We start from the raw sequence: 53482 nt of genomic DNA, 5'->3' as shown, positions 1-53482 counted from the left end.
GATTCAGTCTGTTGACTGATTTCCTGAGGTAGTTTGACCTCCTCAGCTGTGCACTCAACCTCTTGACTTGACTCACTGCTATTCTTTGACTCTCCGACAATGGTTGACTCTACACCCTGCTCGACCGCTGGCGAAGATGACAATGCACTAACAGTTGTGTTGGAATTAAATAGAGAGAGACTGTGAAATCGTGTGGTATTTAAAGAAGAGGCTAGTCCATCAATGATTCATTGTGAAGCTGGAATGATCTTGGAACACTTGCTTCTTCAAAGCTTCTTTTCACGCATACAAATCACTCTGCTGTCCAATTGGAAGCAAGATGATGTGGCGGTATTAAGAACTTTCTTATAAATTTCCTGTTTTTCAGTCCATTGAGTCTATGCCAGCTCTCAGAGTAACCCCAGCAATTCCATTCCCCCACTGATTTTCCAGTAACCTATTCTCTCTCACAAGCTCATCAGCTGCAGTCTGATTCTCCTAGCAACCACCTACATTACAGGAATGTTGTGACTTTCAGTGAGACACACAGAGACCTCCACAAGGTCTTTATTCAATGCAACAAACTGACATCAGGAAGAGACCTGATGGAAAACTCACTTCTGGGAGAATTTCTCAGTAGAATCTTCAATACCATAATTCCAAACAAATTCATCTCCAAGCTCCTAACCCTAGGACTCATCACCTCCCTTTGCAACTAGAACCTTGACTTCCTGACCAACAGACCACAATCAGTAAGGATAGGCAGCAACACCTCCGCCATGATTATCCTCAGCACTGGTGCCCCACAAAGCTGCATCCTCAGCCCCTTACTCAGCCCCACACTCATGAGTGTGTGGCCAGATACTGCTCTAACCCCATTTATAAGTTCGCAGATGACACCACTGTAGTGGGCCAGATCTCAAACAACGACGTGACAGAGTACAGGAAGGCGACAGGGAGCCTAGTGGCATGGTGTCAAGATAACAGCCTTTCCCTCAATGACAGCAAAACAGAAGAGCTGGTCATTGACTTCAGGAAGCGGGGTGGAGCACACGTCCTTCTATGTATCAATGGTGCTGAGGTGGAGGTGGTAGAGAGCTTGAAGTTCCTGGGTGTAAACATCACCAATAGCTTATGCTGGTCCAACCATGTAGATGCCATGGCCAAGAAAACACACCAGCACATCTATTTTCTCAGAAGGCTAAGCAAATTTGATATGTCCCCATTAACCCTCACCAATTTTTATGGATGCACCATAGAAAACATCCTATCTGGATGCATCACAGCTTGGTATGACAACTGCTCTGCTCAAGCCACAAGAAACTGCAGAGAGCTGTGGACACAGCTCAGTCCATCACAAGAGCCAGCCTCCCCTCCATGGACTTTGTCTACACTTCCCGCTGCCTCAGGAAAGCAGCCAGCATAATCAAAGACCCCTCCCACCCCGGACATTCTCTCTTCCTCCCCACCCCCCCCCCCCCCACCTTCCATTGGGCAGAAGATACAAAAACTTGAAAACACACACCAACAGCCTCAAGGACAGCTTCAATTCCACTGTTATGAGACTCTTGAATGGACCTCTTGTACGATAAAGATGAATTCTTGACCTCACATTCGACCTCATCATGGCCCTTGGACATTATTGTCTATCTGCACTGCACTTTCTCTGTAACTGTAACTGTAACACTATGTTCTGAATATTGTTATCACTTTTCCCTTTGTACTACTTCATGTTTTGAAGTGATCTATATGGATGGCATGTAAAACAAAGATTTTCACTATATCTTGGTACACATGATAATAATAAACCAATTAATACATTGTTTTTATACCTCTTAAGAACAGAGATAACAGTAGGAGATTGAATACAATTTCAATTGTTACAATTACTGAGTTTACTTCAATAATTTGAGTGCAGGTAAATTTTATTAAATTAAATTTTTTATTAAATTTTATTTACAGCGTGGTAACAGGCCCTTCCGGCCCAACGAGTCCACGCCGCCCATTTTAAACCCAAATTAACCTACCCATACGTCTTTGCAATGTGGGAGGAAACCGGAGCACCCGGAGGAAACCCACGCAGACACTGGAGAACGTACAAGCTCCTTACAGACAGCGACGGGAGTCGAACCCCGATCACTGGCACTGTAATAACATCACGCTAACCACTACGTTACCGTGAAAATGGTTTCCTTGAATTACATATTTATAATGGGAGCACATCTTAACTGACAAGACACCTCAGAATATTCAGCACCTTTGCTGGAACAAAGTAATCGGCACGGATAGTCTAAAAGCTTGTGAAGACAGAAACCACAGACACTCGAAATTAGTGCCGTGGGGACTTACTCAACCACCCTCAATTATTCCAATCATGGAGTTGTTGGAATGCTTAGGTCAGCCTTTACCCTGGTTGTAACGTGTCTAAATGGTCTGGTTCTTCACTGCTGGCACACTGCATACATCAACACAACATCCTCCAACTCTTTAGCACAGTTCAGCCAACGTACAAAACTCCTGGCAGTGGTGTTCAAACTGACAATTCCCATGTGTTCAGTATGTAGCTCATCTAACGTCCTTGCCCTGAGAACACATGAGCCTCCACATCTCCGGATGACCCTGTAATTTCAGTCTCTGAGGCCAACACCTGGGCATCCTTTAGGAGGATGAATCCACAAAGGGTGTCTGATCCAGACGACGTACCTGGTTGAGTACTAAAGATCTGTGCAGACCAACTGGCTGAAATATTTATGGACATATTCAACCTCTTATTTCTGCAGTTTGAAAAGGCATCTATTGTACCGGTGCCCAAGAAGAGCATGGTGACCTGCCTCAACGACTACTGTCCAGTAGTGCTTCATCAAAGATCCCCACCATCCGGGCCGTGCCACCTCCTCGCAGCTACCATCGGGCAGGAGGTACAGAAGCCTGAAGTCCCACACCACCAGGTTCAGGAACAGCTACTTCCCTTCAACCATTTGGTCCTTGAACCAACCAGCAAGACCCTAGTCACTACGGTTTAGCAACACTATGATCACTTTACATTAAAATTGACTTTTCTTTGTTCTAATTGTGTTCTTTCTTGTAAAAACTGAGTATAATTTATGTTTAATTTATTTTTCTTGTGAATGCTGCTTACATGATGCGATGTGCCTGTGAAGCTGCTGCAAGTAAGATTTTCATTGCACCTGTGCCTACATGTACTTGTGCATATGACAATAAACTCAACTTTCACTTTGAACGCTTGGAATAGCTACTTGCTGTTCCCATTTTAAACATCCTTGGTTGGTTTATAATTCAAACCTGCAATGACCAAAATGCTTCATTGAACCCTTGTCTAGGCTGGTTCATTTTCTCAAAATGTGTTTGTGAACCTCCTTTAGAATCACATCAGTCTGAGTCACCTGAGCAACCTCAGTGGCTGCTTCCAGGAAACCTTTATTTGCAAGTTGCAATATAAAAATGAAACTTTCACTCCCAATATCAGATGACTCATGTGCTAATCTGGATGGAACATCATCTGGAGGAGTAAGTACATTGCCCAATCAATTTCCAATCTTATTACCCAACCTTTACCCAACATGTGTCCACTGACCATCATAGCATACCATGCATTGCACCTTTGCAAAGTCTTTTAAAACTTGTCACAGATGAGCCTTGGACTGAACCTTGTTTCTTACTGAGAGTAGATCATTCTACTGCTTATCACAAGCTCCTCCCCACAATGAGGCAGTTTGCAGCTGAGCTGATCTGTATCTCTAATGGCGTTTCGTCAATCAGGACTGTGGTCTTAAAGCCTTGCTGTCCCCCCCTATGATCGTACATAAGAACATGCTCATTAGGAGCAGATGTAGGCCATGTGGCCATTCAAACTTCCTCTGCCATTCAAAAAGATCATGGTCGATCTGATTGTAACCCCAGATCTGCATTTCTGCCGAACCTAGGAACCGTTCATCTACTTGCATATCAAGAATCCATCTACCTCTGACTTAAAAATATTTAAAGCTACTGTTTCCATTGCCCTGTGAGAAACAGGGTTCCAAAGACTAACGACCATTTGAGAGATTTTTTTCCCTGATCACTGTCCTATATGCAGGGTAACCTTTATTTTTAAACAGCGACCGCTAGTTCTAGATTCTCTCACAAGAGAAAACATGGTCTACACAGCCACCTTGCCAAGGCCCCTTAGAATCTTAAATGTTTCACTATTTTAAACTCCAGCTGATGCTTATAGCACAAACACAACACAAGATTATTTGCAGTGGCTATAATATCGTATGGATTCCCTTTTCATAACTAATGGAGAAGGTCTTTGTCTCTGTTAATGTTGCATTTAAGACTGCACACCTGTCTACATTTCACAACCTGCTGTTGCAAGTCCTTTCCTCTGACATGAGTAAAATGTAGACTCTTTAAAAGAACAGTTCCACAGGGAATGAATTAACAGTGACTCCTGCCATTTTTGGTTACACGATCCTATCCTCATCTCTGGAGCAAAGCTTTGAGACTTTAAGCTGGAAAGAGTGCAAAGAAGATTTGTGAGAATGTTGCCAGGACTCAAGGGCCTGAGTTATAGATGGAAGTTGGTCAGGCTATGACTTTCCTTGGAGCGTAGGAGACTGAGGGGTGGTGACCTTACATGGGTGTATATAAGCATAAGGAGCATAGATAGGGTGAATGCACACAGACTTTTTCTCGGGGAAAGGGAACCAAAAACCAGAGGGCACAGGTTTAAGGTGAGAGAGGAAAGATTTGAGGGGCAACTCCTTCACACAGAGGATGGTGCGTACATGGAGCTAGCAGCCAGGGGAAGTTGTTGAGGCAGGTACAATTACAACATTTGAAAAGATAGTTGGACAGGTACATGGATAGGAAAGGTTAAGAGGGATATGGGCCAAATGTGGGGAAATGAGACTAGCTTAGGCAAGCTTAGATGGGCACCTTGGTTGGCATGGACGAGTTGGGCCGAAGGGCCTGTTTCCATGCTGCATTAGTCTATGACTCTTATGACTTGTCCTTTGACAGTAGGCTGTTGCAACATTTGTGGATGGTGCACGGATCTTTTGCTGTCCTCTCTATGGAAGCTGCAATCCTAATTTGAGCCTTACAACTTCGCGTGGATCCTTTTGTCTCTTTGAACCTGTCTCTGAGTACACAATTCATAAACTCTCCAAAGTTATGATATCTCAATAAGTTTTAGATTTTACAATCTCTCACGGCTTCTCCAAGATTTTGATCACCAATGCTGAATTTATAGCACTCCAGTGTCTTGAATGGCCATGGATTAAAGTATTCTCCCATCCTACGAACTACCAATGTGGCCAAAATACCTTCAGCCTTCTGTAGAGTTACTGAGCCAATTCCCATCAGTAAATTCCCCCTCATCTGTTCCTGCACTGTCTCACTCAGTGCCCGTACATTCTTACCACTGTCTTCCACCACAAGAATATAAGCCACAAGAAACATCTCTACCCTCTTCATAAAGGATGGGGACATCTAGTCACACACCCCCAAGCTGTGCATGAGATCTCCTGGTGCTTGAACTGCCATTTTCTCTCTTGTCCCACTAAAGCAGTGTAGCAATACTAAAGTGCCCTGTTACTCTCATCCTGCTCAAGTGCAGACTCATTGCCTTTCTCACTTTAATTTTACTAGTAATTTTATTACTTGGAAGCAGCTGCTTGGAGCTCTCCCTGTCTCCCATTGATCTGAACCCTGGGACCTGCGCCAAATGGGCTCAGTTGGAAGATTGAACATTTAGGCCTCCGTTCTTCCATTATTTATAGATTTTTCCTGCCAGCCATAGAGCATTCAGAGTCAGAATCAGAATCAGAATCAGGTTTATTATCACTGACTTATATGTTGTGAAATTTGTTGTTTTGCAGCAGCAGTACAGTGCAAAGACATAAAATTACACTAAATTACAAAATAAATAAATAGTGCAAAAAAAAGAATAACAAAGCAGTGTTCATGAGTTCATGGACCGTTCAGAAATCTGATGGTGGAGGGGAAGGAGCTGTTCCTAAATCATTGAGTGTGGGTCTTCAGGCTCCTGTACCTCCTCCCCGATTGTAGTAATGAGAAGAAGGCATGTCCTGGATGGTGAGGGTCCTGAGTGATGGATGCCGTCTGATAGGTAAAGCATTGAACTTAAAGGTGTAATGCATCTTTTCTTTTTTGATCCTCATTGCCAACAGCAACATACCCTTAGCTCGATCTTTGATGCTACAGGTGTTATGTGTTATCTTACAAAGACAGTTACAGGCTGCAAGAACTTCAAACTAGAGTGTTCATTCTAACTCAACAGAAAGGAACTCCCTGCACATGGTTCTTACAATGACATCATCACACCTTCTGACCACAGAGATTTATATTATCCTTTTTAACGTACTGCAGAACCTTGTCAATCTTTCTCAGAATCTTCTAGTTTTTAACAAAATATCTTCTCATTTGTCAAAATCCAGGTGTGTAAAGGTCCCTTTTAATCACATGACAGTCTTTTCACCAAAGCAATCAATCTAGTGAATCTTTGTTGCGTGACTCCCTGTGCGGATGAGAGTGGCAGCTGTAGGAAGGACGAGCAACCAAACCGTGGCACCATGGTTCAGGGAGTCATTCAAGACGGGGGAGAGAAGAGTGGTTGTGATTGGGGATGGTATAGTCAGGGGAATAGACACAATTCTCTGTCGCAAGGATCAAGAGACCCGAAGGCTGTGTTGCCTGCCTGGTGCCTGGGTTCGGGACATCTCATCTGACCTGCAGAGGAATTTGGAATGGAAGGCAAAAGATCCAGTTGTCATGGTCCATGTGGGTACCAACGACATAGGTAGAACAAGGAAAGATTTTCTGCTCAGGGAATTTGAGCAGCCAGGGACTAAATTAAAAAGCAGAACCTAAAAGGTAATAATCTCTGGATTGCTACCTGAGTCACGTGCAAATCAGCACAGGGTCAATAAGATCAGAGAGTTAAATGAGTGGTGTGGGAGATGTGGGTTTGAATTTGTGGGACATTGGCATCAGTATTGGGGAAGGAGGGAGCTGTACCGATGGGATGGGCTCCACCTGAACCATGCTGGGACCAGGGTCCTGGTGAATCGCATAACTAGGGTTGCGGATAGGGCTTTAAAATAAATAGTAAGGGGGGGGGGGGGGTTCAACAGACTGGAAAAGTATGGATAAAGTAAAAGGGAAGGAAAGTTCAGGAGAGGTTACTAAAGTCTCCAGAATAAAGAATACAACAGAAAGATTAGAAGGGGATAAGAATTTAAGTTCAGGCTACATGGAGACAAACTTGAGAAGAAGGGTGAGGAATGCAGGACTGAAAGTGTTGTATTTTAATCCACGCAATATACGAAATTAGGTTGATGAGTTTATAGCGCAGTTAGAAATTGGCAGGTATGATGTTGTGGCATCACAGAGTCATGGTTGAAAGAAGATCACAGGTGGGAACTAAAAATCCAAGGATACACGTCCTATCGAGAAGACAGGCAGGTGGGCAGAGGGGGTGGGGTGGTTCTGCTGGTAAAAAATGAAGTCAAATCCAGAGTAAGAAGTGACATAGGATCAGAAGATGTAGAATCCTTCTGGTTAGAGTTAAGAAACTGCAAGGGTAAAAAGACCCTGATGGGAGTTAAATACAGGCCTCTGAATAGTAGCCAGGATGTGGGGTACAAATTACAACAGGAGACAGAAAAGGCATGAAAAAATTACAATGTTACGGTGGTCAAGGGGGATTTCAATTTGCAGGTAGATTGGGAAAATCAGGTTTGTACTGAATCCCAAGTGAAGGAATTTGTAGAATGCCTACAAGATGGCCTTTTAGAGCAGCTTGTGGTCGAGCCCTCTAGGGAAAAGGCAATTCTGGATTTGGTGTTGTGCAATGAACCAGATTTGATTGGGGAGCTTAAGGTAAAGGAACCCTTAGGAGGCAGTGATCATAATATGATAGAATTCACCCTGCAGTTTGAGAGGGAGTAGCTAAAATCAGATGTATCGGTATTACAGTTGAGTAAAGGTAACTACAGAGACATGAGAGAGGAGCTGGCCAAAGTTGATTGGAAGGGTACCCTAGCAGGGATCACGGTAGAGCAGCAATGGCAGGAGTTTCTGGGAGTTATTCAGAAGACGCAGGGTCAGTTCATCCCAAAGAAGAAGAAGCAATTTAAATGGAGGATGAGGCCACCGTGGATAACAAGGGAAGTTAAAGACAGTGTAAATGCAAAAGAGGGAGAATACAATATTGCGAAAATTAGTGGGAAGCTGGAGGATTGGGAAGCTTTAAAAAACCAACAGTAGGTAATTAAAAAAGCAACATGAAGGTAAGCTAGCCAATAATATAAAAGAGGATACCAAAAGTTTTTCCAGAAATATAAAGAGTAAAAGAAGCAAGAGTGGACATTGGACCGCTGGAAAATGACACTGGAGAGATAGTAATGGGGAACAAAGAAATAGCAGACAAACTGAATAAGTATTTTGCATCAGTCTTCACTGAGGAAGACACCAGCAACATGCCAGAAATTTGAGAGAGTCAGGGGGCAGAAGTGAGTGTAGTCACTATTACTAAGGAGAAGGTGCTTGGGGAACTGAAAGGTCTGAAGGCAGATAAGTCACCTGGATGGATGGACTCCATCCCAGGGTTCTGAAAGAGGTAGCTGAAGAGACTGTGGAGGCATTAGTAGTGATCTTTCAAGAATCACTAGAGTCAGGAATGGTTCCGGAGGACTGGAAAATCGCAAATGCCACTCCACTCTTTAAGAAAGGAGGGAAGCAAAAGACAGGAAATTATGGGCCAGTTAGCCTGACTTCAGTGTTGGTAAGATGTTAGAGTCCATTTTTAAGGATGAGGTTTCTGGGTACTTGAAAGCACATGATAAAATAGGCTGAAGTCAGCATGGTTTCCTAAAGGGGAAATCTTGCCTGACAAATCTGTTGGAATTCTTTGAGGAAGTAACAAGCAGGATAGACAAAGGAGTCAGTGGCCTTTGACAAGGTGCTGCACATGAGGCTGCTAAACAAGATCAGAGCCCATGGTATTACAGGAAAGGTACTAGCATGGATAGAAGATTGGCTGACTGACAGAAGGCAGGGTAGGAATAAAGGGGGCCTTTCCTGGTTGGCTGCCAGTGACTAGTGGTGTTCCACAGGGGTTGATGTTGGGTCTGCTACTCTTCACGTTATATGTTAATGATCTGGATGACAGAATTGATGGCTTTGTGGCCAAGTTCGCAGCTGATACAAAGATAGGTGGAGGGGCAGATAGTGTGCAGTAGGACTCGGACAGGTTGGGAGACTGGGCAAAGAAGTGGCGGATGGAATACAGCACAGGGAAATGTACGGTCATGCACTTCGGTGGAAGGAATAAAGGCGTAGACTATTTTCTAAACGGGGAGTAAAATTCAGAAATCTGAGGTGCATAGGGACTTGGGAGTCCTAGTGTAAGATTCCCTCAAGGTTAACTTGCAGGTTGTGTTGGTAGTAAGGAAGGCAAATGCAATGTTGGCATTCATTTCGAGAGGACTAGAATATAAAAGCAAGGATGTAATGCTGAAGCTTTATAAGACGTTGGTCAGACCACATCTGGAGTATTGTGAGCAGTTTTGGGCCCCGTATTTAAGAAAGGATGTGCTGGTAATGGAGGGTCCAGAGGAGGTTTACAAGAATGATCCTGGGAATGAAAGGGTTAACATATGAGGAGCATTTGATGGCGCTGGGCCTGTACTCGCTGGAGTTTAGAAGGATAAGGGAGGATCTGATCAAAACCTACCAAATATTGAAAGGCCTGGATAGAGTGGACGTGGAGAGGATGTTTCCAGGAGTGGGAGAGTCTAGGACCAGGGGGCACAGCCTCAGAATGGAAGGATGTCCCTTTAGAACGGAGATGAAGAGGAATTTTTTTAGGCGAAAGGTAGTAAATCTGTGGAATTCATTGCCATGGTGGCTGTGGAGGCCAAGTCATTGGGTATATTTAAAGCGGAGGTTGATGGGTCTTGATTGGTCAGGGCATCAAAGGTTAGTGGGAGAAGGCAGGAGAATGGAGTTGAGAGGGAAAAATAAATCAGCCATGATCAAATAGCAGAGCAGACTCGATGGGCCGAGTGGCCTAATTCTGCTCCTATGTCTTATGGTCTTATGGACTTGTAATGCAAGAATGGATTTTAAAACTGGGTCCAGTTCTCCAGGTACAATCTCACCAAAGGCATATACAAGTTGCATCAAGACTTCTTTATTTTTATACTCTAACTCTTTTGCATTAAAGGCCAAAATACTATTTGCCTTAAATAAAAACAGAAAATGCCCGGAAACATTCAGCATATCAGGCAGCATTTACGGAAAGAGAATTAGAGTTAATGTTTCAGTTCAAGACCTTACCAGCATTTTCTGTCTTTTGTTCAGATTTCTAGAACCTGCAGGTGTTTTGACTTCCAGGTACTATTTATCTTCCTGCTTATTTGTTTTACTTGCATTTTAATTTACTGCATTTCATGTACAAGGTGATCAAAACCTTTAGAACACTTACATTTACCGGTTTCTCACCATCTAAAACACATTTTGTTTTCCTTCCTTCCTACTAAGCCGTTAACCCCAAATTTCTCCCAAGTTAATTGCCACCACTTGCCTATTCACTTAACCGGTCTAAATTCCTCTGCAATGTCTTTGTGTTCTCTTAATGTTGAACTTTTCCAGTAACTGCTTACTTGGGTACATTACAATTAGTCCCTTCATCTACATCTTTAATGTAGACGATAAATTGCAACCTTTAATACCAACCCTTGCAGGAGACCACTAATCACAGGATCCTCACTTGAAAATAAGCCGTTTTACACTCATTAACCAAACTTCCACCCATGTGTTTAAACTTTTGGGTGGCAGATGCATTTTAAAAAATCCAAATATACTGCCATGGTTCACATCATCCACCTTCCCAGTTACAATATCAAATAACAAATTGTTTTGTTAAGTAATTGGGTAGTGGGATTACATTTGCTTCAGTTCATTGGGACTTAACAAGGATCTTGGGAAGATCACAATCAATGTATCCATTTTCTCTATTAGAACCGCAGGCTATAGATGATCAGGAGAGAAAATCCCTCAGGTTTTAGTCCAATTTATTTCCAAGTAGATTTTCTTTACTGATATCAATTACTTTAGGTTTCTCACATTTGTTAAACCCTTAGTTCCCAACAATATATTGGATGTTTATCTGTTTAACATCACAGTCATTTCCTTGTTTTCCATTATAATTTCCATTGCTTCCACCTCTTCCCCGTTTACTCTAATGATCTATTTTTTTCATTCTTTTTGAATGTTTAAGCCATCTTTCACCAATTTTTAAAACCTTCCCAATCCTCAGGCTGACTACTCCTTTCACTCTCCAGAGATAAACTTGGATGAATTCTTCCGCGAAGCTTTAACTTCCCAATAAGATCTATTGTTGTAAATTAACGAAATAACATTCCACTATTTTAATAGCGTCATAACCTTTTATTTAATTTGCCAATATAGTTAAATCAACTTTTCCTATATAATTGGCCTTATTTGAGTTAAGCCTCTAATTTCAAAAACTCATTATAACATTGATAATACCATGATTACTCCATAACTGATCCTTGCTTTTTTAAATTTAGCAATGTCTCATTACATATGATGTACATACAATGTAAAAGCACCTGATTCCTGGCTGGGTCCAAAACATATACATTTAAGTCCCAAATGTATTCCATGACATCTTCAAGTTATTTTCACCAATTTGTTTGTCCAGTGTAAATGAAAATTAAAATTGCCATAACTATCTTACCTTTTTTACACTCTTTTCTTACCTATAGATTAAACCACTATGTACAGTATCTTCCATTAGGTTGCCAATTCACTATTCCCACTTGTGATTTCTGACCCTCTATTCACCAAAACCCTCCCTTTTAGGTTAAAGGCCTAGTTAAAATGAGGTGATATTACATTCATTTGCAACATGCTTCAACAATATAATTATTTTAATTCCTCAAATTAACTAATCTAGTAAAAAAAGAGTCGAGTCAAGTTACAATTTTAATGTCTTCATTGGTAATGAGGTGATGCACAATTAGCAGCAGTCAATGTTTAATATACATAAACTTTAAAGCAAAATTATCATCTTGCAAATACCAGCAGTTCAATCGAGATGTAACTGGTTAAAGATACTCATCCCTTCTTCCAAAACCCGCCATTCAATATGACTGATACTTTAACTCAGCCCCCCTTTCCTGCACTAACCACACATCCCTAGTTTCTCTTACTATCAAAAAATCTATTCAATTCTGTCTTAAATATGTTCAGTGAATGAACCTCCACAGCCAACATGGGCAGTGAATAACAAAGATTTGCTACCCTCCAGGTGAATAATAATTCTTCACATCTCTGTTCCGAATGGTCAGCTCCTTAATTTGAGATGTGACCTTTGTTTTCAGACCCATCATCCCTGCATCTGCCCTGTCAAGCGGTATAAGAATTATGTATACTTCAATGAGATCACCTCTCATTTTCCAAAATTCAGAAGCACAGAGGTCCAGTTTACTTCATCTGTTCTCATCCAACAAATTCACCATCCCAAGAATCCATCCGGTCAATCTTCAGTGTACTCTATCACAAGGTTATCCTTCCTTAGTTAAGGAGTTCACATATATATATATATATATATATATATATATATAATATTCCAGACGTGTTCTCACTAGGGCCCTCTATAACTGGAGAAAGATATCTCAATGCTTGTACTCAAATCCTCTTGTAGTAAGAGTCAGCATACAACTTCTCTTCCTAATTGTTTGCTGTAGCTGCAATATTAGCTTTCACTAATTTGTGTACAAGGAGGTCCCTCTAACACCAACAACTTTCAATCTCACATCATTCAGAAAATGCTCCACATTTCTACTTTCACTATCAGTAGATGACTTCATAATTTTCCACATTATATTTTATCTACCGTGTCCTTGCCCACGCACTTAATCTATTTATATCTCCCCTGAAACTTCTCTGCATCCTCACAACCCACATTGACATCTAACTTTGTATCATCCATAAAAGTGGATACATCATACTTCATCCCCGCATCCAAATCATTGAAATAGATTGTGAACAGCCAGGGCACCAGGGTCAATCTCTGTGCCACTTCACTGGTCACAGCCTCCCCACCCAAAATGCCCTGTTTATTCCTACTCCCTTGTTTTCTGTCTATTAATGAATCATAAATCTACCCCAATACTTTACCCCCAATACTGTGTGCTCTAATTTTGTTTACTAGCCAACAATAAAGTCCTGGTTTAATATACTGAGCTATTTGCATAAGCTGCTAAATAATGCTCATCAAATGTTCTCCTGAAGCTTCCCTACAGCTGTAAAATCTTCTCCCTCCAGTCAATAATTAGATAGGGTGTCCCTCCTTCATCGATGCTGGAAATAATTCAAACCCTCCCCACTTTGATAGGACGTTGCAACTGTGCAGTAATGACAGTCACATCAGTGTCACAGATCGGAACTCATGGATGGCACGGCAGAGTTGTCAGAGGTGGTGAGTGTGAGGGAGGATTGTTCATTGTTTAATGGTGGACCTGAGGGTTCAGCTGGGGTCTGACTCTGAAGTGGGGTTTTACAGGGTCTTCCACTGGCACAGACTTCCTGAGGAAACTGTGACTTCTGAGTTGTTGCTGGGCATTCAGAAGGCAGAATACTGCCATTATCAGTCATGGGCAAACCCTCCGCCATTTCCCTTTTCTCTTCCAGGCACTTGTTGGCTACTTTGAGCTGGAGCCCAATCTTTGCCGGGACCAGGCCCTGGCTGGAGTCAGAATGGGCCAGGGTGCAGTACTCGTCACTGTAGCTGTACCCTCCATCCTCCTCCTGTGGCACAGTACCCAGGAAGGTGCCCGGAGATGGTTCCTGGCACAGTGTCCAGTTCTCAGACATGTGCTGTTCCTCCTGTAGCATGAGAGGGAGAAGCCCATCCAGCACAGAATCACTATTGCAATATTCCAGCAACTGAGTGTGGTGAAAGGAATTGCTGGACTCAGTCTGAAGGTTACTTTTGGTGTCCAAGTCAAAGAGCAAGGTGTGGTTGACTGGGATGGGCTTCAGAGAGGAGATGTTAGAAACAGTTTCATCCCAAGGATTCAGGATGACTGCAACAGCTGTGCTGTCAGACACTTTCTTCACCTCCCTCAGCTCTTGGGATGACTCCCCTCTACTGTAACGCCAATCACTCGCATGGTCTTTGTGGATCCATTCCTGAAAGAGAAAGCTAAAATTAGACAGTCTTTTCCCATTATACTACACTTGAATGGCTTCCCTTTGACCCATTCCCACTGGTGTCCCTATGCCAGCTTTGAGTAACTAGACATGAGTGTACCAACCCCACACTCATTCCCTTTTGCCTTCCACCACTTAGGAATCATCTCAGCTTAACCTACACCCCACTTTCCATCCACATCTCTCATAAAGACAGAAGCCAGGACAGTGGTGGCGCTTGTGTCTTTCTGTAGGGGGGTGGGTTATGTACAGTCTCACCATCAATTCATGAAAGAAAGTGTTACATACAGTTGGTAATTTTTCTACTAATGTTAGGGTGTATTATATAGAGCTTGACTGTTTTACTCAGTGTGAAGTTGTGTTGTGTATCACCTGATGGTCCGTCAGTGTAACAGTGTGTTATATAGAGTTTGACTGTTTCACTGTCAGTGTCAGGTATATTTTATACAGTCTGATGGTGGGTCACTGTCACATTTACGACCATAAGACTATAGAAAATACACCTATACACTGACAGTGAATATATAGAGTTAGATTGTTTCACTGTCAGTATGAAGGTGTTGTGTACCATCTGATGGTCTGTCAGTGTGACAGTGTGCTGTATACATTTTGACTGTTTATCTGGCAGTGTTATAAACAGTCTGTCACTACCTGTCTAACACTACCTGTTATAAACAGTCTGTCAGCACTGATGGTGGCCTCACCGGCTGTCCAGATGTGTGCAGGGGTCACTGGGCAATGGTCAGAAATACAAAACCCAGATGTCTTTGTTTCCCTTCCTAAACCCAAAGCCTCCTCACCAGCACCAACAGCTGGGTCAATGAGGACAAGGAGTTTGGCTCTTTCCTGTTCCCTCAGCATGAATCCTTGGTCCGTGGAGCTTTAGGGAACCAAGGGAGAGTAAGTCCAGTCTGCAGCATTACTGTCCGTACCTTGAAGTTTCCGTTGTGCTGATTGTAGAGAGGCTGGAAATAGGATGCTGGGTTTGGAATATGAATCCACACTTTACCGACAACACTAGAAAGGGGGCAGAAATCACAACAGGTGTCAACGCCTACATCTTTCAGACAAGCTATATGTCAAAGCAGCTGAATCAGAGACTGCAAGTTCAAGTTTCACTCCAAAGACAAGCACAAAAGCCCAGGCTGATCCTGCAGTGCTGTACCGAAGGAGGGAGAGCCCTGAGGAGCACTGAAACATCACAGGGATAGCCTCTCTCAGGTGAGATGTTAACTCGAGGCCACATCTGTTCTCTCAGGTAAACCAAAAGGTTTCATGGCACAACTTCAAAGAATTGAGGAGTCAGTCTCACACCCTGACAATTCATGGTCACCCAATGTTATCTTGTTATTATCATATCGTTATCTATGGGGGTTAACACTGCACAGCTTAGCTGCTTTTATACCAACATGTCAAAAGTTACCTTAGTAGGTATAAAGTGCTTTAGATTGTCCTGATTTTGTAAAGGTTACTATATAAATGCAATGCTTTATTTCTTTAAATAAATGTAAGATTTTTTCCTAATACTAGGGAGGATGACACAAGCAGAGGGACGAGCGCTTTGGTGCTGATTTGTGTTGTAAATGCAGAGACTGTTCCTCACCAAGTACAGCAAGCTCAACAGGGCATCAAGTCATCAAAGCAGGTGGAGTGCAAAGGAATGTCCCACACAAGGGGTTATTGGAATATGGGATCCATTCTCATACATGGAGACTGTTATGGGGTGGCGGGGTTGGAAGAGACTATTCCCACTTCTGGTGACACTGGGAGAAACTGTAACTGGTTTCAGAGATGCCAGGGAGGATATCATTAGTTCCAGTGATGCAGAGGGGACTCCTGCAGCCTTGAGAGAAAATGTTTCTGGCTCCAGTAACACTGGGGTGGGGGGGGGGGGTGGTGGTTGGTGGGGAGACTGTCACTATTTGCAGAGACACTGGGGGAGACTGTCACTATTTGCAGTGACACTGGGGGAGACTGTCACCAGTTCAGGGACACTGATGGAGATTGTCACCATTTACAGCGACACTGGTGACAGTCTCCCCCAGTTCAGAGACACTGGGGGAGACTGTCACCATTTAAGCAACACTGGGGGAGACTGTCACCAGTTCCAGTGACACTGGGGGAGACTGTCACCAGTTCAGGGACACTGGTGGAGACTGCCACTATTTACAATGACACTGGGGGAGGCTGTGACCATCTCTGAAGTCACCATAACTGTTACAGAAGGGATGAACTCACCGTGATGGAAGCTTAAAATACAGTGATATGAAAATGATGATCGCCAACAACAGTGGTGCAAACACAACAAACAGCAGGTTGTTTTTTTTCGACAGATTGCTTGAACCTTTGAAGGAAGGAAGAGAAGTAAATACAGATATTATTGTGGTAAATCATAGGACTAGCTCACAAGACTAAATCAGGTCTCTGGGATTCACTGCGGACAGTGCCCCTGGGCACTGTGTCAAACTCCATGGTGAGGAAACATTTCTCCAAAACTCTGAACCTGAGCATGGCAGGGACTTTGTTTAAACACTTCTGAGAGAAATTTCAGATTATTAATTTGTGTTATTAAATTTATGCTTCCAACTTCAACAGTCAAATATAAGCAATTATCCTTTATACTCTCCCATCAAACAGCTCCAGAGCACGTGGGGCATTTAGTAATGCACTTAATTTATTTAGCAATACATGGTTGATAATTGTTCTCCTCCAAGCCAACAGAACTTAGGGTACCTTGGGGGCTTATCTTGAGTTATTTTTTCAGTCTTTGGCAGACGCCATTTGGTTGATCTCAGTTCAGGATGCGTTTGATGGAAAAAAAAACTTACTGAAGGACGTAAAGCAACCTCCCTTTATTTGTAAGCTAAAATATAACATGTTGACAACATGCAAACTTGTTCGTGAAGTTTGGTAGGACCAAAGCGAAACTCTTTGTCAAGTAGAAACACAGAGAGAAAAGGAAAGTCTGACAAACATCTGCTATTTTTAAAAAAGAGAGTAATAAGGAAATGAAAATGGCCACAACAATCAGCTCGTTGGCAGCATTTGATACTCCAAATCAGACCTGAGAGGAATATTGCAAATTGTTATCAAATTTCTTTGCTGTAAACATCACTGGTGAAAATAAACAGTAATCTCTCCTAACTAGTGTGGTAGGAGCACACTAGGAAAGGAAAACCAAATACAAAGGAAACCAGAGGCTGTAGCAACACAGTAATGAAAAATTAAGAGAATTGGTGGATTTATTGATGAATCACTTCAACCTAAAGCCAAGGGAGATCATACAAACACTAAAGTTCGATTCATGGTTAAGGAAGCCCGACAAAACAATAGTTGAATGCGTAGCCAAATTGAGGAAGTTATTGCAAGACTAATTAATCATGGCGACACACTCTGTCAGCTGTTGAAGGAAAGACTGCCATGCAGATTCAGAGGCAGCTATTATCAGAGGTAATAATGCATTGAGAGGACATTGAAAGCTGCTTAAGCAATGGAATCGGCAAGGAAAAACATTCAGGACTTGCAAGTGAGACCAGTTGTTCCATGTAACACGGTGCACAAAACACACTGTTCTGGAGTAAACCAAAGATTATGTTGAAAATGGAAACAAAGATTGTCACTGCATTAGAAGGAAACCTACGTTGTTTGCTGCTTTAGGCAAGAAAGTATCACATTTTCTTATGACTTAATGCAGTTCATTTAACTCATCAAATCTATGCCAGTTCTCAGAGGAATCTCATCAGCCCTGTTCCCCCACCTTATTCCCTGAAACCCATTGTCTTTCCTACCATCCCAATTCTCCAACCACCTGGCTACACCAGGGGCAATTTACAGAGGCCAATTAACCTACCAACCCAGCATGAATTTGGGATGTGGGAGGAAACCCTCACGGACAAAGAGAAAAGGCAAACTCTGGACAGCACAGACAGCACCAGAGGTCAGGATTGAACCTGGGTCACTGGAGCTGTGAAACAGCAGCACTGCCTGTTGCACCATCATGTCACCCGTATGTGGATTAAAAGACAACATTACCAAAGCTCGTAAAAATAAGCATAAAGTTGAGTGAACAAAATGAAAGACCAGTTGTTCCATGTAACACCATGCACAGGAGACAAGAAGCAAAACACACTGTTCTGGAGTAAACTAAGTTTCCTAAGTTTCGCCATTCTCACCATGTAGAGGGAGCAGGTGAAGGCTGTAACACAGAAGTAGTGCTCACAATGTTTAATGAAGAGGGGGACACAAGAGCCTGCAGATGCTGTAATCTGGAGCAAAACAAAAACTGCTGGAGGGACTCAGCAGGTCTCAACCTGAAAAGTTGGCCTTCTCTCTGCCTCCACAGATGCTGCCTGACCCACCAAGTTCCTCCAGCAGTTTGTTTTAATGAAGACGGGGTGACTTAACATGAGTAGATCATTGTCATGAGTGTGAATGACAGTGCTTGACACTGGGTGCAGTATTATACTGATGAGCTGGACTGAATGTGAAGCTGGATGGCCAGGAAATAGTACAGCTAAATCTGAAAACCTACAGAGCTGAAAGTATGGAAGGAGTTGGAGTTGTTGACCTGGGCTACTCTGAAGTCCACTATAACTGGCATCTGTGAAGTGGTTCTTGGCTTCTCCACCAAGAAGAACCAGCAGTGAATCATTGCAGAAAGAACATATGCTTGACGTATGATGAGCATTTGATGCCTCTGGGCCTGTACTCGATGGAGCTCAGAAGGATGAGGGGAGATCTCATTGAAACCTACCGGATACTGAAAGGCCTGGATAGAGTGGACGTGGAGAGGATGTTTCCATTAGTAGGAGAGTCTAGGAACTGAGGGCACAGCCTCAGAATAAAGGGACACCTCTTTAAAATAGAGATGAGGAGGAATTTCTTCAGCCAGAGGGTGGTGAATCTGTGGAATCTATTGCTACAGAGGGCTGTGGAGGCCAAGTCATTGGGTGTATTTAAGGCAGAGATTGATAGGTTCTTGATTGGTAAGGGGGTTAAGGGTTACAGGGAGAAGCCAGGAGAATGGGGTTGAAAAAAAATTAGCAATGATTGATTGGCGGAGCAGACTCGATGGACCGAATGGCCTAATTCTGCTCCTATATCTTATGGTCTTATGGTCTAAGAACTTCAGCTAAGTTCTCATGCCTGGACTGCTCACTCTGTAGAGGTCATAGTCACATTGGCTCTCAACTTCCTCATCACAGGATCTTTCCAAGAAGGCACTGCAGATCTCTGCGTCAAACAGAGATGTAACCCAGGCACTGTACCTGTGGAGAGGTGATTTCATCTACTTCAATTTCACTGAAGATCAGGTGGCATCTTAGACATTGGGACTTTGCACGGCTTTGCACGGCTTTGCACTGGCTTTGCACGTTTCCCTTGGGTACAGGCAGACATTGACTGACCCCACATGCCCATAATGGGTCTCACAAGGAACACAGACCACTTCCTCAGTGGGAATCATGTCCACCCCTTCAATGTGAAGCTTGTTGTGGATGGTGAAAATTTCCTCAAGGTGAATGTTTTCTTGCAAGAAGCACTTGATGCATAAAATCCCTCATCTCCCGCTGGACAGGCCCACCTACACTGATTATTACCCTGTTCTGTTTACCCTGATGGCTTGCTCCAACCTCAGTGGTGAGTGGTACCTTGCCTTCAGAACTTAAACCTCCACATAAAATACACTATCCTCTGAGGGGATGCACTCTGCAGGGTGTACAGATCACTGAAACATATCTTAGGAGGACATGAAATTCCTTTCAGTGTTGTATTCCTGGAAGAGATGACTGGAGCTTCCTCTTCATGTGGTGAGCCCTCAGGATCTCTGGGAACCCAGGACATCCTTACAGGCATGTATACCATTAACCAGGGATATTCACGGTCATTAGTGATTGTGGGGGCTCTCTCCCTCTCCCTTACAGCCTCTGTCTCGTCTATAGCAGTCATGATGCTATTGTCTGATGACTATCCAATGGTTCTGCAAGAAACGGTTGCACATGTCAGCACCCGTACATCTGACCTCTCTCTGTATTCTGGACTCACTCCAGGGAAAGTTTTCCAAAGGTACCGCGCTGAGGAGCTGGATACACTTCTTATCTGGCCCCTCAGCGTTATGACAGCCATTGTTGGTGCACCATTCGTGTGCAATAGGGTCGCTGACCTTCGTCAATGGCATGTGATGTATGTCTGGTTGGAGGGAAGTGACGTGTCAGTGGCTGGGCTAAACTGAGTGAGGTCACACTGGGAATCTCACAGGTCTCAGTTTTCTGCTTGCTTCTGGTGTAAGGTCATTTCACACAGGATCGTGGCCAACATTGCAGTTTTCTGGATGGGGATCTGAAATGGCACCAACACGAAACCCGGTGATATATTTAAGCACACTGGAAGTGGATGAAATATCAATTTTAGCCAATACTAAGAAAGCCATTATTGCTTTGTTGTTTGTAGCATTCTGAACATATACCTGCTGTAGTAACAGACTCCGTCATTTCTGTCTTTATCCGTATGACTAAAATTATCAAATTGTGATTAAAAATAAAATACATTCCATTTGAGTGGCTCTCATAAGTTGCCAATTTGTCTCTCCCACAAAGTAGAGCAGAAATGTCCACCAAACTCTTCCAGGCAAGCTATAGTACTTGAGTAAGAGAGTCACATGCAAGTAAGGAAACAGGCCCTTTGGCCCACCTAGTCTGTGCCAACCATCAAGCATTCATTTTTACTAATACTATACACATCCCATTTTATTGTCCCCACATTTCCATCAGCTCCTGCCAGATTCTACCCCTCACCAACACTCTAGGGGCAATTTACTGTGGCCAATTAACCTACCAACCTGCACGTTTTCGGGATGTGGGAGGAAACCAGAGCACTTGGAGGAAGCCCACATGGTCACAGGGAGAAAGTGCAAACTCCACATTGACACCGCAAGAGGGGATTCTACCCAGGTCTCTAGACCTGTGAGGCAACGGCTCTACCCACTGTGCCCCCTCTCCGAGTGAATCTCCCCTTGCACTGTCCTGTCAAACACTTTCAATTCAGCTACATTGCAGGTTATGTATACAAGAATATACCTTCATACTATCCTGTCAAACACTCCTAGGTAAGCTACCATGCAAGTTATATACAGAGTGTCTCATCAAATACTCTCACTGTCCCATCAAATACTTCCAGGACATTATGTTATGGGCTCTCTCTACACCGTCTCATCCAACACTTCCAGGGCAGTACGCTAGGGCTTTCTCTGCACTGTTCTATCCAACACTTTCAGGCAGGTACAGCACAAAAAGAGAAAGACAAAGGGGGTGAGAGAGCAGGAGGCAGGAAATGGAGAAAGAGAGGTAAATACTAAGAGAAAGAAAGTCAAAAAGAGGAGGAGAGATACAGGAACATGAGATACACAAAGAGAGAAACCTGTCAAATAATCTTCCAAAACGTTCTAGTAACAATATACTTACCAGGATCTGTTCTCCATTTTATTTCTGCACTCCATTTGCTCCAGGTTCCCTGGATATTTAATGAATCTATGGGTTTCCCACGAACTCGTGCTCTATACTCTGAGTCTGGCTCCAGTTCAGCTTCCTCAATGATCAGATGTCGGATATCATTCACCCGCTTTTTCAGCTTTACATCCTACAGGAAAAATTAGATTGAATTAGGATGTAAGATAGAGCAAGGGATAGAAAACTACCTGAATATGGTTTTCAGAGCACATTGTCACTGCTGGAGGCTTTATTTATTGTGTTGCAAATTTACATGGACACACAAATGCTTGGTGTATCCAAGGCCAAAGTGCTGGGTACTGACCCAGTGAGGGGAATGATATAACAAATGACAATTGGAATTTGTTGTCAGTCACTGTGATGTACAGTAGTGAATTATGGTTACAATAAAAATCAGCAGTGAGGTTACAGAGAGCTTTTTGGTGCAGATTCTACAGAAATGCAAATGGACACAAAGTGAATTTGTTTTCACTAGGGGAACACAGTGATGTCTGGAGGTCCAAAACAATTAGCCATGAAAAAGATTTAGGTTATGGGCAGGAAAAATCTCTTCATAGGCAGACTTGTGGGCCTCTTGGATTCAGGGCCAGGAACTGCTGGACTAAGGAATACGAAAATCATCAGCCACCCATACAGATGCCTAATGCTTGGTGCAGACACAATGGGCCGAAGGGCCTGAGTTGTATCTCTCTATAAAACTAAAACCAGGTGAATAAGTGTGATTGAGGATCATTGCTCATGGGGAGGGTAAAGACAGGAGGAATTTAGGGTATTGCAAAGTGTAGGGTATTTCCAATGTTTATGTCTGAATGTAGTCACTTCTCTCCAATAGCTATTGTGCATTCAGTAGACCAGACCCTGCAATCAGGAACTCTCTCCCTAATCATCTCCCTTACTCTTTCCCCCTTGAATATACTTCTTAAAAGCTATGTACCAGTCTTGACCATCTGTCCTGATATCTCTATTTTCTGGCTCTGTCAAAATGTGTTTGCCAATACATCAGTTAAATGGCTCTGGAGTACATTCGAACACAATGAGTACAAGTTGTTGTTGCAGTTTCCAGTCTGATCGTTGCCCCCACTCCTAATGTTGTTTCACTTGCAGACTGTGTTTGCTCCTAACTTTCCTTGCTCAATGTTATGAGACATTAACATTTATGTCTGACAGGAAGATATTCCAAACAAAATCATCAGGTGTGTAGTTGACACTGGTATGGGAACCAGCCAGATTCACAAAGATTTAAAACAATCAGAATAACTGGGCAAGCAGTTGGCAGATGCAGTTTAATATGAAAAAGTGTTGACGGAGTAAGTGCCTCCGATCTCTGTTCTTCAGCAAGTAAAATTCTGGCTGAAGGGAAAGTCACTTTTGCTGTTTCCATCTCTAACTAGTAAAAACCATGTAAAGTAATTCACTGTGTAGGAAGGAAAAGAAGTTGGAATAATATTATCCCTCACCTCCCCATCAGTCTCTCCACATCTTGCCACCTCCTTGCACCTTGCAGGTCCCTCACTGGTCACTCACCCCCCTCACCATCCCTCACTAGTCCTTTTCTCCCTTCTCTGTACCTCATCCCTCACTGGCCCCTCTGCTTCTCTCTGATCCCTTGCCTCTTCACCTGTCCCTCGCTCACCTGTGACCCTCTTTCCCCGTCCCTCCCCATCTGTTTTGCATCCCCTCAGCAGCTCCTCAGTCCCTCACCCTCTCTTCTGTCCCTCACCGCTCCGTCTCCTGCCCTCCCCTTCCAAGTGTCTGACCTGCCTCTCCAAGATGGAGGTTGTCCAAACCATGCAACATCTGGGAGGGAAAGGTTAAGATGAAGTGCCCTCCTACTACCCAGACCCCATCATTACTCTGCTGAATCTTTGCACAACATACCTTATAATTTCTCACCCACAATAATTGTTTTGTATTCATGGCTGTAATCTTCTATAACATGAGGGTAGGGGTGAGGTGTCAGAGGTAGGCTACTACATTAGGCCCGGTATATTAATAGCCATGACAGGAAACTGAACAATAAAGGTCACATCTTGAAAAATAACAGGAAAAGAAAGCAGGTGTTTCCTGCTACTTTCTCCTGACTTTCATCAACCAATCACTTCCTGAGGCAGAGAGGAGGATAAATCTGTTCTTTTCTGGTTGGCGAGATGTAATGAGTGGTGTGCGACGGGGATTGGTGCTGGGATCACAACTCTTATGATTTATATAAATAACTTGGATGAAGGCACTGAAGGTTTAGTCGATAAATTTGCTGATGACATAAAGGTGGATAGGAAAGTAAGTTGTGTCGAGGACGCAAGGAGGCCACAGGGGGATATGAGCTGGTTAAGTGAGTGAGCAAAGGTCTGGCCAAATAGAATGTAATGTGATAAAATGCGAAATTATCCATTTCACTTGAAAAAATGAAAAAAAGCATTTTATCAAAATGGTCTGAGATGCAGAGCAATCCGTGTTTCCCAGTTCATGATTTGTAAAAGGCTAGTCTGTAAAGTATCAGAGGTAATTAGGAAAGCTCACAGAATGTTATCTTTTATTGCATATAGTCATACAGTACAGAAACGGGCCCTTTGCTGTTTCCATCCCAACCTTTTTGCCCATTTACACTAATTCCATTTACCCACATTAGGTCCGTATCCTTCTATGCCTTACCTCTTCAAGTGTCTGTCTAAATGCCTCTTCAACCGAGTGATTGTATCTGACAGCATGTTCCAAATAGCAACCACTCTGTGTAAAAAAAACCTCTGATCCTTTTTAAAACTCCTTCCTCTCACCTTAAACCCACATCATCTTTCTTTTGATAGGCCTACCATGGGAAAAAGATTCAGATTCTGACTGTCAATCCTATGTATGTCTCTTATAATCCTCTATCAGGACATCCCCTAGCCTCCCTTGCTCTAGGGAAAACAAGTCCAGCCTATCCAATCTCTCCTCATAACTAAAGTCCCCCAATTCAGGCAACATCCTCGTGAATCTCCTCTGCACTCTCTCCAGCGCAAACACATCCTTCCTATAGTGTGGCAACCGGAATTGCACACATCATTCCAAGTGCAACCTAACCAGTGTTTTGTAAAGTGCAACGTTACCTCCCAACTTTTATTTTCTATGCCCCAACCTATGAAGGCAAGCGCTGTGTACAGTGTTGGTCTCCTTATTAAAGGAAGGATGTTATTACATTGCAAGCAGTTCAGAGAAGGTTTACTAGTTTAATTTCTGAAATAGACAGATAGACAGGTTATCTTATGGGGGAAGCTTGGGCTGTATCCATGGAGTTTAGAAGAGAGAGAGGTACTTGATTGAAACATATAAGATCCTGAGGGATTTTGACAAGGTGGATGTGGAGAAAATGTGTCCTCTTGTGGGATAATCCAGAATTAAGGGTAACTGCTTAAAAATAAAGGTCTTTTTTCGGAGGGGGTGCAAGTCTCTGGAACGCTCTTCCTCAAAGGGCAGAGGAAACAGAGTGGTTGAATATCTATAAGGCAGAGCTAGATAGATACTTGATAAGTAAGGGGGCAAAAGGTTACTGTGGTTAGATGGAATGTGAAGTCAAGGTTACAATCAGATCAACCATGACCTTACTAAAGAACTGAGCAGGCTTGAAAGGCCAAGTGTTCTACACCTGCTCCTAGGTTGTATTTTCATGAGTGTGTTCATTTATAGAGGAATACTCGCATGCTGGTGATTAAACTGTAGAATAAATTCCCCAAAACAGTTAGACCACAAGGGGTCTCCGTCTGCATGCAGCACCTCTCTACTGGCAGGAGATGGCAGTCAGGATAAGGTTTCAGCCCAGGCCATTAATGGTCTGGCCACACAGCTTTGGTATCAGACTGTTTTGCCATTTCACCAAGTGGAGCAAATGGAGGGAAATTTGAGCAGGGGTTGCCATGCCTTAGGATAGTTTACTGGAAATTCTGTTTAAATTCCAGTAAACTATCTTGTGGCACGGCATTCCCTGCTAAAATAGGATGGGACGATATGTGTGTCTATTCAGGTGATCCAATGTGATAGGCACAGGAATAATGTCACCACACAACATGAGCATCAGTCCAGGAGCTGCTGAACTTAAAAGGGGACTAATAAGTAGTGGAGAGCAAGGGTGGAAGCGGATCGCAGAGAAGGTTGCAGAGGGGAGGGGGTTCAGAGAGGGGAATCAAGAAAGTTGGTTGGACAGATACACAGGGAGGGTTGTGGGGGTGGGGGTGGGGAGTGATCAGCCATAGCGTTGGGAGTGATGATCGGGCAGACAATAGAGATTAGAGCAGGGAGGGTTCTGGCTGAGTGGGATCCTGGGGAAGAACAGGGTCTCTAGTTCTGTCAGGGAGCTGGCGGTGGGGCTGGGAGAAGATGTGCAGTCAGGATGGAAGAGAGAGACCATGTAGCTGAATCTGCCCAAGGCTGATTTGTGATCCGGGATGTGTGTAGCTGATGAGCCGAATATTCTGAATGAAGGGGGAGGAGTGAGATCCTAATCCAGCCTCTCCATCCCCACCACCAGCATGACTCTTGGCAACCCTTAGCTCTCACAATGTTCAGAGATATGGTGCACCATCGGAGTCCACACACAACCTAATACTGACGTTGTAGATATCAAATGCAGTTGTATTGACTGAAAGGATGTGTTTGTTCTCGTATCTAAAGGACGCAATCCTGAATGGGGTACCAGAATAGTAAGACCTGGTGAGTATATGTACTGTTTGTTGAAAGTGGCAGGGCAGGTTACAATGTACTTGGGATCCTGGGCTTTATTTATGCATAGAGTACAAGAGTATAGGGTGGCACAGTATAGCAGCTAGTAGAGCCACTGCCTCACAACTCCAGCAACCTGGGTTCAATCCTGACCTCCAGTCCTGTCTGCATGGAGTTTACTACAACTTGAAAAACTGGTGATTTATTTACTTACAGCATCAGAGAAGATGGGCAGGCAGGATGGAAGAGAAAGAACATTGTAGCCGGGTCTGCCAACCAAGATCACGTGGGTTTTCCCAGGTCCTCCACTTTGCTCCCACGCTCACAAAACAGTTGTTGATAGATTAATTGGCCACAGTAAGTTACCTCCAGTGTGTAGATGGATGGTAGAATCTAAGAGGAGTTGATGGGAATGTGCAGAGAATAAAGTGGGTTAGTGTAGGATTGGAGTAAAAATGGGTGGTTGATGGTCAGCATGGACTTGATAGGCTGAAGGGCCTGTTTCTGTGCTCTATCTCTCTATGGTTCTAAGAAAGTCATGATGAATCTTTACACACACTGGTTTGCCCACAACAAGAGTACTGTGCCCAGTTCTAGGCACTACACTTGAGGAAAGATGCAAGGGTTTCAGAGAGAATGCAGGGGAGACTTACGAAAATGATTCGAAGGATGAGGGACTCTAGCTACGTGGGAAGACCAGGGAAGCAGGATTATTCTCCTTGGAATAGCGAGATATGCAGACTCTGTACCTCTCACTTCTCTCCCTTCCGTTCAGAACTGCATTATAACCTACTTCTTTCATGAGGCTTTTAGTTTTCATCCAAATACCTTTGGGACATTTTTCTTCATTATAGTTGCAATGTAAGTGCATCTTTTTATTCATCTGAATTCTTTAACACACAGGTTCCATCAAAATTATCAACAATTCTGAGACCTTCTTGAATTTCTTTTGCATGTTTGTAAAAATGCAGCATTTCTTTTGTGATTTTCCAAGAAAAAAGTGAGGGGACTTGACAGAGGAATTTAAAATCATAATGAGTAGAGCTTTTTAGAGATTATTCCCATTGGTGGAAGGGCCAAGAACCATGGCACATATAATGAGAGTGATCAACATAAAAACGAAAAGCAGCACATGGAAAAACATTAGAATGCAGCCATGGTTGGGGTCTGCAATACACTGGAAGGGAGAGTGCTGGAGGCAGATTCAATTGTGACATTCGTGAGGTAGCTGGACAAGTATTTGAAAGGAAGAAGACCATTTGGTTCATCAAGTCTGTGCTGAATTTGCTTTAGAAGGGAATTTTGGTCAAATTCACTCCATTGCCCGTATCATTGCAAATATTTGCTCTTCATCCAATACCACACAGAATGTGTCCCTGCCATCCAATCACTCACTGTGTTAGCACATGTATCCTTGCACTGCCTCCAATTCATTACCAATTACTTTAATTCTGTGCTATTTCATTTATCAACCCTTCAGCTACTGGGGTTGTGCGGTATTTTATTTAGTTCCTCAAATTAACCCCTTCATAATTGTAAAAGCCTCAAATCAAATCTTCTAGCCTTCTTTCCCCTAAGAAGAGCAACACCACCTTCCCTACTTACTATGTAACCGTAATCCTTCAAAAATTCTCTCCAACACCCTGTTCAAAGACTCCATGATAACCACATAATACTCCAGCAGGGATCAAACAAGTGCTTCTTACAGGTTTAGCCAACACTCCTAGTTTTTGTACCCTCATGCTTCTACTTATTAAGTCTACAATACCATTAGTTTAATCAACTGCATTGTTCACTAGTTAAAGATACATGCTCTAACATCTGTTCAGAGTCATAGGGTCGTACAACACAGATACAGGCCTTTTGGCCTCTCGTGTCTACACCAACCATCAAACGCCAATTTACACTAACCCGACACTAATCTCATTTTATTGTGCCCACATTACCATCAACTGTCCCCAGATTTTACCACTCCCCTACACTACAGTCAATTTGCAGTGGCTAATTAACCTATCAACCTGCACATCTTTGGGACATGGCAGGAAACTAGAGCACCCAGAGGAAACCCACATGGTCATAGGGAGAACATGCAAACTCCACACAGGGAGAATATGCAAACTCCACACTGGGAGAACATGCAAATTCCACAAGGGGAGAACATGCCGACTCCACTTCTCAGAATCTCTGTTCTCGCACCACCTCAGGATTACAGTTTGGAGTTCTCTAGTCCAGCACCCTTGGGACCTGACTGGTTCACACCACAAAAAAATGCCAGACCACAGAAATTGCCTCCTGATCATCTTTTCCTCTGAGCAGGAGAACTGTTCTTTTTAATTATGGCAGAACAGTTATGGGAAATGGAAGCTGGAAGGTTCCGAGAATTCCCAATATCCCAAAGTTTCCGTAAATTGGAAACGCTGTTGGCTGAGACCTCTGTCAACTGAGATTACAAAGGTTGTACTGAATAGTACAGATCTTAGTTAATCTTAGATCTTAGTCAGAATTAGTTAATCAGTACAGATCTGTACTACAGATTCAAAACATGCTGAACCATAGGAGTTGCTGGAGCACAGAATGCCGGACTAGAGCTTCAAACTGTTTCTCATTCAGAAGGCCTCTCCTCAGTCTTCCTACTGATACATTTTCCTTCACACATCTCTGCATTGAAGATTTTTTGCTGTGTGCCTACCCGCTTATCAATATTCTCTTTATCTATTAATTCTTCTCTGTTTAATATACTTCTATGTCACTTGCCAAGTTTGTAATTGTATCCACATTAATGTACATCACAAACTGCAAGATTCCAGCCGTGAACCATGAGAAATTGCTCTGTATACCTCTCTCCAGTCCAATAAACATCCATTCGCAGGAACTCAATTGTCGTGGAAGTAGAAGAAAGTGACAACACATTGTGTGAATAGTACCTGCTGCTGTTACTGTCTGGTGGAGGGGGGCAGTTATAAAACCTCTTATAGCTTTGCATTAGAAGCTGTGAGATTGCTTTATGGGATGGAGATTGTTAGTGTTCTTTCAATACCCTGGGAACCACCGATGGGAGTCACCCACCTCCTTTGTCTCTTTGCTCCAGTACTCCAGTTGATATTCCAGTTTATTTCTCAGATAACGTCCTTCAGTGATCTGCCATGAGATGTTAACATTCTGTGTGGTGGAATTCTTTGTTACAGACAAGTGATAAGGGGCTTTCAGCTGAACTGAAAAGACAACAATGTTTAAGAGTTAAGCAGAGATACAGAATGTTGTCACAAAAATTCCTGTTAAGAGTAAAATGAAGAAAATCTATAACTCTTTCAGTGCATTAAGGATGTAGTTGGTAGCAATGAGAGATTGTAAATATTCCCATTTCAGGCAACCACTAGCAGTACTAAACACTTCCCACTGCAAACACAACACAGCCAGTGGGTAAAACTACTGCATGCTTGGGGTTCCATTTTATCATAACCAGTACTGTTTCATCAGAGAAGCAAGTGGAAGACATCATGGCATTGCCCCGGTCCAGATACTGGCACCTTATGCCATCACCCAACTGAGACACTCCAAGGATGTCCACACCATCCACACCATAATGGGTACCGATGACTATTGTACTGACCACCAGCTGACCTGTTCTCTTATTTCCATCTGCCTGGATCCAAAAACAATGATGGCAACAGAAACGTTGAATAACAGAAACAGGAAAATTAATATTGAAGTCTCAAGGACTCCACAAAGAACATTCTTCTCAGGCAGCACCTCACAGAAAATATGACGATCCCAACCAACATAAATCGCAGAGTGTCCACAGTGACTGGACTGCCATGAAACCTATACTCATGAAGAGAGTCATGGCTTGTCAACCAGAAAACAACAGGACCAGTTTGATGACAAAGTCCAGGTGTTAATTTACCACAAATGCAAGGTGTTCTTCAATGGAAGTCCCACCTTGCCTCAAGGAGAAAGGAACTACATGCACCTGAAGACCCAGTGGTTTCCAATGGAAAACCTGTGACTCAAGGAACAGACGGTGAGTGGAAAGAGCACAGGAGATGCAGCAATTTGCTGATAACCACGACTAGAGCTGATTCTTCAGTGCCGTCAGGGCAGTTCTCATCCAAAACACCCAAAGGTCCATTCTGCTGAGAGCCAACAGAGGGGAACATTTTGAAGAACTCTCCAGGCATGACCCTGTCCTTGATACAAATGTCCTCAACTCCATCCCATAACAAACTATCCAGTCCAGTCTCGCCATCGTCACAGATCGACGACACCAAATATATGCAGTTTGTTGACTATTATCTTGGGCACAACTGAACCTTTCAGCAAAGAACCAATGCTGAATGATGGAGCCTGTGCTGAGCCCATCCAGCACACTCACATTTCTGAGTCATGAGTCACTCAATACTGAGTCATGGGGTACCCTTTAAATTGCCACTTACTGTTACAGGAAGGTCTGAAGTCCTTGACGGCAGAAATGTTGGCCTGACTGCTTGTATTAACAATCAGATCGTACATCATATGTTGTGCAAAGAACTTGAACTTCATCATGCAAAAGTAAGTATGAAGCCTTCCCTTCTCCAATGTAGACTGCACTCTTGTCATTGTACATTGATTCATGATTTCCTCCCTTTCAGAACTAAAAAGACAGAAGACAATTAGTGTCTATAACATGGGCCAGGGCTATTTTAGGCCACCCACCCTTGATCTGTTGACCCTAATTGGTTAAGGTCCCTCTGGGCTTCTCTCAGTCTTTACCTGTCTTGGCTAAGCTGGGACTTCAGTCTCCTCTCCTTTATCTCCTGATTTATACTAAGTAAAAATGATAATGGGCATTGGACAGAGCTACCCAGCACCCATTCATCAAGCAGTCAGGCTAAACCTAGTGAATAAACTGAAGGAGGGCAGGGGGCTTAGTAACAAGATTAAACTGGAGAACTCACTGTATCAAGAAGCGACCGAATGAACCCAGATCACAGGGTTAAATAAAGATCCCTCTACACTGCATCACTAAGCTTTCCTGGGGCAAATACAGCATGTATTACATATGGAGTGCAGTGCTAACACTTGCAGGGCAGGTGTAGTGTGGGTTCAGTATAGAATGCTAAATCTAAAGTTACCTTGTTCCACTCCTCTGGTGATCATAGCACATGATCAGTACGGAGTAATGCTCCCTCTACAGTGCCTGTCAAACATCCTCAGGGCAGGTGCAGCACTGGTTAGTTTGAGAGTAAATCTCCACATAAAATAACACTTAAAAGTAAAATGAGCCTTAAAAGTAGCACAATAAGAATAGACTCTTGACCTCAGAATCCACCTCGTTTGGCCTTGCATCTTATTGTCTGCATGTACTGCATTTTCTCTGTAACTGTAACACTTTATTTTGTGTTCTGTTATTGTTTTCCCTTGTACTACCTCAATGATATGTATGGATGACATGCAAAACAAAGTTTTTCACTGTACATGTGACAATCATAAACCAAGTTACCAAAATATTCCTGGGGCAAGGAAGGCATAGATTAACTTTAGAGTAAAACTTGTTAACACTTTCCATCAGACACACACAGGCCAGACTCATCAGTTTTCACGATGGAAATCTTATTAAGTAAGTAAGTCCCCCAGGTTCCAGTTTTTCAACAACGGACACTTGCAGTAGGATGGAAATTGGATTTCAAATTAGGGGTCTGAGGTGACATTCTAATCCCTGTTTCATAATACTGGAACTACGTAGCATGGGATCCCCACAAGAGCTAGTTAGCCAGTGGAAATTGCTTACCGATGGACTTGCAGTGTAACATAGCTGTCATTGCTTGTTTCTGTCCATGTGCAATTCATTGTTTCTATGTAGTCAACATGGCAGTCCAGATTATCTATATAATGAAAGATGTTCAGCATAGTGGTTAGCATAATGCTTTACAGCGCCAGCAACCCAGGTTCAAATCTGGCCACTGTCTGTAAGGAGTTTGTACGTTCTCCCCGTGTCTGTGGGAGTTTCCTCCGGGTGCTTCAGTTTCCTCCCACATTCCAAAGACTTACGGGTTACGAAGTTGTGGGCATGCTATGTTGGCGTCGGAAGCATGGTGACACTTGCGGGCTGCCCCCCAAATCACTACGCAAAAGATGTATTTCACTGTGTGTTTCGATGTACATGTGACTAATAAAGAGATCTTATCTTATGAAGCAGTTTGTCCGTTGTATTAGATGCTCAAGGATCTGAACTTTCTATCACTCACTCCATCTAGTAAAAGGTCTGGGACCCACCAAACCAATTTCAAAATTCAACTGCAAGTTACCAGGATGAAGACTCTTACTATTATCAGTGGTGCTATTATTGCCAGCAAGTTTTAACAATTAAAGAACCTACTTCACATCTTGCAAGTAGCAATGCGATGGATTTGAACATTCACCGCTGAAAGAAATCAATGGGAATGAAAGTCTGGGTGGTTCTACACTGGCTGGGTGAGTTTCAGCAACATGTTAATGACAAAGAGGTGAGAGTCTTTGTTTCTGAGTGCTGACAATCAACACAGGCACACCTCAAGGATGTGTGCTTAGCCCACAGCTCTACTCCCTCTACACTCACGACTGTGTGGCTAAGCAGAGCTCAAATGCCATCTATAAATTCGCCAATGATACCACTGTTGGCAGAATCTCAGATGATGATGAGGAGGCATACAGGAGTGAGATAGATCAGCTGGTTGAGTGGTGTCGCAACAACAACCTCGCACTCAACGTCAGCAAGACCAAAGAACTGATTGTGAGCTTCAGGAAGGGGAGGTCAGGAGAATTCACACCGGTCCTCATTGAGGGGTCAGCAGTGGGAAGGGTGAGCAGCTTCAAGTTCCTGGGCTTCAACATCTCCGAGGATCTATCTTGGGCCCAACACATTGATGCAATCACGAAGAAGGCACACCAGCCACTCCACTTTGTTGGGAGTTTGAGGAGATTTGGTATGCCACCAAAGTCTCTTGCAAATTTCTACAGATGTACGGTGGAGAGCATTCTGACTGGTTGCATCACCACCTGGTACGGAGGCTCCAACGTGCAGGATCGAAAGAGGCTGCAGAGGGTTGTAGACTCATCCAGCTCCATCACGGGCACAACCCTCCCCATCATCGAGGACACCTTCAAGAGGCGGTGCCTCAAGAAGGCGGCATCCATCATTAAGGACCCTCACCACCCGGGACATGCCCTCTTCTCAGTACTACCATCAGGAAGGAGGTACAGGAGCCTAAAGACCCACACTCAGTGTTTCAGGAACAGCTTCTTCCCCTCTGCCATCAGATTTCTGAATGGTCCATAAACCCATGAACACTACCTCAGTATTCCTTTTTTGCACTATTTATTTCTTTAATTTTTGGTAACTTATAGTAATTTTTATGTCTTGCACTGTACTGCTGCTGCAAAACAACAAATTTCATGACATTCTGTATGTCAGTGATAATAAACCTGATTCTGATTCTGATTCTGGTGAATGCAATCTGGATTCAGGGACTACCAACACACCTCTGAATATCCAGTAGCAACATTGACAACACCTTCAGCCACCCAACCATGAACCATGGATGGACCTTGAGGATATCCATAGAAGTGTCCATATGCTGATTACCATGCTTCGGAGGGAAGTGGAAGAACTGGTGGCACCATTTGCTTTTACAGGCACTTTAGGCCTGTCAACAACACGAAAATGGATCAATACTACACCCAAGATTTTTACATGAAATGAATGTCCAAGAAACAAGCTCTTTTCTCTGGTCCCTTACTTTTACCCTGTCTGCCCAAGATGGACTATCTGAATTATAAAGTGGTGATACCTCTGAGAGAAAGAGTGCAGAGATACAGATAGACTGTTGACAACATAAATGGAGAGATTAATCAATGCACAGAAGAGAAGATAATTCAACGATACATAGATAAGCAAGCTGACCAGTCAATATGCCGGTGGACAGATTGACTAATGGATGGACAGATGGATACAGAGATGGACAGTCTAAACCAGATGTAGTTTTGTGATTTTCAGACTGGAGTCAGTACAATTTTAGTTATGAACATATGGACAAAGGAATTAGGGGCAGTTGTAGCCCATTTGACCTTACAAACCTGCTCCACAATTTAATAAGACCAAAAGATATAGCAGAATTAGGCCATTCAGCCCATCGAATCTTCTCTGCCATTCAATCATGGCTGACTTTTTAACCCCATTCTCCCGTCTTCTCCCCGTAACCCTTAACCCCCTTACCAATCAAGAACCTATCAAGCTCTGCCTTAAATACACCCAATGACTTGGCCTCCACAGCCCTCTATAGCAACAAATTCCACAGATTCACCACTTCTGGCTGAAGAAATTCCTCCTCATCTCAGTTTTAAAGGGACATCTCTTTATTCTGAGGCTGTTCCCTCGGATCCCACACTCTCCTACTAATGGAAACATTCTCTCCACGTCCATCCTATCCAGGCCTTACAGTATCCAGCAGGTTTCAATGAGATCCCCTCTCATTCTTCTGAACTGCATCGAGTACAGGCCCAGAGACATCAAACGCTCCTCATATGTTAACCCTTTCATTCCTGGGATCATTTACGCGAGCCTCCTCTGGACCATCTCCAGTGCCAGCACATCCTTCCTTAGATACAGGGCCCAAAATTGCTCACAATATTCCAAATGCTGTCTGACCAACACCTTATAAAGCCACAGCAGTACATCCCTGCTGTTATAGGCTAGTCCTCTTGAAATGAATGCAAACATTGTGTTTGCCTTCTTTACTACTGACTCAAACTGCAAGTTAACCTTAAGGGAATCCTGAACTAGGACTCTCAAGTCCCTCTGAATTTCCTCCCCATTTAGAAAATTTATTCTTCCGACCAAAGTGAATAACCCCACACTTCCCTACACTGTATTCCATCTGCCACTTCTTTGCCCACTCTCCAAACCTGTCCAAATCCTTCTGCAGACTTACTGCCTCTGCGACACTACCTGTCCCTCCATCTATCTTGGTATCATCTGTAAAATTGGCCACAATGCCATCAGTTCTTTCATCCACATCAATAGTGTATAAAGTGAAAAATTGTGGTCCCAACACTGAGCCCCGTGGAACTCCACTAGTCACCGGCAGCCATCCTGGAAAGGACCCCTTTATCCTCACTCTCTGACTTCTGTCAGTCAGCCATTCTTCTATCCATGCTGGTACCTTGCCTCTAACACCATGGTCTTGTTTAGCAGCCTCATGTGCGGCACCTTGTCAAAGCCTTCTGAAAATCCAGGTAAATAACATCCACCGCCTCTCCTTTGTCTAACCTGTTTGTTGCCTCCTCAAAGAATTCTAACAGATTTGTCAGGCAAGATCTTCCCTTAATGAAACCGTGCTGACTTCGTCCTATTTTATCACATAATTCCAAGTATTCTGAAATTTTATCCTTAATAATGGACTCTAAAATCTTACCAATCACAAGATCAGGCTAACTGGCCCATAATTTCCTGTCTTTTGCCTCCTTCCCTTCTTAAACTGCAGTGTCAGATTCGTGAATTTTCAGTCTTCCGGGACCCTCCCTGACTCCAATCTTGAAAGATCATTATTAATGCCTCCACAAGCTCTTCAGCTACCTCTTTCAGAACCCTGGGGTATAGTCCACCTGGTCCAGGTGAGCTATCCACCTTCAGACCTTTCAGCTTCCCCAACACCTTCTCCAGAGGCCACTATACTCACCTCTCTTGAATTTCTGGCATGTTACTAGTGTCTTCCACTGACGCAGAGTACTTACTTAGCTTCTCTGTCTTTTTCCTGTTCCCCATTACTACTTCTTTAGCATCATTTTCAATCGGTCCAATGTCCACTCTTGCCTCTCTATTACCCTTCATGTATCTGAAAAAACTCTTGGAATATTTTTTAATATTATTGGCTAGCTTACGCTCGTATTTCATCTTCTCCTCCCTTATATCTTTTTTATTGTCCTCTGTTGGCTTTTAAAGGCTTTCCAGTTCTCTGGCTTCCCACTAATCTTCGCCATATTGTATGCCTTCTCTTTTGCTTTTATGCTGTCCCTGACTTCCTTGTTAGCCTCGTCCTCCCCTTAGTGTGCTTCTTCTTCCTTAGGATGAAATTCTGCTGTCTCCTGAATTACTCCCAATCCCTGCCATTGCTGCTCCACCGTCTTCCCTGTAAGGTCCCTTCCAATCAACTCTGGCCAGCTCCTCCCTCATGCCACTGCAGTTACCTTTACTCAACTGTAATACTGTTGCATCAGATTTCAGCTTCTCTCCCCCAAAGTGCATGGTGAATTCTATCTTATTATGGTCATTGCCTTTTAAAGATTCCTTCACCTCCCTGATCAAGTGTGCCTCATCACACAACACCAAATCCAGAATTGCCTGTTCCCTCATGGGCTCTACCACAAGCTGCTCTAAAAAGCCATCTCGTAGACATTCCACAAACTCTCTCTCTTGCGGTCCACTCCCAACCTGATTTTCCCAGTTCACCTGCATATTGAAGTATCCCATGATCACTGTAACATTGTCTTTTCTGTCTCCTGGTGTATTTTGTACCCTACATCCTAACTACTACTCAGAGGCTTGTACACAGCTCCCACCATGGTCTTTTTACCTTTGCGGTTCCTCAACTCTACCCAGAAAGATTTTATATTTTCTGCTGCTATATTGCTCCTTGCTATCACAGCTGATCTGATTGTAATCTCAACCTTGCATTCCTGTTTACCGACAGTAGTCTGTCACCCCCTTGCTCGTCAAGTATCTATCTGCCTCTGCCTTAAAATTATTTAAAGGCCCTGCCTGTGCTGCCCTTTGTCAAAGAGAATTCCAAAGATTCAGAACTAGGGAGAAAAAAATGATCTAATTTCTGTTTCTCACGAGTGACCCCTTATATTTAAACTGACCCATAGTTCAGATTCTCCCACAAGAGGAAATATCCTCCGCATACCCACTCTGTCAAGATCCTTCAGGATTTTATATTTTTCAATTTAGTCTCCTCTTATTCTTCTCCTGTCTAGCTGCCCATCCTTTCCTCATAATACAATCTGCCCACTCTATGCACGAGTTTAGTAAACCTTCTCTGACCTGTTTCCAATGTCCTATAATCCATCCTCAGATAAGGAGACCAATACAAGAAGGAGGAGGTGTTTGGTCTCTTTAAAACATTAAGGTGGATAAGTCCCCAGGGCATGATGGGATCTATCTCAGGTGATTGGGAGAGGCAAGAGAGGAGATTGCTGGGACCTTGACATAGATCTTTGTGTCCTGTCTAGCCACAGGCGAGGTCCCAGAGGACTGGAGAGTAGGCAATGTTGTCCCTTTGTTTAAAAAGGGCAATAGGGATAATCCAGCAAATTATAGGTCAGTGAGCCTTACACCAGTGGAAGGGAAGCTGTTGGAGAGGATTCATAGGGATAGGATTTACTCACATATGGAAAAGTATGGGCTTATTAGGGACAGTCAGCATGGTCTTATATGGGGCAGGTCATGTCTTACAAACTCATTTGAGTTTTTTGAGGAGGTGATGAAGATAATTGATGCGGGTAGGGCAGTGGATGTTGTTCACTTGGATGTTATTAAGGCATTTGACTCAATTTCTCATGGCATGCTGATCCAGAGATGAAGATGCATGGGATCCACAGTGATTTGGTAGATTGGATTCAAAACTGAGTTAGCCATAGAAGACAGAGGGTAGTGGTGGAGGGGTGAATCTCTGACGGGACCAGTGCTGAGTTGTTTGTGATATATATAGATGCCTTGGACGAAAATGTAGTTGGGCTAATTGGTAAGTTTGCAGATGACACAAAATTTGGTGGAGTTGTGCGTAGTGAAGAAGGTTGAAAAAGGATCCAGCAGGATATAGATCAGTTGAAAATATGGACAGAGAAATGGCAGATGGAGTTTAATCCGGACAAGTGTTAAGTATTGCACTTTGGGAGGTCAAATGTTTACAGTAAATTGCAGGACCCTTAGGAGCATTGATATATAGAAGTATCTTGGGATGCAAGTCCATAGCTCTCTGAAAGTGGCAACACAAGGAGATGGGGTGGTAAGGAATGCTTGCCTTCATCGGTCAGGGCATTGACTATAAAAGTTAGGAAGCAACTTGCGAGGTTTTTTTTTACACAGAGAGTGATGGGGGCCTGGAATGCACGGCTGGGATGCAAGGAGGGTGTGGGGGTGCATAGTGATGGAAGTAGACATGATAGTGACATTTAAGAGGCATTTAGACTGGCACATGAACAGGCAAGGAAAGGAGGGATATGGATCATGTGCAGGCACATAGGGTTAGTTTAATTTGGCATCATGGTTGGCCCAGACATTGTACACCAAAGCGCCTGTTCCTGTACTATACTGTTCTACGTTCTATGTGCTAATATTGTACACAGTGCTTCAGATGCCCTACATAACTGAAGCTTAACCTCTCTGCTTCTGTATTGAATTCCCATACCAATAAACAATAACTTCTGTCAGCTTTCCTAATTACGTGCTTTACCTACATACAAACACCTTGTGAAGCGTGAGTGGGACATGGAGAGCCAACATAGTCATAGACTTCTCATTCATGTCATTCCTGGCACCAAGACACATGGTACATTTAAGGTTAAAGGCTGTTCAGAGTACAACCTGCTTGCTTCTTACTTGGTTGGTGCTGAAGGAGTTATGTTTGTGGAAGTGCCATAATATAAGGACTTACTGTTGTGTGTTAAGATGGAGGTCTGATTGCTGTAGTTCCTTCTCCCTAATCATTATTAGGCTATAGTAGGAGAGGCTTTGTCTGTGAAGATGTCCCTAACTAGCTTGCACAGGAGCCTCTAAAGCATCATGGGTATCAAAACCATAGTTTGGGAAGATGAGGAGCACTGCAGGTGAGGACAAAAACTGGAAGGGAAATAGCTTGATTGTACTGATTGTTATAAAACCTCAAATACCTACTTGAGTGCTGAGCTTTGACAGTGAAACACAGCAGTGGGAGAAAGATGAACCTCATTCTGCCACTTGCCATGTCTGCAGCAAACCTGTTGGACAAAATAAAGAGTGATTAGTAAATATGAGAGCTCAAAGTCCAAACTAACCCTAAATTAATGGTGGACGAGTTTATCTGCTCAATGAGTGAATGGGAGCAGTTAGAGAGTGCAAACATAGACAAAAGAACATTAGAGTTGAGAAGTGCAGAGAAGAAAGACATGCCTGGCAGGTCAGGACAGGTCAGCAATGAAAGTCTTATTCAGGTACACCACAGATTGGCCAATAGCAACGTCACATGGGGACTAGGAAGTAGACATAGAACACAGAACATTACAGCACAGTACAGGCCCTTCGATCCACAATGTTGTGCCGACATTTTATCCCGCTCTAAGATCTATCTAACTCTTCCCTCCTACATAGTCCTCCATTTCTCTATCATTCATGTGTCTAGCTTAGAGTCTCTTAGATGTCCCTAATGTATCTGCCTTGTAACTTGTAACTTTGTAACAACCTCCATCTTGTAACTTTGGTACTCTGTACATGGCCCACACTGTTCCAGGAGCACATATTGTCTTAGTACAGCAGGAGCTTTAGTCTTTACCTAACCTATGCTGAACCTGCCCCAAGAATAGTTGGAGATACAATGTAGATGGAGCTTTATATTGCCAATTATTTCCTATATATCTATTTCCTTGGTTTTCAATTGCTTTATACCAGATTCACCACTGATGAAGAAATACAAGGGGAAATTTTCTTTGTATCTAACTCTTGCTGACCCTGTCCTAAGAGTATCAAAAGTGTGGAGGGAACTTTCCTCCATTTCTAACCCTTGCTGTACTCGCTGTGAACAAGATTGCTTGTTCATCATCGAAGGAATTTTACTCAGTATCTAACCCACACTCTCCCCACCCCAAGCGAGTCTGAAGTTGACAGCACACGAACAAATTTGATGTGTATAAACTCACCCAACGCCAGACTGTTTGGATAGATTTGATAGCAATCAAATCTAATGAGTGCCTGCACTTTGAAACAAAGTTGATTGCAATCAATGAGAATGCATAGAACAACTAAATCTGGTAATCACTAACAGCTATGAGTTTCAGAACTGAACTGCAAGTGGGTGCTGCTAATCTAATACTTAGATCAAAGATTACTCTGTATGGACTGGGGTTTGCTTGATTAGCATTCTGGCAAGGAATTGGTTTGTAAAAAGGCTTATCACTGAGGCATTTCATGGAATAAAGATATGTCACCATATAATCTTCTTGGAATGTGATTCTACTTTAAAGTGGTGGGTTTCATGGAAACATTTGTAAAAGTAGTTGTTGAGAAAAGTATTATCTACAGTGGCATATATATCAACTGAATCTGCAGTGTTGATGGGAGCTATGCTATTATGCCTTTTTGACATCTGATTCAAGTTCTGCATCTTTCCTGCTGTGGTAACAGAGGCCAGCTGCATTGTACAGTCTCTGAAGCAGAGGAAACAGATCTAAATACTCCCAACTCCTACCTTCCTGACCACAGCTTCTGCCATGATCACTGTCACAGCCTCTACCATAACTTTCCCCAACACCCTTTCCAGTTTTACCTTGGTTTAATGTTTACACAAAGAACTCCCCTGCACTTTTTAATGATGCAGGGTTTTGACAAACACCTTCTGACAAACACCATTCCCCCACAGATGCTGCTCAACCCATTGAGCTTCTCCAGCAAATTGCTTGCTGCTCCTGCACTTTTTAAGTAGCCATGAAATTTAACAATGATAATACAGTGTTGTGAAAGAGGGAAAGACTCTATCTGGTACTGAACAACATTTGCATGTCTCAAGTCAGCTCCTGTAGACATACAGCACACACCAGTGACTGTTGGGAGCAATGAGATGGTTCCAGCTGTATTCAAATAGTGCAGATCGTAAAGCCTCTCATTTCAAATGCAACCTTGTTGAGCAATTGGCTACTGTTTCCTTGTCTTCAAAGACAAGCCCCAGTTTGAATTCTGTCAACATCCCGCCACTGTCATTTGATGAACTCACTTTGCTTTGGACACCTTCAGAGAAATTTGGAGCTAAATCCTGAGTGCCCTGCAATGAATCCAAGGAGGGCCAGGGTATGAGCCCAGTCACAGGGCTGTATGGCCTGGAGGAAGTAGACAGTCTTGATTAGCTGATGTTTGGAGTTAATACAGAAATGTTCCTTCCAATATTCTGATATTGGCATGGGTTGGTACTTCCAGTAAATCTATTTCTTCTAGGCAGTAACTTTTGTTTATCTGCTTAATATTTATTGGCTAGTTTACAGTCTGAACAGTGGGCTGGTCAAGGGTAAATCCATCCCACCTGCTGAAGAGGGGAAAAAGTACGAGGTTGTAAATCTACATTTGAAATCTGAAAGTGGGTATCACTAACATGGGTTGGAGTGGGGTTTCATCCAGATATTACCTAGGTCTCGGCATGCCTGTTTTATCGGGAATGGTAGGTCTATTTGTAGGAGTGGCCAAAGCATTCAGACTCCAGTGTTGTTGGATTCGTCTTAACCTTGCAACATTGCCATGTTCTGTGGCTACGATTCAGGACTAGTAACTCAGAAAACATGAGCATGGCAGCCTGATAATCTAATCTTAAAAACAAAACCTGGAAATTAAAGGCTGGTATCCATAAAAGTATCCATGAAATTATTGGATTTCCACAAAACCTAACTGATTCAGAGAAAACTTTAGGAAACTAAACTTGCCAGCCTAGATACAGACTGGTGTTTATACTTCCTTATGACATAGAAGGAGGCCATTTTTGGCTCCCAGACTAATCCCATTCCCCCATTTATTTCCCTGTAGCCTATTCTCACTCACATCCTGATCAACACTCCCCTGATTCTCCTGCTATACACCTACACTAGAGACAATCTACAGTGGCCATTAACCTACCAACCTGCACCTCTTTGGGATGTGGGATGAAACTGCAGCATCTGGAGGAAGCCCATGCGGTTAAAGGGAGAACATGCAAATTCCACACAGATAGCATGGGATCAAACCTGGGTCACTGGAGGCAGCAGCACTACCTGCTGCACCACTGTGCCATCCATTCACATGTGGCTCTTGTCCCACACTGATGCTGCTGACCCTTAACTGCTCTCTGTAGTGGACAGACATGAGACTCTATTAGGGTAACTGAGAATGGACCATATACTGTATAATGGACTTGCCAGTAAGATTCAGAGCTTGAAAATGAATGACAAAGCAGTGATCCAGCTGCGATATTAGCTCAGATTACTGTTTTATTCCTTTGTTTCTTTTTTCTCTCTGGGAGTGGAGGACATGCCCATCCTGACCTGCCGGGCACATCTTTCTACTCTGCATTTCTCAACTCTAATGTTCTTTTGTCTATGTTCTCACTCTCTAACTGCTCCCATTCATTCATTGACCAGATAATCTTGTCCACAGTTTATCCTCTCAGTCACACTGGCTTTACCCACTCAGAGACATCCCCTTCCTCCACCCTCCCTCAGTTTAATGAGATTCTTTTGTCTCCTTCCCATTTCCAATGAAGGGACTTTGACCTGGAACATTGACTCTGTTTCTCTCCCCACGGATGCGGCCTGACCTGCCGAGTATTTCCAGCATTTTCTGTTTCCATTTCACTCCTGACAGCTTGTGAACTGTTTGAGTTTGAATGAACAGTTAACAACCAACCAACTAACCAAGAGGCAGTGGCCTAAAAGAAGTCAAAGTAGGAGACATCAATATTCCAGTATTCTTTCCCAGTCTATGAGCACTTTGACTAATGTAATGCCATTGTAAGCCTCAGTACGAACATTGAGACTGACTCATCCCCTAACCTGGCCAGCCAAAGACCTCTAAAGGCAACAGAGAATCTAGACTGGATTTGAACAGTGGGCCTAGATACTGAAAAGTGAGGGCTTAATGCAGAGCACATGTACTCTCACATCAAAACTAGTGAACTGTTGGAAAATCCCCAAAGGTCTGCACAGTGAGTGTCACAAATTAACAATAAGCATCAGAGCAGAGCTGTGGAATATATAAAAGAGCAGAGGAAGAGATTGTGGAAACAGTATCAGATAAGCTTTCCCCTCTGTACTTACCCATTTGACTGCAAGTTTCTATTTTTTTGATTAACTAGTATGATTAAGATATCTACTGTATTGTAGAGACCAAGTAGATTGTGGCCTCTCTCTTGATGTCTCATACTTTGACCTTTTTAGGCCACAGTTTTTTGGTTGATTAACTATTCATTCAAACTCAAACAGCTCAAGAGTTGTCAGGAGGATGAAATTTACTCTGACTGATTTCTATTCCACACATGAGGCACGGCAGATGCTGGAATCTGGAGCAAAACAAAAACAACTGCTGGAGGAACTCAGCAGGTCAGGCAGCACCTGTTGAGGAAAATGGACAGCCGATATTTCAAGTCCAGATGAAGGGTCTTGACCTGAAACGTTGACTGTCCACTTCCCTCCGTGACCCACTAAGTTTCTCCAGCAGCTCGTTTTTCGCTCTATTCCATACAGTCAGGCAGCATATGTAATTCCAGTGTTGTTAACCTGAAATCATAGCCCTTCCCTGATGTGAGATAGAAGTGGTTATCCACAATACTTTTTGGAGAATATCCATACACAAAATGAGCAACAAACTAGTTGCAAAGGAAAAGAAGTTACTATGCATGCGAAGAGAATTAACAAATTGGCAAATGTAGAACAAAACCAGAAAATTTTGGAAACACTCACCAGATTGTGCAGCATCTGTGGAAAGAAAAACAGAGTTCTTGCTTCAGGTCAAAGATGCTTCAACGGAACCTTTCCAGCATCTACAGTTTTTTGATCTTCATTGGTAAATGTAGAAACCTGGGAATTATGTTAAATATAGATTGCAAGAAAAAAGGATTCCTTTAATGGTGTGAGTCATGTTTTGTGTCTTCCTTGAGTTCCAATTAATTAATAGGTTTTTATTTTGTAGAATCAGGAGGAGATCATTTAGCCTCTTGAACCTGTTCTAACATTCAGACTCCAGCTGATCTGTAACTCCACACCACTGATGCATCCAGCTTGATACTTTTACCCAATGAGACACCTATCCATGTCAGACGTGAAAATTTCAATTCCTGAGATCCATGATTCTAGACTATGCACTGGCTCTTCTCTACTCAATGACAGAGTATGGAGACACTCAGTCCATCCCCCTTCATGCACGCTGCACATTCAGGTAATCATCTTAACTGAAATCTAGTATCACATTTGCTGAAAGGGCAATGCTTGATTGTGCTTGAACTGACCCTTTAGAACCCACAAGCCAAGGCTCTTCATCAAAGTGACCCTAAGCGGTTTCTGCTTAGGTTCACCAGAACACAACCAAAACCCATTTGAGAAAGCCCGAACAGCAGCTCGTTTTGATTTTACACATTAACCAAGGGAGGTGATTAATCTTGGGGAATACCACAAACAGGAGGAAGCTCTCTGGTGTCCCCATCCACCTCTGAAGGCAGTGGATTACCTGGGATTATAAAATCTTGCACAATTGCACATAACCAGAGACTTGGGTGTACACAAGATCTGGCATGAGCAACTCGAACAATCCCTCCAGAAACCAAGCCCACCCTCTCCCCTCTCTGGTTTCGGAGATGACCACCTCCTGCACCCATTCATCCCTCACCCTTCTCATCTGCTCACCCCTCGCTCATCACCTAATCTCAGCCCCACACCCACTGACACACCCCATCCAGCACATGTTGCACCTATCAGGCTCTCACCCCACAAACCCCTCACCAAACGTCGTATCACTCACCTCCTCATCCCTCCAATTTCTCACCCATTCATCCCTCACAGCCCTCACCCCTTCACTTCCTCACCCCTCACTCCATTTCCTCACACCCTCATCCCTCACACCCTTCACCACTCCACTTCCTCACCCACCCCCTCATCCCTCACACCCCTCACTCCTCACACACCCTCAACCCTCACCCCCTCACACACCCTCACCCCTCACAGATACTCCCACCCCTCACCCATCACACCCCTTCAGACTCTCACCCCTCACACACCCTCACACCCCCACCCCTCACCCCTCATACCCCCTCACCCCTCATACCCCCACCCCTCACCCATCACACCCCTTCAGACCCTCACCCCTCACACACCCTCACACCCCTACCCCTCACCTCATACCCCCTCACCCCTCATACCTCCACCCCTCACCCATCACACCTCTTCAGACCCTCACCCCTCACACACCCTCACACCCCCACCCCTCACCCCCCACCCCTCACCCCCCACCCCTCACACCCCTACCCCTCACCCATCACACCCCTTCAGACCCCCACCCCTCACACACCCTCACCCCCACCCCTCACCCCTCATACCTCCACCCCTCACCCATCACACCTCTTCAGACCCTCACCCCTCACACACCCTCACACCCCCACCCCTCACCCCTCATACCCCCTCACCCATCACACCCCTTCAGACCCTCACCCCTCACACACCCTCACACCCACCCCTCACCCTTCAGACACCGTCACCCCTCACACGCCCTCACCCCTTACTCCTCACACTCCTCACAGACCCTCACCCTTACACACCCTCACCCCTCACCACCCACCCCTCACCCATCACACCCCTCACAGACCCTCACCCCTCACACACCCTCACACCCCACACCAATGCTCCTTCACTCTTCATCCATTACACTTTGCCTGCTTGCTCCCATTTGGCACCCAATAAACCCTCCTGCCCTGCCTCACCCCTGGACCCCACTCCCACACCCCTTACACCCCTCTCCCTTCCCTCCATGCCTGGATAGATGGGAGGAGCACTCAGACAAATAGGCATCTCATAAGATTTCACCCCCGGAAGGCAGAGGATTAGAATGTATTCTGTGCTGTGTGGGTACTGGAGTTTCATGAGATGCCCTTTAGTAATGACTCATGAATTCCTGAATCCACACACAGCCCAGAGAACTAACACAGGCTAACAATGGATGAGAAGTCCAAGCAATCCCAGTGTGGATCATCTGTCCCTCAGCCACCGCGCAATACTCATGCAGATACCTGCAACAGTTGGCTCAGAATCAAACCCCCTCCAGCTCATCCACAGCATAGACGCGATCTCAGTGAGTTACCATGTCATGTTTTCCACTGCTCCACTGCTGCTCCAGTGAATGGTCCCCACACACTCACACACAGAGCAAAAGAGCAACCTATTAGCTCTGTTGAGTAAGCTAGCCACCAGAATCATTTCACATATCACGCCCACCGCTCTGTATATCTGATAAAGCTGAGGAACCAATGAGCTGAGAAAGGTGTGGCCAGCTCCCTCAGCTGTGATGATGATATGCTCTCTGCCCATCTCATTTATTGCCTTCAGTTCCTACTTACTTCTTGTAGTTTTGTCTCTCTTTTTCCTTCTATTTCTCACCACCCTTCTCTCTCCTGCTCCCTTCCTTCCCTGTCTATCCTCTTGTTTTTATTATCTTTTACATTTCCTCCATCTCCTTCCCTTTTCCGTCCATTCTGAAACTTTATTTATTTCAGGGTCACCTTTTCATTTTCCCTTCTTTCTCTTCCACTCTATTCTTTACTCATTTGTTCTCACCATTCCCTAGGATAATTGTCCCACTCATTTGATATGGGGATCAGATTTCTACAAGGTTTCTACAGACAAGGAGAAGAATCTCCATATAACTCTTCAGCATAGAAAGAGACCATTTGGTCTTCATTCTGTGCTATCACAGAAAGAGCTTTCCTTATCTCCAGTCCCCTATCCTTGCTTCACACTAGTGATTGTTAAAAAAGTTAAACATTGCCTTTTTCTTTTAAAAACTATTTTGAAAACCACATTTCTCATCATTCTGGCAAAACATGTGCTGACAACATTTTATAATAAATTGTTCTCACATCTCTTGCCTCATGAGGATGACCTTTAATTTGGTTTCTGAGTCACCAACCAGTGGAAATCCAAAATTAAAACAGAAAACACTGAAAACACTCAGCAGGTCAGGTAACAGTTCTGACAGATGGTCTTCTTTGTAAGTTAAGGAGCCAAAAATATTCTAACTGTGGTCATTATAAGTGGTCTGTATCAGTTTAATATTTTCTGTATTAATCCTGTCAAGAAACTCATATGCTTCTCTTAGCAATTTTAACAACCTGCATCTGCACTAAAATAAAACGTGTGTCTCTTCAAGGTATGGCCACTTTGAAGAAATTTTCCCCCTCCCTTTGACAGTAATTCTGTGATTCCCTCTCACACAGCTCCCCTTCTCCTTCTCTTTGACCACATTCTAACAGGTGCTTCCTTAGTAAGGTCCTGATGCAGGGTCTCGACCCAAAGTGTTGACTATCCCTTTGTCTCCACATTTGCTGCTCGACCCGCTGAGTTCTTCCAGCAGTTTGTTTTTTGAAACGTGTTCTTTTGCATAGGTAGTCCCTGGGATTATGGGTGACTTGCTTCCACTCTGGTTGAGATTCTGAGGTGACTGATGAAGCCAATTTGGGACCTGTAGATTCTGCCACAGGAGGAACAGGGGCTGCTTGACAGGTTGGGTGGGTGGATTGATTGCCACCAAAGGATCTTGAGTTCTTTGGTGCCATCCTGGAAGCTCCTTCTCCATTCACAGTGGTCAGGGTTCAGGGATTCTCGTGAGTCAGTAAGGATGTTACATTTTTCAACAAGGCTTTGAGAACATCTGTGAACCATTTTCTCTCTTCTCCTGGAAGTCTCTTGCTGTGATGGAGCTCAGAGTAACTCCTCTGTTTCAGAAATCTGTGCCAGCAAGCGAGCAACATGGAGCTGAATGAACATAATCAGAGGCTCAGTGTTGGAAATGGTGGTTTGCCAGAGGATGCTGGCATAGGTCCATTTATCCTGCTGGTGGGTTTGAGGATTTTGCAGAGGTAGGTTGGTGGTATCTTCCAATGCCTTGAAGTGCCTGCTGTGGGTGGTCTAATTCTCAGAAGCACACAGGAGGGCAGGGATCCCTGCTGCACAGTAACGTTTATTATAAGGGACGTGATAACAGGACACCTAGAAAATATCAGCAGGATTAGACAAAGCTGGTATGCATTTATGAAAGAGAAATTGTATTTGACACTCCCACAGGATTTTTTGATAGTGAAGAGGAAACAAATTAGCCCACACTACTCACAACTGTAAGAGATTCTAGAAAATGATCTTAGATTGCAATCATTCTCGATGGAGTCATTTTGGTGCAGGGGCATTGTGCCATGATTTTGTATCACTTCAAAAACAGAGCAAATGTATTACTTTACAGAGTTCCCTCCTTACGCACTAGCCTAAATCAATTATAAAAGATGTGTTAACAGGGCACCTTGAAAGTATCAAAGGGTTTAGTCAAGGTCGATATGGATTTACAAGGGAAATCCAGTGGATGTGGTATATTTGGATTTTTGGAAGGCCTTTGATAAAGTCCTCTATGAAAGTTTAGTCTGCAACATTAAAATACATCGGACTTGGAGTAGTATATTGGTGTGGTAGACAGACAGGAAGCAGAGAGTTGATCTCTCTAGGAATGGCAAGCAGTGACTAGTAGGGTAGGAATCAGTATTTGTTTCCCACCCATTCATAATGTGGACGAATGATTTGGATGAGGCAAACAAATGTAATATTGCTGAGCTTCTCAATGACATAAAACTGGGTGGGATTGTGAGATGTGTTGGACTCAAAGAGGCTTCAAGGGAATTTAGACAAGTCGAGCGAGAGGGTAAATACACACAGATGCAGTGTAAAGTGGATAAATGTGAGCTTATCTACTTCTGTAGGAAAATCAGAAATTTTTTAAATGGTGATGGACTGGGAAATGTTGATGTAAAACTGATCTGGTGTTCTTGTACCCCAGTCACTGAAACAGTTAAGAAAATAATTGGTATATTGGCCTTCATAGCAAGAGGTTTTAGTACAGGAGCAAGGATGTCTTGCTACAATTACACAAGGGCTTGGTGGGACCACACATGGAATGCTGCATGCAGTTTTGGTCTCCTTACCTCAGAAAGGACATACTTGCCATGGAGGAAGTGCAGTGAAGATTCACAAGATGAATTCCTGGGGCAGCAGGACAGACATATGAAATGAGACCTAGACTCACCGAGGTTGTTTAGGCCAGGAACTCTGAACTCTTCATGAACCAAAAGGGCTTCCATGCCTTCATGCCATTCATTCCAGTCATTGTCCATGTTGAAGGGAATTTTTCCATGGTCAAGGTCAGGTATCCAGGAAGCTCACACGACTCCTTCATTCCACTTTTCCAGAAATCCATCTCAAAGGTCATCTTCGCGGCAACAAGAGGTGCCCATTGAGAGGTTGTTCTTTTAAGGCTAAATTTTGTTGGTTATTATCAGCTGTCTCCCTAGGTTCCCATTTGTTCTCCTCCTAAAGTTAACCCCCCACAATCCCCATACAATTTTTACCCACAGCTGCATGTCCTATTTGTCATCTGGATTTAAAACCGCAAAGGCTCAGCTCAAACCATGTCATCTCATTTCCATGTCACATTGTCTTGGTACAATTACATCTACATCTACATCTACAGATGTACAATTCATTAGACTACAGACGTACAACATTTTGAGCAAATCTTCATGTTTTTCTGCGCACACGATCAACTTTGCTACTCGCCAGTTTGACTGCATTACCATTATTCTTTCGTCAGAAGTTCATGTATTGACCAGTCCACTGTCTTAAGGGAACCTCGGTCTATTGGATGTTGAATCATTATCATGCAAAGCTTTTTTGATGGGAGTGGTCCTGGGTTTATCAGCGATTTTAATGATCTATGCATTAACATGTCCAAAGGCTTTTGGGAATAAATCCAGGCTTGATGGAGCCAACGTTTCTACTTCTCTGTGGATTTCTAAGTCCTGCAGTCAGCCAGACCACTGGGATTCGGGGAAGGAAAGAGTTAAACCTCAACAACTACACATTCAGCTCACATTAGTTCCTCATGGCCTGTCGGTTATGAAGTTTGGTCAACCTTCATGTCTGCAGACCATAAGACTATCTTTAATGGACTGCCACCTTACACCTTTAATGTTTATTGAGTTGAATGTGTTCTTGTTGCAGGTTTGGTGCAGGACCATCCTGATCATGTGGCTCACCACAGCAGGGAGGACATATCTGGCTATGATGTCAGAGACATGTTGATTGGGTAAAGATTTGTACAGTCACTGATTACCATCACTTCTTTAGCAAACCTGCATTACTATGTACATTCACTTCACAGCCCATTGTAGAGCTATCACTGCCCTTGTAACAGAGGCAAGAATAAAGCACGAAGCTACACCACCACTTACAGAATCCAATCCCCTCATGGCGATGGAACCAAGAGGGTGTAATCAGGCTGGAATCTTGTGATTCTGACTGCACACCATGGATCAAATGTCTGAATCCTAGCGTAGGTTAGAGAGGCATGGATTGGGTAGATAGGATGGTGAGGATTGATAGGTGTAGGGGTGATCTGAGGAAGATTTTTTTCACCCAGAAGGTGGTTGCAATCTACACTCCCAGAAAGGGTGGTGGAGGCAGGAACTCTCACAACATTTAAGAAGCACCTGGACACTTGACTCACCAAGGCATAGAAGGTGATGGAACAAATGCCGACAAATGCGATTCGTGTAGATAGAAAATGATGGTCAGCATGGATATGATGGACTGAAGGGCTTGCATTTGTGCTGTATCATTCTATGACTGTCGGTCATATCCCAGTCACGGACTCAACTAACTACCTTTGTCCTTGAGGATCTCTCAAGTCAAGATCTATTAGCCACAGAGAGCATCTCAGGTAGAATACATAGGGTGAAGGATGCATTGTACACCAGCCACTGCTGTCTTTGCCAGTCCAGACCCATTCACCTGAATAGGGTCACTGACCTTCATCTGAAAGTTAGTTTAACGTTTTGTTCAATTTCCTTTATCTCATGATCCGTTTATGTTTCTAATTAATTGATGGTAGCTTAATGTCTTTTTAACTATATTAGTCATTTAATTCCCTTACTATTTAAAGTAATTTTTTTTCTCTTTTATTTATTTATATCAATTTCAAATGTTTTGAAACATCTGATCAGGAGAGATAAACTGTGGGTAAGCAGCGATCCAAGGCAGTGTGGGGATGGGGCCTCTGCTGCCTCCTGCCACCTATCCCACTCATGGGACAACTGAGGGATGGAGCCCATGACCTCGCTGGCAGACATGAGTACTAAGGCCACAGGGATAATGTGGGTTCAAGGGTGGGCAGCAGCTCATACCAAGACCCCACCCATTGTTTCCAGCTGTGTCAGCAGTGGTGACACCTTACACACCATTGCACGATTGTATTATAATAATTGTAATGGACCCTCCTTCTTTGTGCTATCTTTGGAAAGAGCTTCATTAATATAAAGCCCATACTGTGCTTTGAGGTAAATCTTACATTTAAAGTAAATTATCTCAAGGATAAGAAAGCAGCACCTCACAAACAAACTTTCTGAGTATACTTTAACATTGACGATATGCATTGTAAGGTTTGATTAAGAATCAGATTAGCTCTCTCCTGATCGTCAGCTGTATCGATTTTAGTGCCGCGTAAATGTTACTTCAGTTTTGATGTCAGAATTCCTCAGCAAATTTGAGGCCAAGATGTAATCGTCATCTCTGCATTGAAGTCTGAGAGCATCATTCTGGACATACCACATGCAGTGAATGAGGCATCATAAGCGTCAGTACTCTTCATTTCTTATTCAAAAACTGATGTACATTGTGGTTGAAAATTGAAGATATTAAATTCAGTAAGTCCAACAGGACATATATAACCATATGATGAACATCCGCATTAGATCGCCAAAGAGGTGGTTGCTAATTATAATGATTGCATGTTACTTCTGCAAGACTACAGTTGCTGTTATCTTGTGTTCATAGTGGAAAAAAATTATACTGGAGGTGGCTTCATCATCATCTACAAAATACAAATCACTCCTTGAATACAATCTTCTGAATGGCTTTACATTATCTGCAGGGGAGCTGCTATACCAAGCATAAGCCACATTCTCATTATTCAGATGAAAGTCCAAGGCAGAATTAAAGCAATGCAACATTTCAACAAGCTAAGTTTAATTAATAGTTAAATAAACATAGAGGTTGAAATGAAGTTTGAGATAATTACAGCATGAACTCACCCAAGTGCCATTTCCTTGTGAATGCTTTCTAACTTGGCTTGGAAGGTCCAGCATGATGATATTCTGCACACCCACCACATCCCCTCCCCACCTCACCAAGCAGCTACAGCCAGGCTGCTGGTAGCCTGCTGCCTTTCACTCGGAGGGATTGCAGGCTGGATGACCATAAGAAGCTTTTACCTTTGACAGGCCAGCTATCAGGTTGTTACACCTGCCATGTGACGCCACATTCTGAGGGGTGATTGCCTAAGAGGCAGTGGAGGGAGAAGAAGAGCTGACTTCCTGAACTTGGTGGGGGACACAATGTCATGATGTCACACTCCACATGCCAGTGGACCTCTCAGGGATTGGTTGTAGAGCCATGGAAGGATAGAGCACAGAAACATGCTCTTCAGGCCACCAAATCCACACCATTTTCACCAATCCTACACTAATCCCATTTTTTATTCAATCTCATTCTCAGTAGTGGGACAGATGACATTTAAGGCTGGCTGGCAGTTCCACACAGAACCAGCGAATAACTGGTTTCTCCAGATTCCACCGCTCACTGACATACTAGGGCGATATACAGTGGCCAATTAACCTCCCAAAACATTATTCCAGTCTGCTGTGACCCAGGCCACACTCCCATCGTTTCAACCTCAAGATCCAGCAATTCCATTGTCTGTTCCTGGATGAGTTCACCTGGGAGTCAGCTCTCTGCTCTGTGAGCACAGCTGTCTGTTCACTGTGTGGAACCATTTGACCCTGGAGGACAGCTCCCTGTTCCTAGATGAGAGATAAGTTCAAGAGTGGCATATAGCTAATCGTGCAGAACACCAGTCTGCCCACTGGTGGCATCTCCTTGTTCCTTCAGAACAGCAACCTGGTCCCTGGTAACAGAGAGCCAGGCTCTGAATGGGTCAGACTGAGTCTGCAGAGAAGCACAAA

At 43.5% G+C, this 53482-nt stretch overlaps 1 protein-coding gene across 1 annotated transcript; it reads right to left on the bottom strand.

Annotated features, from left to right (window-relative positions):
* Positions 1 to 12841: 12841 nt before the first annotated feature.
* LOC127573653 (interleukin-9 receptor-like) lies at positions 12842 to 46555 on the bottom strand. The gene is made up of 10 exons (XM_052022065.1): positions 46439 to 46555; positions 44124 to 44240; positions 39352 to 39434; positions 32212 to 32305; positions 30878 to 31074; positions 29511 to 29656; positions 21711 to 21885; positions 16492 to 16597; positions 15186 to 15270; positions 12842 to 14232 (listed from the first exon to the last, which is right to left on the bottom strand). The coding sequence occupies exons 3-10, from the start codon at positions 39419 to 39421 to the stop codon at positions 13474 to 13476; spliced, it is 1632 nt and encodes a 543-aa protein (XP_051878025.1). The 5' UTR covers positions 39422 to 39434; positions 44124 to 44240; positions 46439 to 46555; the 3' UTR covers positions 12842 to 13473.
* Between the last annotated feature and the right edge of the window lie 6927 nt (positions 46556 to 53482).

The sequence above is a fragment of the Pristis pectinata genome, chromosome 8 (assembly GCF_009764475.1).
Source record: "Pristis pectinata isolate sPriPec2 chromosome 8, sPriPec2.1.pri, whole genome shotgun sequence".
Classification (NCBI taxonomy): domain Eukaryota; kingdom Metazoa; phylum Chordata; class Chondrichthyes; order Rhinopristiformes; family Pristidae; genus Pristis; species Pristis pectinata.
This window is presented reverse-complemented; position numbering and strand designations above follow the sequence as displayed.

What these genes read in the sequence shown, in the direction of transcription:
- LOC127573653 (XM_052022065.1), bottom strand. Translation starts at nt 39,421, where the DNA reads ATGGCAAGTGGCAGAATGAGGTTCATCTTTCTCCCACTGCTGTGTTTC. An exon ending in TGTCAAAGCTCAGCACTCAA is followed by an intron (nt 32,306 to 39,351) that starts GTAGGTATTTGA and finishes TTCATTATATAG; the next exon opens with ATAATCTGGACTGCCATGTT. An exon ending in GTTACACTGCAAGTCCATCG is followed by an intron (nt 31,075 to 32,211) that starts GTAAGCAATTTC and finishes CTGTCTTTTTAG; the next exon opens with TTCTGAAAGGGAGGAAATCA.